We start from the raw sequence: 72,089 nt of genomic DNA, 5'->3' as shown, positions 1-72,089 counted from the left end.
CTGCAACCTCCGCCTGCCAGGCTCAAGCGATCCTCCCACCTCAGCCTCCTGAGTAGCTGGGACTACCTGTGCACCCCCTACATACCCAGCTAATTTTTGTATTTTTTAGAGATGAGGTTTCATCATGTTGCCCAGGCTGCTCTTGAACTCCCAGGCTCAAGGAATCTGCCTGCCTTGGCCTCCCAAAGTGCCTGGATTATAGGCATCAGCCACTGTGCCTGGCCTATTTATTTTAAAATTATTTCTTTCTTTAATCGACAAACAATGATTTATATGTGTATAGGGCACAATGTGACCCATATTTTAACGTGTGTATACTGACATGGTTTTAAATCTCACGTTGAAATGTAACCCACAGTGTTGGAAGTGGGGCCCAGTGGGAGGTGTTTGGGTCATGAGGGTGGATCCCTTGTGAATAGCTTGGTGTTGTTCTCACGATAATGAGTGAGTTCTTGCTCTGAGTTCATATAAGATCTGGTTGTTTAAAAGAGTGTGGCACCTCCCCCTCAATTCTTGCTCCCTCTCACCATCTGATATGTGGGCTCCCCCTTTGCCTTCTGCCATGATTGGAAGCTTTCTGAGCCCTCACCAAAAGCAGATGCTAGCACCACGCTACTTTTATAGTCTACAGAACCGTGAGCCAAAATAAGCCACTTTTCTTTACAAATTACCCAGCCTCAGGTACTTCTTTACAGCAACGCAAAAACGGACTAACACATATACATTGTAGAAAGGTTAAATCAAGCTAATTAACATCTCCATCACCTTGCCTCATTTTTTTTGTTGTTGTTGTTTTGTTTTGTTTTGTTTTTTTGTGGTGACAACATTTGAAATCTTTTTTTTTTTTTTTAAGCAATTTGGAGATGTACCATACGTTATTTTTAACTGTGGTCACCATGCTGTGCAACAGATCACTGAAGTTTATTTCTTCTAACTGAAACTTTGGATCCTTTGACAACATTTCCCCTTCCCTATCTCTCTCCTAGCCCCCAGACCTGGTAATCACCTTTCTACTGTTTCCATGAGGTTGACTTTTTTTAGATTCCACATATAGGTGAGATCATTACAAATTGCTTCTGCCATTTTACTTTGTCACCTCATAGGCTGGGACCACGTGCTCTGCTTCTCAGTAGCCTCTCTTTACCAGGTGCTTAAGGAGCACTTGTTCAATGATTCAGATAATGATCTCCCTAAATTCCTTCTCATCCTTTTGCACCTCCTTTCAAATCCTACCAAAATATTGGATGTCTATTTGACAGATCTGTATGGGTCTTTAAGTGATCCTAAAGAAGATAATTATAGTTGGATTTTCCTTTACCAAGAAACAAGAATGGGCTGGGCGTGGTGGCTCACACCTGTAATCCCAGCACTTTGGGAGGCTGAGGCGGGTGCATCACAAGGTCAGGAGATCGAGACCATCCTGGCCAACATGGTGAAACCCTATCTCTACCAAAATAGAAAAAATTAGCTGGGCGTGGTGATGCATGCCTGTAGTCCCAGCTACTCGGGAGGCTGGGGCAGGGGAATCACTTGAACCCAAGAGGCAGGGACTGCAGTGAGCCGAGATCGTGCCACTGTACTCCAGCCTGGTGACAGAGCAGAGCTCTGTCTCAACAAACAAACAAACAAAAAAGAATGAGAATAAATTACGTAAAGAAATATAAGGGTTAAGATGCTCTAAACCTTTGAGTACCTGACCAGTCATTTGCACTAAGCCCCTTCACTCTACTCTCTCCTTTTCTTTGAACTATGACAAATAAATTGGGCTCAATTTGTTTGGTTTAATGAATTTATTTATTTATTTATTGGAGACTGAGTCTCATTCTGTCGCCCAGGCTAGAGTGCAGTGGTACGATCTCGGCTCACTGCAACCTCTGCAAGTGACTCTCCTGCCTCAGCCTCCTGACTAGCTGGGATTACAGGCACCTACCACCAAGCCTGACTAATTTTTTTTATTTTTAGTAGAGGTGGGGTTTCACCATGTTGGCCAGGCTGGTCTCAAGCTCCTGACCTCAGGTGATCCACCTGCCTCAGGCTCCCAAAGTGCTGAGATTACCAGTGTGAGCCACCACATCTGGCCCAGTTCAATGAATTTAATTCTCCCATAAGGTACAGGGACTGGGACCCTGACAAATTCCTTGGCACTCCGCCAGGGTCTGTCTCTTATATTTTTGTTTTTCCTTGAAATTATGTTTATATGAATTAGGTATAGATTTACAATGTATTTCAATACCTTAGAGCAGGTGAGCACACCCCCTTCTTAGTAAACAGAAGCTATCTCAAGAATTTTCCCCAGTAGAACTCAATGCAACAGTTTTCAGGAAGGTGAAATAGCAGGTCCAAACAGGTAGTACTGGAGATAATTTCCAAATTCAATTACATTCTTAGCTGATGTAAAGACACACACCACAAAGAGGTAGTTTCAGCTTGTGGGCGTCAAATGAAACCTAAAGTATATTGGGGTTTACTGATTTCCTTTTTTAACCTGAACTCATGAAACATCTTGGATCATTTTAATGCCAAAGGACAATTTGAATGGTTTAACCCTTGGCTCTCAATTACCTTCTCCTTTGTCTTTATCCCGCTGTCATCATGTGGTCTGCACTTCTGTCTTCCTTGGATATATTCTGTTTCCATACTCATTTCGCAGCTGATTGTTGATGCTTGTTATACTGAGCTTTATTGCACTCTAATGTGCTATATGATTTTAGGATACAATGATCTCTATTAAACGTTGGGGAGTATTTCTTTTTGGCTTGTTTGCTTTTTATTAACAGTATCAAATAAATAAATAATATGTAAAACAAACCAGTCATGACTATTAGCATAGGCATGTCCTACACAGTCATTTTTATGGTATTACATTGGTGTCCCAAAACATTTGAATGTAGGGTGGACCTGAAAGCAATAATTGAACACAGTTAGCTCATTGCAAAAGTCTTTGGCCTGAAGAGACCGCTCCTGCTGAGAATCACCTAAAAGGGCCCCCAGGCTGCAAAAATGCCCCCCACACGGAAGAAACCCACTGGGCAAATGCCTCCCTGCTTAAGGGCCAATTCTAGCCTGGCAGCTCATAAACACCATTAGCAAAGCCTACTGCTGAGTTATTATGCAGCAGAAGGATACTTGAAACTGCTGGTTGGTATTGTTGTTTTATTTCTCATTTGCCTGGGTCAAAGTGGCAACACTCACTCAAAAAGATCAGGCAATTTCAACGTCTCAATTGTTCCAGAGGATGAGAAGTATACAGAGATTTATTATCTGTCATGATTTTTCAAATCTCCAATGCATTCTGTTACAGATGGACTGTGGCATAGGTGAAGATAGCCCAGAAAGCTAAGCAAAAAGGAACAGAGGGAAACTGACTTGTTTCTACAAACATCTTTTCCAAGATGCGAACCTATAACGAAAGTGACACATTTCATTCATTAAATTATATATGGAGTTAAACTATGTATAGTGAGAGGCTAAAGAACAGATGTTACTATTTTTATGAGAAGACACTCAATTAATAATTCTTATTAATAATTATCATTCAGTACTATTTTTGGATTTAGTTTTTATCTTTCTGTATCCTCTATTCCTCTCCCACCGCCCCATCCAACGCACTTCCAAAAGTCATTAAAAGTTAAAATTTTGATGGCAATTGAGAAAATAGGTGGTAAAACTATGCCAAAGGTATTTTTAAAAAAACACATTTAATGCTTTGATGTTCTTGAACAAGGGGCCATATCCCAATGTCTCACTTGTTAATATACCTTCCTATCATCTGATTCATGACATTAATATATGAAAATCTAAACAGCATATATAAGACATGAGTTTCAGGCCTGTTTTATTTTTGAGGAGAAAAACATTTTGGAGGAAAAGGCCCAATCATTCTAAATTGTCACATTCATTAGGGCTCATTGGTATTGATGACGCTGAACAGCTCCTGCAGAACCACTGCTTGAGGCTTATTCTTTACAGAGGCGAATACGATGAACTCTCAGTGGTGGCCGCTGACCTCTGGTTCATGCCATCTTGCAGCCGGCTTTCCAGAATGAGAGCATCCTTGATGGCTTTGTTCTTTCCTTGTGTAGACCTTGAAAAGCTGAGGAAACTTCGGAAAGGCACGGGTCCCAGTGAGACTATCAGACTTGTTGCTGGAATGAATATTTAACTCAATTGGCTTTCTGCTTCCATAATCATCAATTCTCCCCTGGAATTGTATTCACGTTTTATGAACTCTCTGTCTCATCGGCTTCTTTGATCTACAGACATTGTCTTCCATTTGGGCATTTGCTGCCTCCCAACTCGTCAGCCCTTGAGTCCATGTAAATAATGTGCTACATAAGAACTTAGTGTTTCCCAAATAACAAAAGATAGATCTGAATGCTTTAGTGCACCATGAAAGGCTGCTGAAACCATCAATCTTGCCGGCTCTTGTAGAGGTCAAGAGACGGCAGGGCCAGCTGGCCAATCAATTAACCACGAAATTCAGTTTGGAGCTTAAGAAAAGCTGTCTCTGTGTTATTCTTTCCAGCAAAGTAACTGTCAATATTTACTGCAGGTCATGTATAAAAATGGAGGAAATGAAGGGATTACTATCAAGAGTAGCAAATGCTGGGATCATTGGCAATTCTCATGAGTTGCCAAAAAGAGTCTGTTCTACCCAACATATAATTTCTGGAATCAAAATGAACATGGAAATGTCTTATAAGCCCTCTGGAGCTTGAAAGAAAAGAGATCACATGGTCTTCACCCATAAAAGATTATGTTCATTTTTCTCCGTTGTCATCATGAGTACTTCAATATAAGTCAGAAAGAAACTTCCTGTTTGACCTCCTGAAATGAAACTTTTCTGTAATTGTATGTGATCAATTGTATTCTTGATGCCTATGAGCACATAAAGGAGGTGAATCAATAAATTAACTGATAGCTTGTGCAAGGAGATAGGATCACGAGGGATAGCCCCTGAAGAATGAATCATCCCTTTCATATATGACCAGCTGCTCTATCTCTTAGAGCCAGCTCTGGAATTCTTTACATACCTTGCTCTAATTCTTGTCATTGGTCCCTTTTTCCCCTATTTGTCTTTAATCTCACAGAGAGATATCTTCTCCAATTTTCCTTTTTTCCCCAATTTTTGTCAAATACACCTTTATAATAAATTCTCATTTACCTTATGTATCTGTGTGTCCTTCACATCCACACATGCAAATATGTGATACTTTCTCTACCTTGCAGGATCCAGAGGCAGCTACCTGTCTAACTTTTACTACTCCTCAGCAAGATAGGCATATTTGATCTCATTTCTTAGAACAGAAAATTGAAAATCAGAGTGATGAATTAATTGAGACAACCCAGTTAAAGCACCTAATTCAAGCCTGATACATAGAATCAATACATATTCTACAATATTAATAATTTTTGTTGCAAATAACTTAACTTGCCTAACATCACAGAACCTGTGATTGATAGAACCAACATTTTCACCTAGATTTATTTAAGCTCTAAGTCCCATCTTCTTTTCCCTCTGCCATGCTTTTAGGTCATTTCTGCCTTAAGAAAACAGGCACAGGCTAGGCATGGTGGCATCTGCCTGTAGTCCCAGCTACTTGGCAGGTGAGGTAGGAGGATCATTTTGAGCCCAGGAGTAGTTTGAGGCTGCAGTGAGCTATGGTCATGCCACTGTGCCACTGCACTCCAGCCTAGGCGACAGAGCAAGACCTTGTCTCTGAAAAACAAACAAACAAAAAGAATACATGCACAGAAATCAGAAAAAATAGGAGGAGGGTACGAGTAGGCACTTTTTTTTTTTTTTTTTTTTTTGAGACAGAGTCTTTCTCTGTCTCCAGGCTGGAGTGCAGTGGCGTGATCTCAGGTCACTGCAACCTCCACCTCCTGGTTTCAAGTGATTCTCCTGCCTCAGCCTCCCAAGTAGCTGAGACTACAGGCATGCCCCACCACACCCAGCTAATTTTTGTATTTTTAGTAGAGATGGGGTTTCACCATGTTGACCAGGATGGTCTCGATCTCTTGACCTCGTGATCCTCCTGCCTCAGCCTCCCAAAGTCCTAGGATTACAGGAGTGAGCCAGCGTGCCTGGCCAAGTAGGCACTTTCTAAGGTAGGAGACAAGCAGTGGTGTCCAGGGACCTTTGAAGGGATGGCAGTAAGCTGGGGAAGCTGCTTCTAACTCTTGGGGCTTTTTCACAAGGTAGTAAAAGCCAGGAAGTAGGCAGGAAAGATCAGTGCCAAAATTTGAAAAATAATGAGTTTCTAGGGGAGGAAGCATTGTCTATGAGTCTTCATGGTACTAATTACTCCATTCTCCTAGAGAGCAATCCTATGATCCTATGTGCTTTGCATAAATAAACCAATAATCCTCAAACTGACAAATGAGGCCATACCAGTAGAATACCTAGCATCATTCTCCCCACATAGTACCAGTGCCATAGCATACAATTGCAATCATAAAAACAGGAATATCAGCCGGGCACAGTGGCTCACGCCTGTAATCCCAGCACTTGGGGAGGCTGAGGTGGGCAGATCACAAGGTTAATAGTTCGAGATCTTCCTGGCCAACATGGTGAAACCCCACCTCTACTAAAAAAAAAATACAAAAATCAGCTAGGCGTGGTGGCACATGCCTGTAGTCCCAGCTACTTGGGAGGCTGAGGCAGGAGAATCACTTGAACCCGGGAGGTGGAGGCTGCAGTGAGCCAAGATAGTGCCACTGCCCACCAACCTGGCGATGGAGCGAGACTCCATCCAAAAAAACAACAAAAAAAGGGAATGTCACTGAGAGCAGTCCAAGGCAGAACCAGAGGTAGGGTCTTCAGGACCCTGGAGGGAAGGGATGCTTTTGGAAATATCTACATGCCTATAGAATAGAGACCGCATGGGAGAGAGTGTGCTGTGAGACTATCACCATCTGCCTTCTAATGGAATCAGTTTCCCAACTCCCAGAAAAACTCTCCTTACCATAGTCATTTTTATTTCAAGGAGTTCCCAGAATGTTTTGAGGAATGGGCAATGTTGTTAGAATAAGTGTATGATAGTCAAGATCTATCTAAACAAAATATTTATTTTAATTTCACATGATTGTTTTACCTACAAGTATGAGACAGCATGTCCGTGTTCATTAAAATCTATATGAGTGCTGTACTCTGCCACAAATATATGGGAATATATTACTCTAAACACATTTGGTAAATGACTAAGAAAAGTATTAAATGAAAAGGTATCTCAATGGGGTTGTGTCCAGGGATCAGGATGCCAAGAGAAAACATGTAAGGGTGGGGCTGGGCTCAGTGGCTTATGCCTGTAATCCTGGTACTTTGGGAAGCTGAGGTGGGAGGATTGCTTGAGGCCAGGGTTCAAGACCAGCTTAGGAAACATGGCGAGACATTGTCTCTAGAAAAAAATTAAAAAATGTAGTTGGGCCTGATGGTGCGTGCCTGTAGTCCTAGCTACTCAGAAGGTTGAAGCAGGAAGATCAATGGAGCCCAGGAGTTTGAGGCTGCAGTGAACTGTGATTATGTCCCTGCACTCCAGCCTGGATGGCAGAACACGACCATTTCTCTAAAGACAAACAAAAAACCATAAAATAAAACTAGTATAAGGATAGAAGCCCAGGGTTGATTTAAGTCTGCTGAAATCATAAACCATAGGTCAGACTTCTCATTGATGAGGTACTTGGGGTTGGAATACAAATAGTTATATTTGGTTGGGTCTAGAAACCAGGATGGAATTAGAGAATAAAAGACCGAGCAGTAGCATGTTATAGTATTAGAAATACTATAGAAATAGGAAAAGCCCTGATTATGACTTTGGAGTTCTGATCCAAGATCTGGGATTATTTATATATTTTAAAGGAAAATGATGACTTTTAGCTCTCAGGACGTTAGTTTCCTCAACCATAAAATGAAGAGGCTCGAAAAGATTTCGTTTACCAGATTATTTCTGAAGTCAATTCCAGTTCTAAAATTCCATCACTGTGCACTAAGGCAAATTGAATTGAATGAGTTTTGTGTATGCATAAAATACTCTATTTTTAAAAAGAATAGTAATAATCACATTGGTAACAGCACCCATTCATCCAGTCCATTCTCCATACCAGTGTACATACATACATATGTAGATATGTTATCTCTAATCCCTTTAACAAAACGATTTTGCAAATGGGGTTTAGTCATTGAGTAACTTGTTCAAGGTCAAACTGGATTCTAACTCTAGCAAAGACTTCATTCTTCCTACTTAACTGTGTAGCCTAAATTCTCCTACCCATTTGTCATTCATAAACTTCTGTCTTCCCAATAGCAAAAGGTCAAAACACATAGCGAAAATACTATCAGAATTCCAGGAGAAATTTGACAGTAACAGAATTCTAAAGGGAGGTTTATTACATAAATAAAGATATTAACTTTCCATCCTCACCGGATGGCTCCCACTCCCTACCACTTAGTCTCAGCATTTCTTTACAGTGTTACCGGGGAGGTGGGGAACCCACAAGACAACGCAAACAACAACAAAAGCACTAGTAAGATGCATGTTACAAAACACAAAGCACTCCCACAGATACTGCAGTTGAGCCTGAAGAGTACGCTTGCCCTAAATGTGAGGAAATGTAGGGAAGGTTAAGACTTACTCAGAGTCACAAAAATAGGACTTGTAGAAGACCACAAAAATCATCTTCCAACCATTCTGGTGTCCTTTACACTATTTCTGTGACAAAAACTGCACATTTTAAAAAGATGAATGTGTACTAAATGCATTTCATTAGGGGTTAATATCAGGGAAAATAAGGAATAAAGGCCAAGGGCCGGGCACAGTGGCTGACACCTGTAATCCCAGCACTTTGAGAGACCAAGGCGGGTGGATCACCTGAGGTCAGGAGTTCGAGACCAGCCTGACCAATATGTTGAAACCCTGTCTCTACTAAAATTACAAAAATTAGCAGGGTGTCATGGCTGGTGTCTGTAATCCCAGCTAATCGGGAGGCTGAGGCTGGAGAATCACTTGAACCCAGGGGTAGAGGTTGCAGTGTGCTGATATCACACCACTGCACTCTAGCCTGGGCAACAGAGTGAGACTGTCTCAAAAAAAAGAATAAACGCCAAGAACTCAGGGTCAGAGTCTTTGGAAGCAATCTCCCATTCCCCTCTCCCTACACCAGTTTTGTATTTATCCCCTGATAAATTCCCAGTGGCTTTGTAAAGTGGTGGAGACACCTGATGAGATATTGGCTGGGCCAGTTCAGTCATGTGGTTGTGAGGGAGAGAGTGAGTCCCCATCTCCCTCTTCTCCCTGTTTCAATATAGGAATTACACATGGTCCACACTTCTCTATAGACACTTACTACCAATTTTCCCCATTCTCATTTCTAGCTTTCTTTTCATAGCTAGTTCCAATTATTTTGAGCATCAGCCCTAAAGTTATTTACAAACGAGTCAGATGTATAATTTTTAAGTTAGTTGTAACTTAAATCAGCTTGTTTACTTTATTTGGGGTCAATAGAGCTGAGAAGGTAGGTTGACTCAAGAATAGACTCTGAACAAGTAAATTTTTTCCTTTCTGGATTTGAACATTACAAATGTTATATATTAAGTATTTAACAGGGGTAGTTTCTGACTAAGCACAGACTCTATCTTGGAGGGATTTTTTTCACCTTAAAAAATACATAAGGCTTTGTTTAATATGTTTATTGTTTCTTACTAAACCCTACTAGATTCAACTTGTATCATCTGTTGTATCTGAAATAAGCAATTCTTCTAAATAAAATATTTTAAAAAGGGTACTTCACCATTGCTTGGTAGCACGATTGATGGTGATTGATCTAGAACCACAACCCTTTTATGAGAAAAGTCGATTAGAACAACCCACCTAAAATGTAAATGTGACAAATCACAAAATGTTGGGGAAAAAAACAGACTCAGTTGGGTCCAAGGAAAAGTGATTAGAAAATGGATTTTCTGACATAAAAGGAGCAGTAGGTAAGGTTAGTGTGTCCTTTCACCCACTAAGCCATATAGATAAAGAATCTTATTGTTGTTGAAACAGATAACTGAGCAGAAGCAAAGATAAGTCCATTGATCTGAGTCAAACTGAAACAGAATTAGTGTCTGAAATAGAAATGGGACAAGTGAAGGGAATTGGCTGTTCATATGTCAATAGACATAAATGACTCCATACGTTGGTAACTTCTATTAAACAGCCTGCAATCCCCAGCACTCTGGGAGGCTGAGGTGGGAGGATTGCTTGAGCCTAGGAGTTCAAGACCAGAAGTGCAACATAGAGACATGTCTCTACAAAATATATATATATTTTAGAAATTAGCCAGGCATGATGTCATGTGCCTGTAGTCCCAGCTGCTCAGGAAGGTAAGGCAGGAGAATGGCTTGAGTCCAGGAATTTGAGGCTGCAGTGAGCTATAATCATGCCATTTTCCCCCCTGGGTGACAGAGCAAAACCCTGACTCAAGAAAAAAAAAAAGAAAAAGACCCAACGAGGGTAGGGAGACAGTGGGTTGCAAAAAGTCTCCTAAAAGATTAGCAAAAACATAATGAAAAGTTAAATAATGTGTTAACCTACCCCAAATTCTAAAATAATTAAAACTGCTTATTAAAAATCAAGAGGTCCATTCTTAGTTATCGTGGTTGGTGGATATTTCCAAAGGTTAGTGAGACCTATTTTTAAGGCAAAAACAATTTTAAAGTGAATGACTATGGAATATTCTCAAACAGATATAAGGAAAAAAGCAGAATTTAAATGTACTATGCTCAAAAGGAGGCAACTTTCTGTTCTGTGGTGTACATGATCAAGCCAAGAGTAAGTTTCAGAAAGAGATTGTTTCATTAATTAGGAATCCCTGGCCTATGAGGTGAGTGAAACAATCTGAGAGGTAAGTGTTGCTGTTGTTGTTTCCCTTAATTAAACTTCAGAGTATTTTATTTGCAAGAGGAGAGTTGAGTTATCCAATGAGTTTCATTTCGGAAGTATTAAGGTAGGATTCAGTACCAGCAAACACACAACTAGTGATCTCCCAACCTTCTCTCTCCCCCACTCACACTCATCCCAAAGTAATTCTAGTTTTATACGCTCTTGAATGGGAGAAGTACTTATAACAGAATAAGAATAAAAAGGTTGAAACTCAGATTAGACATGGATAAGAGGTTAAAAAGAGTCCCTTTTATGGTCGGGCGCGGTGGCTCACGCCTATAATCCCAGCACTTTGGAAGGCTGAGGCAGGCGGATCATGAGGTCAGGAGATGGAGACCATCCTGGCTAACACAGTGAAACCCCGTCTCTACTAAAAATACAAAAAAGAAAAAAAAATAAATTAGCCGGGCGTGGTGGCTGTCGCCTGTAGTCCCAGCTACTCGGGAGGCTGAGGCAGGAGAATGGCGTGAAACCGGGAGGCGGAGCTTGCAGTGAGCCGAGATGGCGCAACTGCACTCCAGCCTGGGCGACAGAGCGAGACTCTGTCTAAAACAAAACAAAAAAAGTCCTTTTCGGCCGGGTCAGTGTCTCACGCCTGTAATCCCATCACTTTGGGAGGCCGAGGCGGGCGGATCACATGAGGTCAGGAGATCAAGACCAATCTGGCCAACATGGTGAAACCCTGTCTCCACTACAAAAAAAAAAAAAAAAAAAAAAAAAAAAAAAAGAAAAATTAGCTGGGCGTTGGCGTGGTGGCTGGCGCCTGTAATCCCAGCTACTCGGGAGGCTGAGGCAGGAGAATTGCTTGAACCAGGGAGACGGAGCTTGCAGTGAGCCGAGAACGCGCCACTGCACTCCAGCTTGGGCGACAGAGCAAGACTCCGTCTCAAAAAAAAAAAAAAAAAAAGAGTCCTTTTCCCACACCGAGTGGATTAAACATTTCCCGATATTCTTTGATCTTATTCCTTAATTCATTTGCTTGTATCATCCTCTCTTAGGATTCTCGTGCTTCCTCTGACTTTCCTTAGCATACTCTTTCTCTTGAAGATTAGAATCTTGAGGGTCTCATCCCATTCCCTAACAATTTACAAATTTACAAATTTCCTTTTACTGATATTTACTGTGGATCTGGCATTCTGCTAAACACTTTATAATGATTGTCTCTATTTTACATATGAGGAAACTGAGGCAGAGAGGTTAGACGCCTTGACTACATCTCACCACTGAGATGATGGGGTAGTGACTGGAGCCCCTTCAGTTGGACCTGGGGGATCAGAGTTTTAATAATAACCCTGCTACAGCCTGCCCTTGGCTACCAAGAAGAACAGCACAAGCTTTCACTTTTCTCTGGCCCCAAACTTGGTTTAACATCCACGGCACTCTCCCCTGAGGTCCGACAGTCCCAGTGTGCTTGTTTTCATGGTTTCTCCTTGCTTCATCCACTTCACTGTCTTCTTGACTTCTGTTTCCATTGCGTTGTGAATCAACTCCTTCTGCTGTACATGTACTAAACATCTCTCTTTCCATGTCTTTGTCATTATGGAAAACTGACTCTCTCAATGATGCCACATGACTGTTATATCACTTCTCAATCTACCTACCTCTATCTAAATTTCCCAAAGGAGGGGGATGTTGGCTGAGATTCCTGCACCATGTTCAGACTGCCACATGACCTCCATCGTTCCCCTTGTTAGTTATGTGAACAAATCTATGTACAGTTTTGTCACTTCTGGCAATCTTAATTCCTATTGGTTTTGACTGCTGTGCTAGTGGAAGGATAAACTCTGCCTTCACTACTCTGTCCTTAGGTCCTAGCGCAGTTCTCAGAAGATATCTATCGAATGAATAAATGACTTTCTCAACGGCTTCAATCCCTTGTTCATGTTCTTCCCCTCCACTTCGTCTCCCACTTCCAAAAGAAGAGACACTTCCAAAATCGAAGTGGATAAAAATAGATATTGATGGTGTAACATTAGTAGCCCCTCTCCCAGGCTTTTAATGGATAATGAACACACTTCTTGCTGGAAAAAAAAAAAAAAACCAAAAAAAAACTGTAATGTTAAATTGCTCAAATATTTATTTTAGTAGATACTAATTAGTGACAGCTCAGATAGAGAACAGAGTGAATAGAATAATAAGTGGAGACCAGAAAAGTTGAAAATCTCCTAGGAAGAACGTATGTAAGTTTATATTTTAAGGAAATAAGGAAGGTTCACGTTATTCAGAGAAATGTTAAAGAGAAACTGTGAAAAGTTGTGCTAACCTGGGTACTTAGGGCAAAAATGTAGAGGTGAGTGATTTTGGGAGGATGAAGACATTGAGAATGCAGCTATAAATTAAAGGGTTTGAAGTAACTATTTATAGGGCCTTTTTTTTTTTTTTTTTTAATTAGCGTTAAGATTTGTTCCTAGAAATACAGACTGAAAGGGTTTTCTCAAGAACCAACTAAAAGAACTAACTTCGGTCAACCTCAGGTTACAAACAGACAGAAGCTAAGAAGAAAAATAAGATTAATCCCTTATAAGGAGGCTAAGCTGGACTGTAATTATTCTGCATCAGGGTAACTTTCTATCTCAAAGAGTAGGTTCCCCAGCCCCCATCACCCCCACAGGAAAGTCATTTCTTGTGTGCTAATGGTTGTGCACAAGTGTCATGCTCCTGACAAGTCAATAAAAGAGGAAAGGACAGAGAGATTAGGAGGCAGAGGACTGCAATCCCTGGAGCATTACGTACTATTTAATGTGTTGTGTTTATCGCCTGCTCGTAGGTGACTGCCAACAAGACAGCTTCCTGGAGGCTTCTGTGTTGGGTCCAGATGTTTATCGTTGGGATTTTCAAAGTACCTAAGAGGCACTGCAGAAGCTCTGTGTGCTAGGAATTTCACACAAAGAAGAGGGACAATCAACAGTCCTGAAAAGCTGGCCTATACCAAGAACTGAAATTGAAGGAGCCAGGCCATAAAATCCCTGAGGCCCTTTCTGATGTCATTGACCTTTCACATCACACCAGTTCTGGCTGTCATCGCCCTCTGACGGTTTCTCTCCTGTGGGTCTCACCCACTTGTGACTTTCTATTGCCATGTAGAGTGTAGTTGTTCCCTGCATGTTATACTCTTTAAAGGACAGATCTACATTTTGTTTATCCTTGTATCTACTTTAGCATAATATGTGGCCCCTACTAGGAACTCAGCGAATGTTTTTTGAATGAATAAGTGATTTCTATGAATTAAGCTCTATGCAGAAATTGCTTAAGCATGGAAAGAAATTTTCTTATGCAGCAGCTATGTGTTAGACTGAGTATATACTGGATTTCGCATGGCATCTATTGCAGAACTCAGGAGAGGACAAGCCTGGGATAAAAAGGATGCATACTCAAGGATTCAGGGCAACGGTGGTCCTGGTCTACAGCACACTTTCATGTGGGCTCTGGGACCAAAAGGTGGGCTCTGACAAAAGGCTGATGGAGACGAGCTTTCTTCCTTCCCAGCTAGCTAATCACTTTGCCAAATAACTGCTGAAATTCCAAGCAGAAACAACAACAACAAAATAAACAGAACCATTTCAGGCACATTTTCTTGCCACGGGCATGTAGCTAGCACTTTTCTCCTACGTTGCTTTGTGTTTATATTGGGTTCATTCTAAAAAGATATGTCTCAGCCTTGCAAATTCCATATCTGAAAAAATGTGTGTCTTTATGGGAGGCAAGGTTAAAATATGAATTTTTCACAGGGGAAGACTGTAAAGCTAAGCTAAATATCATTAAAGGTGATGGGAGTCAATGGCCTGAGGATGAAATCCTGAGGGTTTGCTGTGTGTGCTTTTACTATTGATCACATGTGAATGATAATATTATTACTGCCACAATAATATTAGTAATAATATTATCATTCTACTTATTTTTATAATATTCACATATGTGTCAGAATATCACTATTATGTGAATAGAAGAGTTACTGCTTCAGGTCAAATACTTCTGATTTAAAGAGAAAATCATATAGAGAAGTGAGTCCATCCAAGTAGAAAGAGAAGCAAGGCCATGAAACACACTGACCAAGTAAATTCTTCATATTTCAACTATCCCATAGCAAACCAGGTTCTATAATAAAATGAATGGGGATAGCACATTCCTGATATGAGGACTAATAACTGTAGGCTTTTAGACATAATCACCCAATGATCCTTGCAAGCAATTATAACATCAGTGTAAAAGTTTGGGGAGACATCTGAGGAGTAATCCTGTTTAACCACTTCATTTTACTTTGAAGAAATGGAAGCCCAAAGCAGTTAGGTGATTTCTTTTGTCACATAACAAGCATCAATGCTGGCATCAGAACCTGGATATATATTCAAATGCACTTTTAGATGCTACTGGGTGATCATCCAGGCACTGGATTTTTTTTTTAATGTTAAGGTAATATTTATTATCATCAGAGAAATTTTGTTTTTTGAAATAGGGTCTCACTCTGTCACTCAAGCTGGATTGCAGGGGTATAAATATGGCTCACTGCAGCCTTGACCTCCTGGGCTCAAGCAATCCTCCTCCCTTAGCCCTCCAAGTAGCTGGAACTACAGGAACATGCCACTATGCCTGGCTAATTTGCTTAATTACTTACTTACTTATGTATGTACATATTATTTGTAAAGATGGAGTCTCGCCGTGTTGCCTAGCTTGGCCTTGAACTACTGAGCTCAAGCGATCAGCCCATCTTGGCCTCCCAAAGTGCTGGGATTACAGGCTCGTCAGTGAAAATTTTGAACATATAGAAGTATCAAATAAAATAATGAAAATTATCTGAAGGCTCATCACTATGGCATTGTTGTGATAGATCCTTCTTGTATTTGTTTATTTGTATTGCTAACACACTTTTAAACTTTTTTTTCTATTGTAAATATACTTTTTTGTATTGTGGTTTATTATGTTAATTTATCTAAAGTATTTCTCTCCATGATTACATGACTGTAAAATACCAAAGAACTATATATGCTGTATTTTATATCACTATTTCCATAATGTTGGACCTTTTCTGTTCATAAATGAAAATTTCCTGAATAATTCTCTTCAGAAAATGCTTTGTATAAAAAGATAATATTCTTAGAGCAATTTCCCAAAATAATAACTGCTGGATTTGAGGGTATAAGTGTTTTTGAAAATTTTAATACATGTTGCCAAAAAGCTCGCTGGTGTTTTTTATTAATGTCTTTGTTGTTGTCATATCCTCTCAGAAATAAAATTGTTAATAAATTTCCCTTTGACTTTAGGACTCTCACCATTTTGAGAACGTTAACTGTCAGCAATAAACCATGAATATCCAAAAACTATTTTCTTAAATAAGTGGGCTTGCTCAAGGGAGCATCAAACTCACTGAGCATTTAGGCTAAATCCTACAGCTATGACACAGCAGGAGACCCTCTTCCTATGAACAAAAAGAAGCAATATATGTTTATGATATGATGGCAAGGACTGTCCTGTAAGACTTTGTTATTAATTACAGAGAGACTATTCATGGGCTGGTGAATTTCCCAGGTTGCATAATCACATTCCGCTCAAGGCTCAGAATCATTTAAAGTTTCTATTTTTGGTTTGTCCTTGTTGTTGGTTTTGTTGTTGTTGTTGTTGTTGTTGTTGTTTTTGAGACAGAATCTCACTCTGTCGCCCATGCTAAAGACTGCAACCTCCACCTCCCAGATTCAAGCGATTCTCTTGCTTCAGCCTCCTGAGTAGCTGGGACTACAGGCACACACCGCCACACCCAGCTAATTTTTGTATTTTTAGTAGAGACGGGGTTTCACCATGTTGGCCAGGCTGGTCTGGAACTCCTGGCCTCAAGTGATCCACCCACCTCGGCCTCCCAAAGTGCTGGGATTACAGATGTGAGCCGCTGTGCCTGGCCGCAGGTGAATTTCCATGCTTCATAAATCATGACAGACCTTATTCTTGCTTAGATTACCATTTTACCTGTGATAAGGCTTTTGATAAAAAAGAAAATAAAATAAGAAATAAAAAGGTAAAATCCCCAAGATTCTAGAATTTTATAGCTGGAAATGACATAGATATCCATGAGTTCTGGTTTAATGACAGTATTTAATAAAAAAAAAAAAACCACGGTCTGGGAAGATTCAGATATAATGGTTGTACAAGTAATGCAACCTGTTAGTGACAGAACCCCTTCAGAAAGAACATCTCATACATTTTCTAAGTGAAAAATGAAATGAGCGCTCACATTTTTTTTGCAGTATGAGCTACAGGAGCATTAACATCTCTGTGTTCATAAACTCTGGGATTTGGATAAGGACTTTAATTTTGTTCTGTGTCATCACTAGATTAGAGCTGGGGTAGTGCTGTGACTATGTGAAAGAGTGCTGGATTGGGATTCTGCAACCTGGATGCAGTCCTGATCTAGGAGCGAGATACTTAAAATCCCTATCCTCAGTTTCCTAATCTAGAAAACAGTTCTGTGTTAATGACATCATGGTGGGGTGGGGGGGTGGGGATAAGTTAAATTAGGGAATATATGTGAAAATAATGTAAAAAAACACCAGACATTATTTGAATGTAAAGAATTCTAAGTTTGGCCAGGCGTGGTGGCTCAAGCCTGTAATCCCAGGACTTTGGGGGGCCAAGGCGGGCAGATCACGAGGTCAGGAGATTGAGGCCATCCTGGCCAATATGGTGCAACTCCGTCTCTACTAAAAATACAAAAAAAAAATTAGCCGGGCTTGGTGGCAGGCACCTGTAATCCCAGCTACTCGGGAGGCTGAGGCAGGAGAATCGCTTGAACCTGGGAGTCGGAGGTTGCAGTGAGCCAAGATCGCCGCCGCACTCCAGCTTGGTGACAGAATGAGATCCCGCCTCAAAAAAAAAAAAAGAAAAAAAAAAAGAAAAAAAAAAAGAATTCTAAGTGTTTTTTTTTTGTTTTTTTTTTTGGTGAAGATGGTCTTGCTTTGTTACCTAGGCTAGAGTACAGTGATGCAATCATAGCTTACTGTAGCCTTGACCTCCTGGGCTCAAGCGATCCTCGCACCTCAGCATCCTGAGTAGCTGGGACTACAGGCATGTGCCACCAGACTAGGCTAATATTTTATTTTTTAGAGAGATGAGGTCTCACTATGTTGCCCTGGCTGGTCTCGAACTCCTGGCTCAAGTGATCCTCCCATCTCAGCCTCCCAAAGTGCTGGGGTTACAGGCATAAGCCACCACACCCAGTCAGGATTCTAAGTATTAATATAATTTTCCCCATTCATAATTTAGCATCAGGCCAGGTGGATTTAAAGCTACACTGGCTAGTATAAAAAAGTCAAGAGATAACAAGTGTTGGTGAGAGTGTAGAATAAAGGGAACCCTTGTCCACTTTCAGAGGGAATGCAAATTATTATAGCCATTATGGAAAACAGTATAAAAGTTTCCCTCCCAAATTAAAAATTCTGCTACCATATGACCCAGCAATCCCTCTTCTGGGTATGCCCAAAGGAAATGAAATAAACACCTCATGGAGATATCTGCACTCTTACGTTCATTGCAGCATTATTCACAATAGCCAAGATATGAAAACAACCTAAGAATCCATTAACAAATGAACTGGTAAATAAATTGTGGTATAGATACACAATGGAATAATTATCCAACCTAAAAAGGAGATTCTAGCATTTGCAACAACATGAATGAACCTGCTAAGTGAACTATAAGCCAGACACAGAAACAAAACTACTGCATGATCTTACTTATATGTAGAATCTTTAAAAAAAAAAATCAAATACATAGAAATAGAGAGTAGAATGGTGGTTACCAGGGGCAGGGAGAGGAGAAAATGGAAAGTAGATGAGAGGGAACAAACTTGTAATCATGTAGAATCTGTATGTCTAGGCCGGGTATGGTGGCTCACTCCTGTAATCTCAGAACTTTGGGAGGCCAAGGTAGGCGGATCACCTGAGGCCAGGAGTTTGAGACCAGCCTGGCCAACATGGTGAAACCCTGTCTCTACCAAAAATATAAAAGTTAGCCGGGCATGGTGATGCATGCCTGTAATCCCAGCTACTCGGCAGGCTGAGGCAGGAGAATCACTTGAACCCAGGAGGCAGAAGTTGTAGTGAGCCGAGATTGCACCACTGAACTCCAGCCTGAGTGACAAGACTGAAACTCTGTCTCAAAAAAAAAAAAAAAAAAAAGACTCAGTGTGTCTAGAGATCTAATGTACAACAGAAAGATTATAGTAAATAATATTGTATTCTATATTCAAAATCTGCAGAATAAGTAGATTTTATGTGCTCTTACACACAAAAATATTAACTATGGAAAGTGATAAATATGTTAAATTGCTTGTCTATAGTATTTATTTCACAATGGATATGTATATTAAAATATCATGTTCTAGGAATGTAATTCTCTGCAAACCTAGCTGCTGAAACTTCCTGCTGTAACCTGAAATCACTTTTATCTAATAGCAGCTAAGACAGCCACTGTGAGTCTAAGATTAGTTTTACCCATTGCGCTGTTGTCACTCGCCAATCAGAGGTTGCCACTCCCCAAAACTTTACTAGCGCCAGTGAAATTTCTTTCAGGACAAGACATTTCTCCTTTTTGTAAAACCTCCAACCTTCTCTTTGTTCTTCTGACATACAGAAAACTATCAGGTCTGTGTATATGCCCTGTATTGCAACTCTTATCTCCCCAATAAAAAGGTAAATTTAGAGATTCATCTCTATATTTTGTTTGACTTTACACCAGAAGAAAGAAATACTAAAAATCCAGGGCAAGGAAACAGGGTGCCAAACAGAGTTTTGCTTCCTCTACTAGATTTTTGGGAACTTAGCGTCTAAAACTTTTCGAGTTCAAGCTTCTTATGTTATGAAGAAGAAACTGAAGCCTAGAGAGGTAAACTGTGGTTTCATTTAGTTATTAGATATCTAAGGCTATTCTATTTGAACTATTTGGTGGTTTAGAAGAATAGGTAATTTTATAATAGTTGGTTAGATTATTAAGTGGTGGAAGGGCACAGGAGGTTTTCAGTCTCAATTAAGGGAAAACTAAATAGTTCCAGGATATCTTCTCTGAGGATTTCTTTTTTTTTTTTTTTTTTTTTTGGAGACAGAGTCTCACTCTTGTCGCCCAGGCTGGAGTGCAATGGCGTGATCTCGAGTCATTTCAACTTCCGCCTCCTAGGTTCAAGCAATTCTCCCGCCTCCCAAATAGCTGGGATTACAGGCGCCCGCCACCACACCCAGCTAATTTTGTATTTTTAGTAGAGACGGGGTTTTTCCATGTTGGCAAAGCTGGTCTCGAACTCCTGGCTTCAAGTGATCCACCCACCTCGGCCTCCCAAAGTGCTGGGATTACAGGCATGAGCCACTGCGCCCAGCCATCTTTGAGGTTTTCTATTGAATACAACTCACTAACAAGCTTTTTCCTTACAGACAACAGCTATAGTAGTATAATAGGCAGTTTTAGAAGGCACTTATTTTATTTCCTTCATAGACTGTGATTGAGATGAGATCCAGAAGATATTACGGTTTCTTTGCAAACCAGTCTTTCATAATATAGAAATTTCTTTTTTATACCTAAACTTTTTTAAAAAGGATTTTTTTCTTTTTAAGAAAAGGTTTTTAGTACTATTAAATCATGAGACAAGCTGAGCCCATTGGAAGAGTAGGAGCCAGAATTGTTGAGAAAGTTCTATTTTACTGAGAATAGAGAAAAAATAGAAAAGACCACTGAACATTTTAGGGTAAATGACAGAGCCCCATATTCAAAATCTCAGTAACTTGCATCCCACATAATTTTATACATATATATGTTTCTCACTTTTTAGATCTATGAAAATTACAGTCCTATAGGATATACAGTCTTAACATCTAGACATAGTCTTTTGTGTTGTCTATGCTGGTGTGTGTTTTTCCTCTGTGGATAGAATGAGTGGTTGGCTTTTCTTTATTTCTCAAATAAGTCTTAAAGTAGAGGCAAAAGACAAAAAAAAAAAAAAAAAAAAAAGAGCAGTAAAATAGGATATATTTTGTATTCGCATGAAGAAGGGAGAAATAGATAACTCTCACTTTTTGCTGTATTGTGCTCTTGGAAATTGTTTGAAAGCAGAACCAGTGAAAAACAAGTTGTTGTTGTCTGGGTTTTTTCCAAGCCTTCAGTTGCCTGCTTTTGCTCATAGGCTGGCAAAGTAAAATGCTGACTGAGTTTATAAATGGATCTATAGAAACTGATGAATCAGGTCCTGAAACCGAAAGATGAGTGGATGTGACTAGCAAAAAGTGAAATAGAGGTGATTTCCAAGCATCAAATGTTCGAAGTTGAAAGGCATTTGGGTTTATTTATGTTTGCTCTCAAATTGTAAACTCTGACAGGTACTTAAGAGCCTTTCTCAGAAAATGGTTTTAACAGGTCGTGTACAGTCAGTCTTAATGCTTACAGCCTAGAACTGAAGATGACCTAGCACCTTTTAAGTTAAATGTCTAGTTACTTTCATCTATGAAGGCTCTGTAAGAAATGAAGTAGTTATATACAGATATACAGTCCACAAAGTGTCATTAATTAGCACACACAAGAAGCTGGACATATTGTCTGACTCACTTTAGATGGTGTCTTCTAACAATTTTCATTCATTCACTCTTATATTTATTAAGTAACATCTGTGTGCCAAACCCTCTTCTAAGGCCTGGAATTACTGCCGTGAACAAACAGATAAAGTTCTTCTCTGATGGAGCTTGCTTTCTATTTCAGGGGCAGGAGTGGCAGGAAACAGACAAAACACATATCAGTAAAATATCAGGCAGTGGTAAGTGTTCTGCACAACATTAACATAAGGTGTTGTGAAGTTCAATGACTGCTACCAACACCAGCCTGAGGTGAGAGAAGGCCTCTATGAGAGTGTGGTATTTAATTTGAGATCTGACTGGACAAGATATCAGTCTTTTGCAGATCTGAGGAAAAAGTGTTCCAGCTATATGAAATAGCAATTGCAAAGGCCCTAAGGCCTGTAGGTTGGAGGAACAGCAATAACTGCAGTCCAGTGATTGTGAGGTATAATAGACAATGGGAAAGTGACAGGAAATAAGATCAAATAGGGGCCAGGACAGGGAGTTTCATTTTATTCTAAATGAAGTAAAGAGCCAATAGAGAGTTTAAACAGGGAGCAACAAGATCTAATTCATGTTTTCTTCTTTTTTTTTTTTTTTAAATTAGAAATGGGGTCTCACTATGTTGTCCAGGCTGGTCTTGAACTCCCGGCAATCCTCCCACCTCAGCCTCCTGGAGTAGCTGGGATTACTAGTGTGAGCCACCACACTTGGCTAAATCATACATCAAAGAGATCATTCTGGCTGTTTTAAGGAGAATTCGTTGGAAAAGGCAAATGTAAAATAAAAAAAAAAGGGGCTTAAAAACTACCGCTAAACTATGCAAGAGAGTATAATAGCTTAGACTAAGGAGAAGAAGTAAAGATAGGAAAAACTGAAAGGATTCCAGGGATACTTGGTATTAGAGTTTATAGGATGTCGGGATCAGAAGACAGTGAGGCAAAGAAGGGAATAACTACCAGATAACCAGCTCAAATAATTGGGTAGATAGCAGTGGTGTTTATTGAGATGGGCAAGACCAGAAGAGCTGGTTGGGGAAAAGCCTGAAGTTTTGTTCTGATGATGTTCAATTGGAGATGGCTACTGGACAGCCATATGCAGAAGTCAGTTGGACCTATGAGTCTGGAGTTTGGGGAGACACAGACAAGAACTAGAGTGTTAGGTGTCATCAGTATATGTATGGTATTTAAAACCATTTGAGTGAATGTAATAAATGAAGAGAATACTCCCAGGGATACTTGGCATTTGAAAGTTAAACAGAGGAGAAAGAGTGAAGGACAATAAGAATGAGCAGCCAGTGAGGTACAAAGCCAGGAGGAAGATTTACTAAAAATTCATAGTTTTGCCTACTGTAAGATCTGGTGATCCTCTCCTCCCCTTTAGCTGTATTTGGGGAAACAAATAAGCAAACACAAATTCCAGAATAATTGTAAGCCTCTTGGTAATGCTAATTATCTGAATTAGCTGAACCTCACAAATAACATTTATTTGTTTCACATAGATAACTGCTGGGAGAAGGGAGAGGGAGCAGTGATGTTAGGAAATGACTTCATCTGCAATAAAAGCATAAAGAGGTATGATATCTACACATGATGAAAATATCATGTCAAAATTCATAAAGCAAAACCTATAGGAAATAAAAGAAAAAATGGCAGAAATATGTTTGTTGTGGTAGACTTCAGTTCTCCTCTCTCAGCCCATGACTGATTTATTGCCTTTGGAAATGTGAAACAATCAGGATAAAGTCTCTGGTTAATTTCTTCTTATAGCTCTTTGATCCATGCTTTGAGAAATGAAAAGCTAAAGCTACATAAGGCTAGAGAAAAATGGCCAGAACATGGATCAGCATATTAAAATACTTTCATTTATTTATTTTATTCTTATTGTCTATATTTAAGCTGTACAACATGAAGTTTTGATATGGATATACAAGTTCATAGTTAAGTGATTACTATGGATCCAATGTGCTTTTAAAGTGCTCTACATGAGGCCAGGCACGGTGGCTCATGCCTGTAATCCCAACACTTTGGGAGGCCGAGGTGGGTGGATCACGAGGTCAAGAGATCGAGACCATCCTGGCCAAAATAGTGAAACCCCATCTCTACTAAAAATACAAAAATTCGCTGGACATAGTAGCACGTGCCTGTAGTCCCAGCTATTTGGGAGGCTGAGACAGGAGAATTGCTTGAATTTGGGAGGCAGGGTTTGCAGGGAGCGAAGATCGCACCACTGCACTCCAGCCTGGTGACAGAGTGAGACTCCATCTCAAAAAAAAAAAAAAAAAAAAAAAAAAAGTTGCCTTATGTGCTGAAGACCAAAACCTTCTATGGAGAACAGGCATCTGAATAATTTGCTTCTATCACATTAGGTAACTATAAGCATGTATATGTAAGCACTAACTAGAAACTCCATCTTCCTGGTAACTATGCCTTGTTTTGTTATGATAAAACACAACAAAACAAACAAAAACTTCCCCCAAAAAAGTCCTCTTGAAATTTAATGAAGCCTCTTACTTTGAATACCAAGTCTTGGTAACAGAGAGATTTGGGCCAATTGTCATGTAAATGACATAGAGGAACACTTCAGTTCAAAAGAAAAGATTAAAGTAGAAACATTTTCTTTTTGCTGGTCATTGCTAAGAGGAATCATATTAAACTTTAAAAACACTGAATACATAGGGATTTCTATTTCCTTTTATATTACAAGGGAGTTCTCCATTCTAGTTCCTATTGTTTGAATTGGAGAAAAAAATCAGTGACGGGGTGGAAATATTTGCTTTCTACAAGAATGCAAAAACAGGAGTGCTCTAGGAAAGGAACCAACTACAAATGTGAAAGCACTTTACAGAAAAGAATCAGGCCATACTTGACTGGACAACATCCTTCATGTGGACTGGGATCATGTGTTTTGCTTATTGTATGTGGAACAGTATCTGACAAAGTAGATGTTCTGTAAGTGGCACCAGAATGAACAAATGAATGCAACTACCATGCAGGCTGAACTGTGATAGATTTCAGTTGAAGAGAGGGACAAACTTGTAAGAGGAGATATAATTTATTTTTCTTTCTTTTTTTTTGAGACAGTCTCACTCCGTCACTTAGGCTGGAGTACAATGGCACAATCTCATCTCACTGCGACCTCTGCCTCCAGGGTTCAAGTGATTCTCCTGCCTCAACCTCTTGAGTAGCTGGGATTACAAGCGTCCACCACCACGCCCAGCTAATTTTTGTATTTTTAGTAGAGATGGGGTTTCACCATGTTGGCCAGGCTTTTCTCGAACTCCTGATCTCAGGTGATCCACCCTCCTCGGCCTCCCAAAGTGCTGGAATTATAGACGTGAGTCCGCGCCCGGCCAGGAGATCTAATTTCTTTCAGTGTCAAGTAACAATTAGGATGTACAGTTGACCCTTGAACAACATGGACGTTGCGGGGGTCCAACCACCCATGAAAATTTGCATATACCTTTTGACTCCCCCAGAATTTAGCTGTTAATAACCTACTGTTGACTAGAAGCCTTACCAGCAGCATAAATAGTTGATAATGCATAGTTTGGTGTTATATGTAGTCTATACTGTATTCTTACAGTAAAGTAAGCTAGATAAAGGAAACTTATTGAGAAAATCATAAGGAAGAGAAAAGATATTTACTAATAATTAAGTGGAAGTGAATCCCCATAAAGGTCTTTACCCTGGTCATCTTCAGATTGAGTAGGGTATGGAGGAGGGCTTGGTCTTCCTCTCTCATGGGTGGCAGAGGTGGGAGAAAATCCATGTATAGGTGGACCAAAACTTTTCAAATCTGTGTTGTTCAAGGGTCAACTGTCTACTTGTCTCAGGTCCTTTTTAAAAACAAGATCACATTGCTTGTGAAAGAAAGAGAACAGGAGCAAACAGGAGTGCTAATTATCAAGACCATAGGTCAGAAAATACTGTGAGATTTTTGTGAAAAGGAAGGGTGTAAAATGTACTGTTTTTCACTTAAAGAATTTGTTTTCTTGTTATGAAGATGAAAATTCATGCGTACATGGGAAATAATTCTAAAATTAAATAACATGGGTCTATGAATAAAAGGTTGTTTGAACAGTTTTTCCTCTAAGGGCTGACAGCCAATGAAACAATTAGTAAAAAGAACAGCATTAGTCATAAATAGATTTCCCTCAGGAGACCAAGTGGGTAGATCACTTGAAATCAGGAGTTCCAGACCATCGTGGCCACCATGGTGAAAACCTGTCTCTGCTAAAAATACAAAAAAATTAGCTGGGTGTGGTGGTGTGTACCTGTAGTCCCAGCTACTCCGAGGCTGAGGCGTGAGAATTGCTTGAACTGGGATGGAGGTTGCAGTGAGCTGAGATCATTCCACTGCACTCCAGCTTGGGTGACAGAGAGAGACTGTCTCAAATTAAATAAATAAATAGATTTCCCTATTCTGTAGTGATGTGATCTCTCAAGAGGTTTAAAAAAAACATGTTGCAATCCTGTTGATTGAGTTCCTCAGCTCTGATTATCATTCTCATTGGATCATTAACCTAATTGGTATCTAAATCAAGGAAAACTATTCAGTGATTGCTTCTTGATTTTTTAAAAATATTTTGACTGGTGAATGCAACAACTTATTTATCTTGTGTCTTAAGCTGTGCCTGCTATACTGTTGTTTTGATTCAACTTGGAAATATAATTTACTAATAAAAACACTGAATTAGCAGTAATGGGTCAAATTGGGCTGTGATGAAATTCACAGAACTCAGAAAATCAAGGGATCATCAGGGATTTGATTCCATGAAAGATAATTTGGAATTACTCTATCGTAACTTCAGACATAGAGAAGCTCTTGATATAGTACAAATCCTTTATTTATAGGTATAAATAGTGTGGTTTAGTATTGAATGTGCACTGTTTGGCAGGTGTTATGCTGGTAGGATCACGTATGGTACCTCATTTCATTCCCACAGAAAACTGGGATTCATAAAGCAAAGTGATGTTCCTCTGGCTAATGATGCTATATAGGTAGGCTAAGTCAGGAGCTGAATTTGTTTTTCTGCTTTCTAATACAGTAATGGTTGCTTAACGATGGGGATACCATCTGAGAAATGTGTCAGTAGGCAATTTCATCACTGAATGTACTTACATGAACCAAGATGGTACAGCCTACTACACACCTTGGCTATGTGGTATAACCTATCGTTCCTAGGCTACAAACCTGTACAGCAAGTCACTGTACTGAGCACTAGAGAACTGTAATACAAGGATAAGTATTTATACATCTAAACTTATCTAAACATAGAAAATGTACATTAAAAAATACAGAATAAAAGATAAAAAAATGGTATACATGCGTGAGGCCCTTCCCACGAGCTTGCAGGACTAGATTGCTCTGGGTGAGTCAGTGAGTGAGTGGTGAGTGAATGCGAAGGCCTAGACCATTAATGTGCATTACTGTCGATGGTCTAAACACTGCACACTTGGCTACACTAAATTGATAACAAAAATATTTCCTCAATACTAAATTAACCTTAGCTGGCCAGGCACGGTGGCTCATGCCTGTAATCTCAGCACTTTGGGAGGCCAAGGTAGGAGGATCATTTGAATCCAGAAGTTTGAGAGCAGCCTCCAAAAAAAAAAGAGGGATGGGAAGAAAGAAGAGGACTGGGCACAGAGTAAGATCTAGGCTAATGTCAATTCTTTTTCTTACTAAAATTGAGACATTTGACAAGTTTTTAATTTGGTTTTCTTCTTTCTGAAGTAAAGACCTATCTCATAGGGTTTCATCAAATAATACATGTCAAAAAAGAAAAACCTCAAAACAGTAAAGGCCATACATGAGTGGTTCTCAATCCTATTATACCGTTTTTAGAAAAGTTTCTAAGGCATCTTAAATATCTTGAAATGAAATCATAGCTGCTAATAATTTTTCTACAAAGATGATTTTAAATAATCAAAATACTACCTGTCACATAAAAGAGAAAGAAAGGAAAATAATTGGTAATACACAATAAAATACAGATCCAGAATTCCTCCACAATTCTGAAATCCAAATGCCTCAGAAATCCAAAAACATTTCACAACTTACTCAGCAGCAATCCTGATATAGGCACACACGAAACTGTTGGGGCCTTTATTTTTCCTGAGATATTTTTCAAGGCAGGATATGCTTTATGCATCAGAAATTAAACTTTTACCCAGGCAATTCAATATACAGGCTATCTTCTTAGAGAAAACTAAAATTTGTAAAGCCTCACCATGGAAAAGGTTGAGGTGGATTACATTCAATGTTTGTTTTGAAGAGCACAGGGAGTTTCTCTGCACCACAGGCTGATGTACAGGGATGGAAAGGCTGGGCTTGCCTGAGCTGCAGCTGACTGGGGATGGGTTGCAAGGGGGCAGCTGGATCCTAGCAGGGTTAAAAGGAACCTGGTTTCTTCAGTTATTATAAATGTTTTAGGTCGGTGTTATTTGTTTCAGGAGTTGAGTATCAACAACGATGCTCGAAATCACAAATAATTGCTGTGGAAGGACCGTCTGTTGCCTAAAATTTAACCAAACATTTTATTGCAGAAAAGCCTCTGAGCCATATGGTCCTACCCACCTCCTGAAAGACATTTATAGTTCACTCTTTCCTATAAACAGTTTAAAGTAACCACGATAAACATTCTGGAGAAAAGCTAAACTTGCATTTGCTCTTCTCCTGTTGATTATTTGCGATAATAAGAAAATGTTTACACATGCGGAGGTGAAGTTTATGTGGGAGGCCCTAATGCATACACCCCTTATACGGTGATTTACTTCTTGTTTATGTTGAGAATCAGAAGTAAAGAACATGATTTTCTTAACTGACACATCATTTCAATAGCTCCTGTGTATGAGGCTCTGATACGTAGATTGTCAATAAGACATTAATTTCATACAGAACATGTTAAGGAGCAAGATATATGTTGTCTCAGTTTTTTTTTCTTCCAATGTTGACCAAAATTTTTTTCCTAAGACAAAAGTGTCATGGAAAATATCTTTCCAGAAGCATTTTAAATTTTCAGAGAAAGACCTAGAACTTGGGAAACCAAAGTCATGGCAAGGTTTAAATGAGTTACAGGTTCAGAATCTGGTTCCAAATGTCTGGAAGTCAGTACATACACAAATTAACATAATTTTGTTAGTACTTCTTGGGATTTTCTACTTAATGAGAGTAGACATCAATGGAGAGTGGCATTCTAAAATGAAAAAATAGCTTATATTTTATGCAGAACCTGACCTACTGGCCTCTTTGTCTCAAAAAAAGATTGCTATGGGAATGATGTCTATTTGTAGTAAATGTCTTATTAAAGGGAAATTAGATGGAATTGATAGCTAAAAGGTATTTAAATATTGTATCAGAGAAAACACTTTCATATTTCTTATTCTTACATAGTTCGAACAGTCTAAGCAAAATATTGAACATGGTTCAGAGATAGATACCGTATAATTTTGGACTCACAGTAGAAATTTACACATTAGAATATTACCCTCTATACTTCTGTTTTTGCATCAGATCTATCTTTTGAAACATGTAATGGCTCATAGTTGCCAAGAGAATGATCTCAAAGCTTCTTAGTATAGCATGCAAAGGTTTTTACAATTAAGCCCCAATTTATCTTTCTAGGATTAGCTATTTCTCACTTATTCTAGCCTCTAGCCTATGGGCTCTAGACTTCGGTGGTTTCTGTACTTTTTGCTATCCTTTGGCCAAGAAATTCCCTTCCATGCCTCTGTCCCTTTATTTATACTGTCTTCTCATCTTGGAATGTCCTTCCTCTTTTTTTATTTCATAAAATACAACTTAAGGCCCAACTCAAATGTCACCTCCTCCATAAAGCCTCTCCAACTCAAAGTCAGTCCAAAACACTCCCTCTTTAGTTCACGTCACAACTGTAGCACCAAGCAAAGCCCACTTTTTATTACCAGTCCATTCCATATGTGTTATCCCTTCAGCTAGATGGGAAGGAGGGCTCTGAATTTGGGCTTCCATTTCCTTTCTCATTGCCCTGTTTTGCCAGGAGGCAATAGTGCAAAGCAGTGCATCCAGGTTCCTAGGTAGAAATGAGTGGAGCCTATGTCATGGTTACTAGGGCAGGAGGGAGGATAACAAGGGCTGGGCAAAAAGAATCATGTTATCAAGCAATCAGATGGCTCTGATGGTGAGATTGAAAGAGAGAGTTAGAAGAGAGATTTCTGCTGCAAAGTCAAACAGAAATTCAAATGTCCACTCCCATATTATTTCCCACAATGTTCCACTTTTGGGAAGTTTGAGAAAAATTATAATTATTATCAATATATAAAATAGTACTAAGAGATACCATAGTTTGAAAGGCCAAAGATCTGTATATCTGTATATTCTTTCCTGGTTTTTTTGTTTTTTTTTTTCAGTCCTCCATTTTTGTTAAAAGGTAGTTGAGGGCAACTCCCTGAGAGAAGACTTTCCAAATTTTTCTTCAAATGGTTCTGGGAAGCTTCCTCTCTCCTTCTCTTGCCAACTGACTTCTCTTTAACTCAGAACACACAGGCCTGAGATAAGTGAACAAAAAAGCACTGCAATCATCCCATCCTTGCCACCATCTCTTTCCTGGCTCATAGCTTAAAACAAAGGTTTAAAAGACTCTTCTATGCTCTTCATTGAATTCTGTCTTCATTCTTTTATTATTGAATAACTTCTAGGCCAGATGCAGTGGTTCACGTCTATAATCTCAGCATTTTGGAAGGTGGAAGCAGGAGGATCATTTGAGCCTAGGAGTTCGAGACCAGCCTGGGCAACATGGTGAAACTCCATGTCTACAAAAAATACAAAAAAAAAAAAAAAGCCAGGTGTGGTGGCATGCACCTGTAGTCCAAGCTATTTGGGAGGCTGACATGGGAGGATTGTTTGAGCCTGGGGGTTAAGGCTGCAGTAAGCTGTAATTGCATCACTGCACTCCAGCCTGGGTGACAGAGTGAGACCCTGTCTCAATTTTTTTTTTCTTTTTTAGAAATGAGATCTCACTGTGTCACCCAGGCTAGAGTGCACTGGCTATTCACAGACACAACCATTGTGAACTGCAGCCTGGAACTCTTGGCCTCGAGCAATGGTCTCACCTCAGCCTCCCTAGTAGCTGGAACTACAGATGCTGCTACCCCACCTGGATTTTATTTAATTCTTTATCAACCTGCACTCACAGGGTTGTGGTGTAAATTAAAGGAGATGAAATATGTAAAATAATCTAGCATAATGTCCACTTAAAGTGCTCAATAAAATTATTCTATTCCTGCTTAGTCCCCTCAAGGCCTGAAGATTCTATCTTTGCTCTATCATAGTCACCTGCCCACCAGGTTGCCAGGTTTCCTATAGATATTATCATATCTAAAATTCAATCACAGTTCAGTTACTTTGGCTCCAATGATCTCTTCTCTTGCCAGCCCGTTCCCATCCCGGAACTTTATGTGCCAGCCATTTTGAAATGCCTGCCAATCCCCAAATATCCTGTGCTCTGCCATAAATCTTCACGATTGCATAGGTTGTATCTGATGCACTGGCTCCCTCTTCCCTTTCATGAATGGCATGTTTCTTCTCATACTTTAAGATTTAGCTGAATATATGCATGGTGTGTAGGAAGTTAATAGATTAATTTTTAAAAAATAAACAACAAAAAAGATTTAGCTGAAACATCCTTACTTTCTAATACTAGTATATCCAAATATGTGTTGCCACAGTATATTTCCACTCTTTGCTTTCATGTTTCTTCTGTTAGACTGTGAATTTTAGCACATAGCTTATTCATCTTTGATGGTGCCTAGTGCATTGCCTGGCATATAACGGGTACTCAATGAATAAATGAATGAATGAATTTTCCTATGCTCAGGTCCAACAAAGTACATTGTAAATGATTATATTGTTTTTAAATCTCAAGCCTTACACCTGAAATAAATGGAGCAACAGCAATTTTGGAGTTAAGTTTTTTTGTTGTTGTTTTTGTTCTTTTCTTTTTTTAGGCTGGAGAGACAACCACAGTCCCCACTAAGCTTGATGTACTTCAGTTCTATCAACAACTGATTTCACTTAGGATAATTTTATTTATTAGTTTATTTATATATTATCATTATTTTTTGAGACAAGGTCTTGCTCTGTTGCCCAGGCTAGAGTATGGTGGCACACTCACATCTCATTGCAGCCCTAACCTCCTAGGCTCAAGTGATCCTCCCATCTCAGCCTCCTGAGCATCTGGGACTGCAGGCATGCACCACCATGCCCAGCTAATTCTTGTATTTTTTTGTAGAGATGGAGTTTCACCATGTTGCCTAGGCTGGTCTCAAACTCCTGGGCTCAAGCAATTTTCCCACCTCAGCCTCTCAAAGTGTTGGGATTAGAGGCGTGAGCCATCATGCCTGGCTGATGGCTTTGGACAATTTTAAACACCGCTTTCCTCCATACTCTTTTTTCAACTTGTTATTCAGAGACTCACCTCCCAATCCTCCTCACATCCTTCCTAAACACACACACACACACACATGCACACACACACACTTCAGAGGATTTTCTCAAGATAATTCAACATGATGATGACCTTTAAGAAGAAGCCAGAGTAGAGTAAACAATGAGCACTTTGAAGAAACATTTTGTTGTCAGCTTATATTTGGGCCGAGGGCAGTGGCAGGGGGGACCCCTGCGGGAGTCAGGAGGTGCCGAGGAACCTCTACCATAAAAGCTACAACCCACCTCCCTCCCATTGTTTACACAGAAAAAAAATAGCTAATTGACGTAGGATGTGGGTGAGCTTGGTTTTCATCTCAATCCTGTTTTGCCTCATCTTGCGGTTACCTTAGGAGCACATCAGGGCCAACCATTTCCAGTGCTTTAGGGGGTAAAAAGAAATAAAATAAAACAACTCAAAGACTTTGGATCCTTCTCCCAGACTCGGGCCAGCTAAAAGAGCAATTCCAATCCCCAGGAGCTATGATTAAGTAAAAATTATGAAAATGTCAAATTCAAGATCTTGAGAGATTGCACTAATTTAAGCCCTCGATATTTTACTCCTATTGATAAAATAACCTGGTTAGAAATCCTCCTGGCACCACAATCTCTAGCAAATAGCATTAAACATTAGTCATTGGCAAAAGAAGTCTTGAGTAGGGAATTTTCCCGTCCTTTTGGTGGTTTACGCTGTTTTCCGTCCATGTGGGTACATCTACATCAGTTGGTGATAAAAATAAACGCATTTACTTAGCTTAGATTTAGGTGATATTAAAAGTAACAATGATTTAACAATTGCTTCTATGGTGTTGCATATAATATTTTGTTCATGTTAAAATTTAGTGGAGACTCAAACTGAAGTGAACATATATAACTAAGCTAGCTTAGGAAAGCCAGAGTAATATACTCTGATGAAATACCTAAACTTTAAAATAATGTTCTACTAAAGTTAATGATTACCTATAAAAATTTCAGCCCTGAAGATTAACACTTTGGAAAAAGTTATCATAAGGAGTTATAGTAAGAAAGTCATCCTTCCTTTTACCATGCAATCCATTATAGGACAACTGTTGCTTTACATATTTTTTTTTTTTTTTTTGACACAGGGTCTGGCTTTGTCGCCCAAGCCAGGGTGCAGCCTTGACCTCCCTGGTTCAAGCGATCGTCCCACCTCAGCCCTCCATGTAGCTGGAACTACAGGGAGGCACCACCATGCTCGGCTAATTTTAAAAAATATTTTTTGTAGAGATGGGGGTCTCACTACATTGCCTATGCTGGTCTCAAACTCTTGGGCTGAAGCGATCCTCTCTCCTCAACTTCCTAAAGTGCTGGGATTAGAGGTGGGAGCCACTGTGCCCACGTTTTTTTCAGTTTCCTTTAAGCAACAATTAAAAATTGCTGACTAAGAGAATATAATAGAATCAAACATGTCTCTTGCTATTCTAGTACGCTGATGTCCCAAGATTATCAATTTCCTCTTTGTGTAACTACATATGATGTAAATGTTTCCCACGGTGATTAGCTTCATTGTAATTTTGCAGAAGCGTTTCAGATGGACTTGCTATACCATTTCCATTGAAAAACCAAGAGAAGGATGAGACAACCTTATAAAAAGTATTTTAGGGTCGGGCAAGGTGGCTTATGCCTGTAATCCCAGCACTTTGGGAGGCCGATGCGGGTGGATCACGAGGTCAGGAATTCAAGACCAGCCTGGCCAACATAGTGAAACCCCATCTCTACTAAAAATACAAAAAAAAAATTAGCCGAGTGTGGTGGTGGGCGCCTGTAATCCCAGCTATGTGGGAGGCTGAGGCAAGGAGAATCATTTGAAGCTGGGAGGTGGAGGTTGCAGTGAGCTGAGATTGCGCCACTGCACTCCAGCCTGCGCAACAGTGCAAGACTCTGTCTCAAAATAAATAAATAAATAAAAAGTATTTTAGTTTTCTGAACGCTAAATGTCCTTGGGTATGAATTAAGAAAAACTTACCATATTTTTCCCCATGGCTATTTTACTGAATAGTGCTGAGGTTTATATTGTCTGACCTTCCTTCCTGACCCTAACCTTCTCCCAGGAGTGTGGAGAAGCTTTGCATGGAAATGAGAATCCTCTTAAGCCTTTTATTCAATTTTCTCCTCAAGACTTTAGTAACCCAGGAAGAAATACAAACAAGATATTCAAGAGGGTGACCCCAAAGTTTTGATCTGCATTGCTGCTGCCAATATAAACACTCCTTCTGTCTACAGGAAATCAATCTTCCTTTTTTTTGTTTTGTTTTTGAGACATTCTCACTCTGTCGCCCAGGTTGGGGTGCAGCGGCACAATCTTGGCTCACTGCAATCTCCACCACTCTGGTTCAAGCAATTATTGTGCCTTAGCCTCCTGAGTAGCTGGGATTACAGGCACGCACCACCACGCCCAGCTAATTTTTGTATTTTTTGTAGAGACAGGGTTTCACCATATTGGCCAGGCTGGTCTCAAACTCCTGGTCTCAAGTGATCTTCCCGCCTTGGCCTCCCAAAGTGCTGAGATTACAAGCATGAGCCATCACGCCCAGTCAGGAAATTAGTCTTTCTATAAACTCTTATACCTCCCAGAAGATGCCCCTTCTGAATCTATGCAAATCCACAAGCATAATGAAAAAAGAAGTAAATCACTCGGCTGCTTCTGAATATGCATCATACCCATGTTAGGAAAACAGAGACAGGTTCTTGTGACACAAAGCTGCAGTTGAATGAAATGCCATTTCAGATCGGATTCGATCTGTGGCAATTCTGATTTCAAGGTTTTGTGTGACACCAATAGTGCTCTATATGTGTTATGAGCTCCAGAGATAGTTGTTAAAGCTGCTTAAAATAAACTGAGGTTTAGTCCAGAATTTAACAAATTAGTCCATTTATTTGAGATTTTGTTTCCTTTCAAGCCCTTATTCTGGGGATATAAAAATGAAAATATTTGCCTTGTTAACCATATAGAAGGAAAACTGCTAGTACCAAAGACCAAAGCAGTCTTCTCAGCAAACGTCCCCACCCCACAGCCTCTTCTCATGTACAACAAAGCCTATTCTTCTCTCCTGTCTAGTGATCTTCAGGTGCTTAGAGCCAAATTTTAGACAATTAGTAATCCATACGAAACACCCTCACTTCTGATAAATCCTGGGGTGGTTTGTGAATATCAATTATGCCTTCCTTACTTAATCTTAATGTATGACAATTCTGGCTGTCATAAGAAGATAAAAATGAACCTCAGCTATTCTAAATAGGTAAGGAATGAATTAAAGAAAAGAGAAGAGAGAAGTGAGAGAAGTCAGTTGGCCAGTATCATTGTTGTTTGTTTTTTTGGTTAATGTCCATTTTGAATCAGGGCTAATATTTAGGCCTTGAACAGCACATTCACAGCCTATGTCACCCAGAAGGTGAAATAAGCAGTGAGGCAAATCACATGGTTCAATAATCTCAAGAAATGAAGAAATGTACCAGCAGGATTCTTACGGGAAATTCACTTGTGGACAGATGGTGTGCTTACCACCAGCCACACTTGTCTTTGACTATTATAGTCAGCTCTCCATATCCATGGGTTCTGCATCCGTGGATTCAACCAACCATGGATAAAAAGATATTTGGAAAAAAAATAAAACTAATGTACATTTAAAAATACAGTATAACAATACTTTCTATAGCATTTATATAACTCTAGGTATTATAAGTAATCTAGAGATGATTTAAAGTATTCAGGAGGATATACAAGGCTGTGTAAAAATACTATGCCATTTTATAAGAAAGACATGAGCATCTGTGGATTTTGGTATCTGCAAGGGGTCCTGGGACCAATCTGTCATGGATACAGAGGAACAACTATAGTATGTCGCCCTCAGGTGATGATCAATCTTGGTATCGCCTTTTGCAAAATATCCCATAATGGCTACTTTCTTCCCCAAATTCTCTGTGAATCATCACTACGTGTAAGAGCAGCAGCTAGAAAATACTGTTTTGTTTGATCTCGCTCTGGAGAAAAATCAATCACAGACATTTAAAGCTATCGAGGCTCTTTGAAGTGATTCAGTCCCATCTCTTCCTCTAAAGGTAAGATGGGCAAGACTCAAAGGGGCAAAATGACATTTTCCAAGGTGGCCTCATTTGTTAGACCTGCTCTTCTTTATTGCTGGATTTGTATTCGTCAAAGGCAACTCTTCTACTTTTGACAAAATTGTGAGACTTCCCAGGAAAGAATGCTGTTCCTCATTGTGGCATTGAGGAATGGACAGAAAAACATAATTAAAATGTCTGGGATTACCAAAATATGGGTTCTCCCTTTGGGAAATGCCTGAGTCCTATCATAATCCACTAACAAGTCAACTGCTTTAATGATTTAGTTCATGTTACCTTGGCTCTTCTACAAAATAGAAAAATAGGTGATTAAAACATGTTTCATCCATTCAGAATTGCATGCAAGTAAAATGATGCATATATGGGAAACATAAGAAAATGATATTGGGCTGGACACGGTGGCTCACGCCTATAATCCCAGCACTTTGGGTGGTTGCAGCGGGAGGACTGTTTGAGCCCAGGAGTTTGAGACTAGCCTAGGCAACAAAGTCTCTACAAAAAACAAAACAAACAAAAAAAACACCCAAAACAAAAAACTACAATTAACTGCACATGGAGGGGCACACCTGTAGTCCCAGCTGCTTGAGAGGCTGAGGTGGGAGGATCCCTTGAGCCCAGGAATTTGAGATGGCAGTGAAATATGATAGGGCCACTGCCCTTCTGCCTGGGTGACAAAGTGAGACCCTATCTCAAAAAAAGAAAGAAAAAAGAAAGAAAGAAAGAGAAAGAAGAAAGAAAGAAAGAGGGAAAGAGGGAGGAAGGGAGGGAAGAGAGAGAGAGAAAGAAAGAAAGAAAAAGAAAGGAAGGAAGGAAGGAAAAGAAAGAAAGGAAAAAGGAAGGAAGGAAAAAGGAAGGAAGGGAAGGGAGGAAATTGTATTGTATACCTTAATCTTCAGACACTATCAAAGCATTGTGCCATGATATTGATCCAAGACAAGAACACACAGTTCATAGTGTCAAAAAATCACTAGGATTTTTCTAAAGCCATACTTTTTTTTTCTCACTTTAAGAAACTCCATAATAGAAATGCATTCTAGAAAAGCATGATTTTCTAGTAAATGCAAGACATTTATATAAACAAAAAATAATCATAAATGCTTCTATCTAGGAAGGCTTGGTAAATAATATGTAGATTGCTAGTTCCTGTTGTAGGAGAAAAATGTACATCAGCTCACAGAACAATTAAGAACACTTACTAGGAGTTTGTGTTCGTAAGGACACTTCTGGTACAAAATGGAAAACTTTGTAATATCTGCCCTTCCATTGTTTCCCCAGACATCTGGAACCATGGCTGTCCTTCTGCCTTAGCTGCCACTTGTCCTAGCATCCTTCCATGTTCAAGCTCTCTGAGTCTATTTCTTAATCAGATTCACCTTGCTGCATCTTTTTGCATGTCAAAATCCACTTATTTCTCTCTACTGTTTCTTTACTTACGCTTCTAGTCCTTTGCCCGTTGTCATCAGAGGAAGTATATTACTAAGTTTACCACTTGCCTGGAATGAAAGATGTGAATGACCTGATAAATGCTCAGCCAAGGTTTATGAAGAGGCAAAAGACAAATGGAAAGGCTCAGACATTTAACATAAAGACAGACACCAAGGCTGGGTGTGGTGGCTCATGCCTATAATGCCAGCACTTTAGGAAGCCAAGGTGAGAGAACTGCTTGAGACCAGGAAGTTCGAGAGTTTGATACCAGCCTGGGAAATCCTATCTCTACAAAAATGAAATTAAGAAAAAATTAGCTGGGCACCGTGGCATCCACTTGTAGTCCTAGCTACTTGGGAGGCTAGGATGGAAGGATGGCTTGAGCCCAGAGGGTCAAGGTTGCAATGCAATGAGTTATAATCACATCATTTCACTCCAGCCCGGGTGATAGAGCAAGACCCTGACTCAAAAAAAAAAAAAAAAAAAAAAAAGACATACTTTCTAAGATACTCATAGTTGTTGTATCCAACACTTCTTCCTTGGGTAGTTATTAAACTTCACAGAATACAAAGACTCACTTTTTCCCAAGTTTGGAATCCATCACCTACCTTGATTAGACTAGTTTAAGCTCAGCTTGACAGTACTCTGAAAAACAGTTGATTCAATGGAGGCTGCTTTTAATGGCATGTTCTCAATACATCTATTTCTAAATCTTTATTTTTTCTTAGTCAAGCGTATGCTATATAGAGTACACTATTTGTGGTACACGGTGAACTAAGACTTTTGGCCCAATCATAGGCTTTATGAAATGGCATCAAAGAGCATCTGAAAATTTTTAAAAAGGGAAAACAACTGGAGTTTCGAATATCTCAGAAGCCACTTGGTTTTCTCTTTCAAGCCTTTCTTTCCAGGGACTTCCATTGTTCCGCGCCCTGAGTGAAGTGTTTCACCTTTTCCCTGTAGTGGAAATAAGCAACAACAGAGCTGCTTTGTGAACCAGAAAGTCATGAAGCCTTTCCAAATGAGGAGGATGTGAGAAGTGCCAAAGAGCCAGAGGGGCCAGGCAGAAGAAGAATGGGCCTGACTTCCTTTAGCTCATAATGAAGGTAATTCTTTGAGTCCAGGCTCAGGTAAACCTGCAGAAGGAAGACAGTCTTTGAATCTAAGCAGAAGAGGGTCAGTGTTTAGGTGGAGAAAAGCAAACACTCTTCTCCCTCTGGACAGCTACATCTGCCTATGTTGCACCAGATGTGTAGCAGCTGTGTGTTCTCCCAGGTGATAGTCAGATGGAAATGATGAAGAAAGAAATCACCTTCTGTATGCTTCAGGAATAGAAAACAGGATTAATCCTTATCTGCATGACACTTTAGTGAGATAAAATCTTTTTGATCACTATTTTGAATGGAAAAAAATAACTATCATTTATGAAGCACTGACCTTATACCAATCACTAACCTAGGAGCTTTAAATATGCTTTATTTTGAATTCTCACATCAATTCTGTGATACGGTTAAGATATTTTCTCACATTTATGAGAAAATCGAGTACCGGAGTTGAAGGTCAGAAACTGGTAAAATCTAGTCTAGAACTCAAGGTCACTAATGTCTTTTCCCTGATGTTCAGCCTTGGCACCCACCGTTAGCATTACATTTCTAATTTATTGTTGAAAAACCAGGTTGAGTTTTTGAATGGCCTCTGTTGAGACTCCAAAGTAAAGCTTCTCTTTGAGATCTTTGAAGAGTCTTGAAAGCAGAGAAATTGTCTAGATATTTTTTAATTTTTAAAATTATTATTATTATTATTTTAAAGACAGCATCTCACTATGTCTCCCGGACTGGAGTGCAGTGGTGCGATCATAGCTCACTGCAGCCTCAAACTCCTGGGGTTGAGGGTTCCTTTTGCCTCAACCTTCAGAGTAGTTAGGACTACAGGCATGCACCACCACACCTGGTGGCTAATTTTTGGAAGTTTTGGAGACAGGGTCTCACCATGTTGCCTAGGCTGCAAACTCTCTGCATATTGACATCAAAGAGTGACAGGAAGGCTTGCACGTTCCCAGGTATATAAAATAATTGACTCATAGAGCTCAGTCTGTGCTTCCAGCAGCTTGGATGGTTGCTACCACGGAGATGGTACAAACAGCAAGCAGGCAGGATGAATGCCAGGACGTTTGCATCTGGTTGTTCATAGAAACATAACCTAAAGCATGTACCAACAAAAACTATCAGGGAAAGTGCCTAATTTCAAACCTATAACTATTTTCTTAATCTCTGAGCATGAGAACACTAAGACCTTTTCTCTTTATATATTTAATGCCAATATCTAAAACTGAAAAGCAAAGCTATTAACTAATAAAAGAATAAGTATACTGACAAAAATTTGCCAAATTTGCCTGAATTTAACTGTAATTAATGAGTGTGCTTTTCAGAATATGAGAAGAAAAGATCTTTTCTAATAAATACACAATTTTATGTCAAATTTTGTTCCTCAATTTTTTGCTTTGTGAAAACCTTCAATTTAAAACCAGCATAGCCGTGTTCAGGCAAGTCTGAACATACGTAATATCTTCATGTAATCTCAATGAAAGAAATACTCAGCCCTTCGTTTTAATTAATAATACCATATAATACAAAGATGGCATACATGTTGGTGAACTACTGCATTTCATCCTCTGTCTAGATGGTTCACTGAGTCACAGTCTTGATGAGTTTGTGACATCATAATTCATCACCATGGAAACAACTATAATGATGTGTTACCCTGTGGACACTTAGTCATCAATCAGTTTGATTGACGACTCTCTGCTATGTTCAGCTAAATCAAGTTCACTTACACCTTCACAAATTAAAAACTGCTCTCTGTAGTATATAGCATGATGACCAAAAATAATGACTGTTTAAAAAATATGATCAAATTAAGGACACAGAAATAATCATTCATAATCCTGCCATTATACAAATCACTTCTTGGCTGAGTGTACTGGCTCACACCTGTAATCCCAGCATTTTGGGAGGCCAAGGTGGGCAGATCGCTTGAGCCCAGGAGTTCAAGACCAGCTAGGGAAACAAAACATAGTGAGATTCCATATCTACCAAAAAGAAAAGAAAAGAAAATTAGCCGGGTGATATGGTTTGACTCTGTGTCCACATCCAAACCTCATCTAGAATTTTAGTCCCCACATGTCAGGGGAGGTGCCTAGTGGGAGATGACTGAATGATGGGGGTGGACTTCCCCCTTGCTATTCTCATGACAGTGAGTTCTCTGGAGATCTGATGGTTTAAAAGTGTGTGACAGTTCCCCTCTCACTCTCTCTCCTGCCACCTTGTAAGAGGTGTTTTGCTTCCCCTTTGTCTTCTGCAATGATTGTAAGTTTCCTGTGGCCTCCCCAGACAGGAGGAACTGTGAATCAATTTAACCTGCTTTCTTAATAAATTACCCCGGCTCGGGTAGTTATTTACAGCAATGTGAAAATAAACTAATATACCAGGTGTGGTGGGGTGCACCTGTGGTCCCAGCTACTGGAGGGGTTGAGGTGGGAGGATGAGGATTGCTTGAGCCCAGGAGATCAAGGCTGCAGTAAGCCATGATCACACCACTGTGCTCCAGCCTGGGCCATAGAGTGAGACCCTGCCTCAAAAAAAAAAAAAAAATCACTTATCTGATTTTTTAGTAGTTAATTATAATTTTTGCTCTAGGATAGATTTAATTTTTATATAATTATAAACTCGACATAATTTTAATATTATAAGCAGTTTCATATAGTGCTATTTAGCTAATATGACATTTTGTTAAATTCTGATGTATTTTGAAAATAGCCTGTAATGTCCAAAGAAATAGCATCTGGTTTGCAAAACAGGGTTTGGGGAGCAAAGGTCGAGATTGTGACAGTGTTCTGACTGTGGCTTGTGAAGGGACATACAAGTTATTTTATTTTACTTCTTCAAGTTTCACGAGAGAAATTAAAGCCTTATCTTTCTTTTTCATCAAAAGGCAGTTAAGATTTAGAAAACAAGACTGTCATGATCTTCCTGGAATAAAACTGCCAAATAAAAATTTAGATGTAATCCAGTAAAATGTAAGTCCCTGAAGCAAAGAAATGACAAATTATGAGTTTTGTATCCTCATTCCTCAGTACAGAGTAAGTTTTTAACAAATGTTTATTTGAAGTAAATGTACAACTAAAGATTTGAGCAAAAAATAACTGTTAACTAATTTATAATTTAGGAATCTGTTCAAATTACTTTGTGATGTTTAAACTTATATGACATTAGTGGAGATGGATCTATGAATATGTAAAAATGATTTTACATTATCTAGGGCAAGTTTTTCTATCAAAAGACATTTAGGTATTTGGTTGCCAATTAATTATAAAAAGTTATTTTTATCAAAATTAAAAGCTTTTGCCTTGTGGAAAAAAACAGTAAAGAGAATTAAAAAGACAAGCTATGGACTGGGAGAAAATATTTGTAAATCACATATCCGACAAAGGACAGCTATCAAGAATATATAAAGAACTCTTAAAACTCAACAGTCAAAAAACAATCTAATTAGAAAATAGGCAACAGGAACAGAGAAACATTTCACTAAAGAAGATATACAGACGCAAATAAGCCTATGAAAAGATGTTCAACATCATTAGCCACTAAAGAAATGCAAAGTAAAACCAAAATGAGCTATCACTATGCACTGATCATAATGGCTAAAATAAAAAAAGTAACACCACTAAATGCTGGTGAAGATACAGAAAAACAATTCCTGTCACATTGCTGGTAGGAATATAAAATGGCACATCTAATTTTGGAAAATATTTTGTCAGTTTCTTAAAAACACTAAACATGCAATTACTATAAGATCTAGAAATCACACTCATTCCTAGGCATTTATCCCAGAGAAATGAAAATGTATGTTTACACAAAAATCTGTATATGAGTATTTATAACAGCTTTATTTATAATCTCCCCAAACTAGAAACAACCCAAGTATCTTTCAATGGGTAAATGGCTCAACATCCATAGCATGAAATACTATGCAGCAATAACAAAGAATGAACTACTAGTACACAACCAGCTAGATAAATCTCCAGAGAAGTATGCTAAGTAAAGAATCTCCAAAGAATTATGCTGATTGGAAAGAACCAATACCTGAAAGTTATATACTGTATGGTTCCATTTATATAACGTGCTTGAAATGACAAAATGTTAATTATTGCCAGGGTTTTAAGGTGAGGGTGGGCAAAGGAAGTAGATGTAGCTATAAAAGGGCTAAGCATGGGGGATGCCTGGATGAAAATGTTCTTTACCTTGATTGTATCAGTGTCAATATCAAAGTTATGCTATTGTGCAATAGTTTTCAAGATGTCACCATTGGAGGAAACTGGGTAAAAGGTATTGTTTGTATTATTTCTTATAACTGCATATGAATCTACAATTACCTCAAAATACAAAGTTTAATAAAAAATTATTTTTAAAGAAGAAACTTTTAAAATTTATTAAGTGATGGTTTCCACAAACAACATAATATCTGAATATATTGACTATCAAAAGTATCTATCTTTTTTGGTGAGAGGCGTTTACTATTGGGTGGAATGTAGCTCACCAGTTATAATAAATAATATCAAAAGAAATGTATTTCCATCAGATATGTCCTATTGAAAACATAGTATAAAATAACATAATGATAGTAGTAAGAAAGGATGGTGTTATGTTGGTAATTAAAATTCTGAATTTTAAGGGCCATCTTCATGGATAAGAACCCCAAAATTACAACTCCACATTCACAATGCAGTAGTAAGGTATTTTGCAAGCTCTTCCTCCCACTCTCCCTAATGCTTGTTTTTGTGAAAACCAGTCATGAAATGAAGGAAACTTCTGGTCTGGGTCTGGTGTGAGATTCTCAAGTTTATTTGCCCATCAACAAGCATTTCTTTAGAGCCGATCATAGAGCCAGGCTCTATGCTGCACATTGGAGGCAAGACAGAGGTAAACATGACCTATCCTTTCTGTCAAGGAATTCTGCACATAAAGGAGGGAGGAATACTTCCTTAGTAATAGACTTTTACAATATAAGGTGGTGAGTGCAATGACAAAAAGACAAGCAAACAAACAAACAAAAAAGCAAAAAAAAAAAAAAAAACCACTAAAGGAGGCACACAGGAGTGACACTGAGTTCAGAGGAGGCATTGGGGGAAGCTGGGGGAATGGAGGGTTTTTCAAGACTACCTAGGCTATGGGCAATGAATAGGTAGGTAGGTAGGTGTTAGCAAGGTTAAAAACAAAATAGTCTAGACTTAAATTCCAAGTCTAAGTGAGTTTAGGAAGTGGAAGGTCCCCTGATATGGCTTAAAAAATGGGCCAAATATCTCTCCCATTGATCCTCACACAATATTATGATGAGTAGGTGCAAAGGCATAAACAGTCCCAAACATCTTGGTGACCTACCTGGCCAGGAAACATTGGGAGAGTTGTAATGCGGATTGGTGCTGAGTATGGCATAGTGCATCAGAGATTTTTTAAATTGTGTGTGTGTGTGTGTGTGTGTGTGTGTGTGTATGTTTGTATACTTGACTATGTAAAGCCCAGTTATGCACTGTGACACTGACATCTTTATCTTTAAAACTTTTAAGTATTTTAACCATTTTTTATACTATGAAGCACTGTAAGATCTAAGTAACCAGAAGCTTCAAGCAAAGAATAGAAACATACTATATTTGTATAATATTCTGTGATCATTCACATGGATCCAATGCACACAGTTTCATCTTGACGGACCAATGACAGCCTAATAGATGACTGCTTTACATAGAAAAAGACCTGGCATAACTCTGACCAAGAAAGACTGTTATCTCAGTGATGGGACTCATGCTTAATTTAGCAATTGAAGATGAAGTAGGAAAGGATAAATCTGAATCTGAAGATTCCTTTACGAATCAGTGGTTGGAAAAATGAAAAGGTTACTGGATAACTATAAAACCAACTTAAGCTCCTAATCCTTTCAAAAGCAAATTATTTGTTGAAAAGGAATGAAGATTGAGGAATAAAACAAAAGTATACACTCTGATATGGTTTGGCTGTGTTCCCACCTGAATCTCATCTTGAATTATAGCTCCCATAATTCCCACGTGTTGTGAGAGGGAGCTGGTGGAAGACAGTTGAATCATGGGGGTGGTTTCCCTCACACAATTCTTGTGGTAGTGAATAAGTCTCAGTAGAGCAGATGGCTTTATAAGGGGTTTCCCCTTTTGCTTTGCTCCCACTCTTTCTTGCCTGCTGCCATGTAAGATGTGCCTGTCACTTGCCACCGTGATTGTGATGTCTTCCCAGTCACGTGGAACTGTGAGTTCATTAAACCTCTTTTTCTTTATAAATTACCCAGTCTCAGGTATGTCTTTATTAGCAGTGTGAGAACTGATTAATACATACTCCTGGTGAATGTATAAGGTTAGGACTTATTTCAGATTTCAAAGAATGGAAAATGGTAGATGAATATACCCTATGAAAGGAATCTGCATTTTGAAGAATAAAAAACATTTTACCAATGAAATCTTACTATAGAAGTAAGTACTGGCATATATCCATGAAAATAAATGACAGGTAAAATAACTATATTAGGATGTACATCCTATATTAGGATCCTAAGTTACATCCAGAATCATTGAAAAATAAATATTTATGAATTTTATTGACTTCTAGTTCTTTAGAACTTTGAAGTAACTTGATTTTATTTTATATTTTTATGCTAAAAAATATTGCCTGATAACTTCTTTTGCTGTGGACAGAGACTTCTTTACTTACAAATGTAAAACACTGAGGTTTGTGGATTATTAACCAGACACATTTATAGAACTACCTATGCAGCTAATATTATGACCACAAATACAATAGCTTACTAGTGCTCCAGTAACAGCAGAAGGGACCTATATGAAATACTTGGATTATGCAAAATTCTATTCTCTAACTCTGCTAGCCAACAAAGAATTATTTTGGTCAGTCAACTGGGGAGGTCTCAACAATTACCCTACACAAAGCCACTAATTCATTGACTCGAGCTATTACCATATTTGTGAACTTTCTCTTCCTTCAGTTTGGCTAAAGGTGCTCTTAAATATAAATCTCCCTGGTTATTGGGAAGAAATTTTTTGAGAACTCTTTTGTGATGTGTGGATACCTTGGCCCACCTAACCAATAGGCAAACCAATGGGACTCTGGGGTTGCCATGATGATAGCTTCCAGGTCCAGAGCCAAAAGTGAATCTAGAAAGGATCTGATTTAAAAGGCATTTATGGAAATATCTGTCTCCCATTGTGCCTATCTGCCATCTTTCTTCACCCATCCCAATTTTTAACAATTAGACAAAACCATAGGCATAGTGTCTCCAGAAGGCCGCTGTTAAAAATCCACCTGGGAAAAGATGGTGATTACGTTTGTCCCTCGGGTATCCACGGGATGTTGGTTCCAGGACCCCTGCCTCCATACTAAAATCTGCAGATGCTTAACTCCATGACATAAAATAGCATATTTGCATATAACCTATGCACATCCTTCCATATACTTTACATGGTCTCTACATTACTTACAATACCCAATATGATATAAATGCTATGTTGTATTGTTTTTATTTGTATTATTTTAAATGTTTTTTTTTTTTTTCAAATATTTTCTCTCTTCAACTGGTTGAATCTGGAAATGTAGAATCTCCAGATATGGGAGGGCTGATTGTACTGGCAATCTCCTGTAAGTTATTTTGGCAATCCCTTTAAATTATCTTGTCAAATTAAGTAATTGTTACTTTGGAAAGCACAGAGTGCCTGGAATGGAGGCTCTTGGCTTCTTTCACTGGTGAATAGGGAAGAGAATAAACCAGTGCACCTCTGAAGCTGGCTCCAGAGGGCTGTGACTCCCAGTGGTGGGTCCCGATCTGGGCTTCTGGAGCATTAAGAGTTCAGTTATTCAGGGCATCCTAAACCATTTGATTCCAGTCTGTCACATGTAAAGTATAGGAGCATGTGCATGTTACTTTTCTGAATCCTAATGTTTTAAATTTATAAAGTCTGGATAATCCTAAATATTTTTCACAGGCATTGTTAGCATTAAAAGGCAGAACAATGCTTTTAGCACTCAGCATAGTACCTGAAAATATTTCCTGAATAAATAACATGTATACAACGTTTAGCTCAGTACTGTACTCAATTCATGGAAGTTTTTCAGTATTTAAAACTTGAAGTCTAAGTTTTTTATTTTATTTTATTTCATTTTTTTTTATTTTATTTTGAGATGGAGTCTCACTCTGTCACCAGGCTGGAGTACAGTGGTGTGATCTCGGCTCACTGCAACCTCTGACTTCCTGGTTCAAATGATTCTCCTGCCTTAGCCTCCCAAGTAGCTGAGATTACAGGCAAGTGCCACCATGCCCAGCTAATTTTTGTATTTTTTAGTAGAGATGAGGTTTCACCATGTTGGCCAGGATGGTCTTGATCTCCTGACCTCAGGATCTGCCCACCTCGGCCTCCCAAAGTGCTGGGATTACAGGTGTGAAGTCTAAGTTTTACTGTGAGGTACGTTCGGAAAACTGCCCAGTTATCATGCATGGGGAAGGCCACAAACCTTTCAGTCCAAGGAACAAAAAATATTTATGCTATGAGAAATATTTCCTACTCCTGGTGAGGTTTAGGATGTGTCAAAGTTCAGTCCTACTGAGACTGAAAATTTTATACCAGTAGGAAAGAGGGGTGAATTCTAACATCCATTTAAAGCTGCATAGATGAGAATTGTTCCTGTGTTGCCGGGCACCGAAACAATACGCTTTGCAAGACAGAACATTTCCTACTTATCTGCTACACACATTTAGTTTTTTCTATTTTGGTCCATTATTAATCTATAATTATTCTCTTTTGTGGAATTGAGAAATCATAGCAGGAGGTTACATTGCTTAAAGAATTAATTATATCCTGAACAAGGAAAACTGGAAAAAATACAAGCCCAAAAGGGAAAAGTGCCTTCCCATTTCCTGAGGCACGCTAAGAAGTCCACAATTAGCTCGGTTTCTAATAGTTTCCACAGATCTGCTACTGGACATACCTAGTTTTTCCTCCAGGAGCCTGCTATCTATAATCTCTCCCCTGCCCTTTTGGGATTCTATCATCTCTTTGCTAACTGGAGGGTGTCGAAGTGAGTTGGAACTTCCTTTAGAGACTTGCATTTCTCTTTCATTCTGATATTTTCCTAATGTCTCATCACTTGTTCCTTCCATTTGATGCAATGCTGCCTAGTTTTCAAATACAGATGAGAGGAAACAGGGCCCCAATATGTCCTACCCAGCCCACTGGAATTTTTACCACCCAGCACAATGACTGTCCAAGTCAAAATAGCTATGGGGGCAGATAGTATGTGCCATGTGCTAGGGTCCCTGCCCTGACCTCACCTCTTGGCAGTCACTCAGATATACAGGCAGAGTTGTACACTATAACTAGAAACATGACAAATATACAGTTATCAAACTCTTCCCACTTCCCTTTGACCTATGATGGTAAATTAAATTTAATCATTGTGTAATTGACCACCATTTAAAAGCTTTTGCTCCACCTGAATGCGACTTGCTGAAAAATATCTAAGATCATCCTGAGAAGGGCAGGCTGCACTTTGTTGTGATATTAAATACAGTGTGATTGGCTGGGTGCAGTGGCTCACACCTGTAATCCCAGCACTTTGGCAGGCGGGAGGATTGCTTGAGTAAAGGAGTTCGAGATCAGCCTGGGCAACATGGTGAAACCCTGTCTCTACTAAAAAATACAAGTGCGCACCTGTAGTCCCAGCTACTCTGGAGGCTGAGAAACAAGAATCGCTTGAACCTGGGAGGCGGAGGTTGCAGTGAGCTGAGAGCCACTGAATTCCAGCCTGGGCGACAAATGAGACTCTGTCTCAAAAATAATAATTTTATATATATATATATATATATATATATACATAAAACTGTGTGATAGAGTGGAAAATGCATGGACATTGCTGTGAGGAAAAATCAGATTCAAAATCTTCCTTCTGATTATGTGGTCTTGGGCAAATTTTTAAAACTCTCTTAGGTTCAGATTTCTTTTTTGTAAAACGGAGATAATTAGTAATATCTAATTTATAGGGAGTTGAGAGGTTTAAATGAATTAATAATTGTAAAATATGCCTAGAACACTGTTTAGTACATAGTTAGCTTTCAATATATTCTATGTACTTTTGTGACTATCCTTTTATCCTCTAATTTTCTGTCTAGTAGGGATGAGCCCAGGTTTACCTAATGATGGGAGTTATACCAGGTGTATTAATTATTTCAAGGATCTCACTCCTTCCATATACATCTTGACAGGCCTTTCCCACCTGATAACTGAAGAGGAAAATTCTACAATTAGGAATTCACTGCTTTAACCTGGGATTTGGTTGCTTATATTCTATTAAATCACCATTGCCCTTTGGGAGACCAACACTTCAACCCAATAAATAATGACTACCATGTGTGGAGTAACACCTTTTCCCTGTGGCATTTCTTATCTCATCTTAAATTGCTTAACAGTCCCATAGGGTAAATATTATCCCTACTGACAGTGTTCACACATTTAGGTTTACAGTGATAATCAGAACAAAAATGGTTCAGAAATCACTGACTCAAGTTGTTATTGCTGTTGTTTCTAAATTAAAAAATTACAAAATATAATTTTCTCTCTCAGAAAAAAAAACCCTGAGAGATTGACAGAGACTATCAATACACTACTAAATTAAATCATCGTTGAAATATTTTGTGTTGTGAAAACACAAAATAAGCACAGACAGGGTATATGAAGACCTCCTTTCTAAGGTGGGTCTTGACCTTGGAAACAGGTATTTCTGACGAACTCTGAGAATATTAACTCTCCCTTGAAGTCTTGTCTTTTGGGGACTACTAAGAGGGGTGACAGTTTTGATACACTCAGATGAAGTTACCCGCAAGGCAGAGGGAAACACAGACTACATGGGGAAGAGACTACGCGACAGGGAGTGAGTGTCCCTGGGAGGCCTGAGAATAAGTGCTGGACCAGGACGTGTGGATTCCCGTTCATCAGCAAGGGTGGAGTAGGACAGAATCCTAGCAAAAGTGAGGACCTATGCCAGGGCTCTGATACCTATTTGCTAGAGTAAGTACTGCCTAGTATCATAATCCCCATCCAGTCCTGTTTCCTGAGTGACTTTATGTATTACACAGTTCACTTGACATAAAATAAAATCAGTAAGAGCTTCATAGATAGAACATACGCTCTAGAATCAGAAAGATCTGGGCTTAAATCCCAACTCTGCCACTAACTGGTTCCGTGATCATGGGCAATGTGTTTAACTTCTCTCAGCCTCACATTCATTCTCTAAATGTGTGTGTTTGTGTGATAACATTCACTTCATAAAGTTTTGTCAAAATTAAATGAGGTAACAGGCTTCAGGAGACACAGGTGGTGTCCAATAAATGCTAGTTATTATTATGGTGACATCTCTAGACTATGAGCTACTGGATGTCAGGGAACATATCTTACTCATTTTCATATTCCTAGTACCTATTTTATAAAGTCAATGCTTAATAAATAAATGTTGACCAATGCTTAAACAAACATATGGAAAAGTGTTTCTGATGTACCAAAAATACCAAAAAAAAAAAAACAAACCCAAACCATTGCAGTGTAACATGAGGTATAATCAGACCATAAATGTTTGCAGTAGCAAATGACATATTTTCTAGTAAATGGATGCTGTCGTTAGTCAATACTTCTGTAGCTGCTTTACCATTTAATAATCATTTAGACAAAAGGAAATGCACAGTCCTCATTTTCAGTGTTGAACATAACACAATATTTGCAAGTTATCAGATATTAGTAAAAATGACTTGGATGACTGGGAGCAGCTCAGTCCTAAGTCTGAATGGAATTGCTTTGATATCAGGATATCAGACTCTCCACATGCCCATCTCTAGCCTCACTCCGTGCCACCAAACTCTCACCCTGCGCCCAAGCTCTGCACATGTGTTCTTAAACAGTTTGCCAGGCTTGTTTTAGAAAAAAGCAAAACACATGGTTTATTGCTGCTCATAAATATGGTACCAGATTTCTCTACTTCCTTGGACACAGTGAAGCAAGAGAAATATTATAATATTCCCTGTTTTATGAGTAAGCACAAATAGTTCTATATTTAAGGAATCCAGAATTCTTAAGGGCATCTTGAAGGGTAGGACATCCCTTGAAAGAGAATTCGTGTGGAATGGGAATTTGGCCTTAGGTGATCTTGACACTGAATGAGTCAAGCTTACATTACAAAATCCACCAGCAATAATAGTAGCACTGTCCTAAGGCTGGAAACACACTTTATTGGAAAATGCAAATTATGATAGCACAGTCAAGAACAGGATGTTACTAAGCAACTTCCTTGCCTATTTGAACCTACAGTGCATTCAGTTTCCATACACACACATATCACACTCAGGTTTAACCTTTTTGAACTACAAAGATAAGATTAGAAAAAGCAAAATGTATGCACATACACCATATGGATATGTGTTTTCAAATTATTTTAATTAATTTACATTTTTTTCTTAAAAATGTACATGGTATCAGTCATGGTATAGGTCAAGAGCAATGACATGACAAAGAATTGTGGACCTGGAGCTATAGCAAGGAAGTGGATGGATGGTAAACCACATAACAGATGTAGGATGTCCAGTGTCTGAGGAGAAATGGCCACACTGTTTGTGACAACTTCTTGTATTGCCAGTTTACGGTATTGCCCATGCGTAAGTATCAAAACAAAAAGGGAGAGAAAGGAGGAAAAATTATTCAAATGAAGCTTTTATTTTCCTCTATTGAAAACAAAGCATTATTTCTTCTTGAATTATTAGCTGTGTATCCCTAATCCAAGTCATGTTCTAACAATTTCCCTGTAATTAGAAATATACATATTTGCATAAGTTACTGCCAAGGTGTCTAGGTATTTTACTGGCATTAGTAATCAGTATATGGCAAGAGAAGCTGAGCCAGTGGGCAAAAGGCTTCATAGTGTTTGGGCCAGAGTGGTAAAAGGAGACTGTGACTATGTTTGATGAGGCCAAGACTTGGTCCTAGGAAACCAGGGTCTGAAAACACTTACCTTCAAACTTTGGTCAATTTCACTAAGCCTGAGGGCATTGTTGCTTCTGGCCTAATTCTCCCATTTGGGTCTTGTCATTCTAAAAAACAAAGAGGAGGGTAACTTTGGATAAACACTTTGTATATCACAACCCAATTCATATTGTAAAACATACAGCCTGTTCGTTTAGTTGACTTGGAAAAAAAAACAAACTTCACTTCATTTCACTTCCACCCTCAGATCACTAATGTCCAACATGACTATGTTGGCTTGCATAAGGCTATACCTTGGTATTTTTGCAGTCAGTGTTCACTAACGAAAACCTAACACATGGAGTGGAATGAACAAGCTTATGTATGTTACACTAATTTATGCTTTCCAATGTGGACTGAATATGACTAGGTCCTATCCCAAAAGCAAAACAAACAAACAAACAAACAAACAAGCAAACAAACAAAAACCTACCTGGTATGAGATAGTCTGTAGAAATTTCTCTAGGTCTTGAACCAACTGGAAAATACAGGGCCAGATCCAACAAAAAGACATCTTAAAGGGAGGTCAGTGGTCTGGAACAATCCATTACTTTTGCTGAAATAAAAGCTGGGTTTCCATCAGGGAGTGATGCAATAACCGGGAACTATCAGAGTGCTGTCAGAAGCACAGGTTCTAGAACTTGCTGAGTCGTGACACCTCAGCACCAGGTATTTAGTTCTAGGAATTTGCTGGAGGACAACCAGCAGCTAACTGAGCAGCCTTGGTTCTTTTGGCCAAGGGTGTCCTCCCTTCACACGTAAGTGTGAAACCCTTAAGCAGAAAGACCTGGAGTTCAATAGCAGCAACAGCCCTAAAATGTGTCTTCCATTTAGGGCTATGATTGAAATCTGCTAACGAAGGCAGACAACACATCCCAACAATGAAGCCCTGCTTTAGAACTAACAAAACTGATTTCTATAGATACTGTTTCCAGGCTGATGTTTTAAAGAGGATCTGTAAGGAAGAAAAAAAAAAAAATTCACTCAAATAAAACAATGCTGCTAGGACTCGATGGAGAGGTGAATTTTATTACATTTCACCCATATCTGCTTCCCCTCCTGGGGGTGGAATTATATTTCCCAAAGACACTGAAGTCAGACTTGAATTGACTTGCTTTATGACCGAAATGGGAGTGGAAGTGACTTGTGTGGTGTCCAGGTAGAAGCTTAAAATATAGCATGTGGTTCACTGTCATCGTTACCTTTGCCATGGTGAACATCAATATGAGAAGAGAGACTCTTCCAACACTGTTGGTCCCTTAGGGACATGATGTGGAGAACAACCCCCAGCCAATGCTGGCCAGCACTCACTGGATGTTGTATATTTAGAAAATAAACTTCAGTTGTTGTAAACTGTTAAGATTTTCGGGTGGTTTGTGACCACTGAACAATCTAGTCTAGTCTAGCTAAAACAGAGAGCAACTTGGAAGAAAACGTTTGCAGGGTTGAAACCGCCCCTGTTCATATTGTACTTATACATTAGTCAACATAAATAATGAGGCATTTCTCCATTTCCTTGACACTGAGCATATTTCTCCAATTGGTGACTAAAAGAGAGCTTATCCTGTTGCACACGTTAGAACAATCTTAGAATCATTTGATAAATGTAATTCAAACACCATAGCCCATTTTTTTTCTTCATTACTGAAGGAGCTATCAAATTGAAGGTAATCAAAAGGATTGCAAACAGGTTTACCAATATGTTGTTACCTCTAAAACACACATGCAAGAAAATCAAGTCATGCATGTAATAAACTATAACAAGATGATTGGCATATTGACAAGACTGTTGGCACAAGCTGTCTTTGGCTCTCTGCCTCAGTCGCAGCTCCTCTGCTATGGAAATCTGCTTGTTGGCCACTGGAAAGGCAGCCGTCACATCTTTAGAGGTTTTTTAAATTGGTAAGAAGAGGCTCTGAGCAGCTGTGATCCCAGGAAGGATAATTAGGGTAACAGAAAATCAGAAAGAGCCAAGTGGAGGTGGAGGATCCACCATGTTTAATGCCATGTCCAAAGAAAAATAAGACATTTGTAAATATTTCCTTGTGATTTTTCAGGGAAAACCATATGCTGGAAAGCAGTATGGTAGGAAAAAGGTATCAAACTCATATCACAATGGCTTTTCTACTTTTTCTATGGGCTTAAAGAGTTAAAGTTAGCCCAGATGTGGAAGGACAACAGATGGGTGCATTCTGATGACTTATAATTCTGGATAATAAAATGACCTAAGACTCTATTTAGAGAAATAGAACAGCTACTCGGGCTGTTTACAGACTGAGAAATATCACGATAAGCAAATGCAGGCAGTTCAAAGGAATGATTAAAAAAAAAGGACAAGTGGATAAATAATGACCTGATGTTGTTGCGAAAACGTAGTACAACTCTTACATTGTTAATATAAACACAGATGACCTTTGCTTTTGCTCAACTTTCGTCTTCAAGACAGGAAACAGCAACTGATCTTTATCGGAAAAGTAGAATCTTCCACTTGCTTCTGCTGTACTGACATTACGGTGTATGTCAGAGCACAGCAATATCACTATCTTTTCAAACCACATGTTGAAAGCCTGATAGGTGGTTGAAAGAGAAGCTTATCCTGGGCATATGCTTTGTGTGTTGCAGAGAGAGTATAGACAAGGTTAGAAGGAAGGCATTGTGTGTGTGTAGGGTGTGGTGTTGAGGCTGGGAGAGAAGCGCCTTTGTCTACATTTTCTGTGGATGTATTCATCCATTTATCATCTTCACAAACATAAACATCCTAGGAGAATGTCTACTACTTAACAAACAAATCAACCGGAAGTTCTTTTGTTTTATACATTACAGTAGACAAGTCCTATATTCTGGACATACTGTAAACTAAAACACAAGGAACTGTTTATGAATTACACAATATTTTACGTCAGAAGAGTTTCTAACATCCGAACTAGCTTTTCTCTATTTCAAATAGAAATTGATTCAGATTTTTTATGGCATATACATAAAAATGCACACATCTGTCCATCAATACAGCACTTTATTCATGCATTGATGTTTCATTTCGGTAGTTCACAGCAACCTACAGCCATTGATGAATCTTCTCTCCCCACTCTTCACTGGATATTTATCTAGCCATGATTTCCTAAGTTATGATTTTGCCCTAAATGAAGTTACCTAAATTGACCTTTCATTTCTCACTGCACAGTCTATTTAGTTTGGGCTCCAAAACAGACTTTCTCAATATGGGACCAATTCTGATTGCTCTTATTTATTAATATTTCTCACCTAGCGTAACACTTGGAGAAATCACCTTTATGTTTCTTTATAGCCATTATGTAGAGCACCAAATTCTGTTTACTTGGACCTGTGGCAGGGTGATCCATAGTTTCTACCCACTCTAACCCAGCCTGAGAAACTGTTTCCAGCAAAAGACATATTCTGTATTCTAGCTCTCAGTCCTGCCTCTATATGCCATCATGATGATACCAGGGATGTTTCCCTTCCTATCCCAAATAAATAAATTCATGTATACTTTTCTTAAGCCTCTAGCTCCTCTATCATGTGACTTTAATATTAGAAACTTTACATGCTGGGACCAATTACTACCTAGTCAATCAGAAATAATACTACTATAATCTCAATCATGATTTAACAAGTTTTTTTCTGCAAAGGGTTAGATAGTACATAAGTTTTCAGCTCTGTGGGCAATGTGGGTTCTAGATCTCTTAGAGCTCTGTTACAATTAAATAAATCGACCATGGTAGCATGAAAGCAGTCATATATATAAAGAAATGGGTGTGTTCCAATAAAACTTTATTTATAAAAATAGATGGGGGAGGTAGTTTTGGCTCGTGGGCTGCAGTTTGCTAACCCTGATCTAAATCAAACAGACACATAGCCATTGCAAATTAGAGTCTGATCCTGGTAAAAATCACACTTACAGATGGTCTTCATGCTTCTTCTAGATTTATTGAGGGGATGTAAAAAATCAATATGGAGAGATAATTACTACTTTCTAAATAGGACTCTACTACAGCTATTAAAAACATTGACATTATCCCAACTTCTCCTGCCTGAAGGCATTTGTTCTATGGATATTGGCAACGGATGCAAATGCCACTCCAAAGAGGCATGCATTTAGATGTTTTCTTTTGTTTGTTTCTTTGCAGCTTGGATAGTATTATTCTATTTGGCCTCCTTCACATTCAGTGGTGCTTGCCTAGCCAAGATGGGTTGGAGAAATGCTACTGATATATAGTAAATCATAGAAATTCATATGCAAAGGACTTAAAATAATAGCTGCTTTTCAATAAGTACCAAAATATTATGCCAGGGACAATCATATATGACCTCATTTATCTTTACTACATCTTCTAGATGAGGAAACAAAGACTCAAATATATGAACTAAATTCCCTCCAATTTTTTTTTGTTTGGTTTTTTTTGTTTGTTTGTTGTTTCATTTTGTTGTGTTTTGTTTTAACAGAGGATCTCACTGTCACCCAGGCTGGAGTGCAGTGGCAGATTATAGCTCACCGCAGCCTTGACCTCTTGGACTCAAGTGATCTTCCCACCTTCCACATTGCTGGGATTACAGGCATGCACCACCATGCCTGGCTAATTTTTATTTTTGTAGAAATGGGGCCTTCCTATGTTGCCAAGGCATGTCTTGAACTCCTGGGCTCAAGCATTCACCTGCCTTGGCCTCCCAAAGGGCTGGGATTATGGGTGTGAGCCACCACGTCCAGCCTAGAATTGCCCAAGATTCTAAAACTAGTAAGAGGCAGATCTGGAACTTAAACCAGATCTCCTGACTCACTTGAATATGAACTTTGCATCAAAATGGTAAGGCCTCATTTCATTCTTCATTTCCCAGATTTTCCTGATTCCTGATCACAAAATTGGTATCCGTGCTTTTGATCTCATTGAACCCCAAAAAGATTACCTTTTCTAAACATTCAAGGTGAGTGTGCTCTGAGAAGCCATAGTGAAGTGTGTTGAGGCAACTTAGCTCTAGAGGCCCAGGGTGAGTGCTTTCAGGCTGAGTGACCTGCTCACACTAGTCCTACAATGTAAAGTTCATGTAATGCTACTGTGGATGCCACAAGTCAAGAAATGGAGGGAAAGCAAAGGTCATACAAGCTTTAGCAATGGACTGGAGAAGGCAGTTTGAGTTTGAGAGAAGAGTCTGAGAAACCCAAAGGAAAAAGAGTTTGAGAAACCCAAGTTAGAACTCATGGATATACTGCTTAGACCCAACTAACCACGTCGGCCGAATGTACCCCAATAGCTGCTGGATGATTATCTTCTGGATGCTTATCTAGAAAGAGGGCTTAGGAACTGGGCAGGAGACATAAACTTGTAGAATTCCAAATAAGGACTTTCCAAATATTGGCTCAAAATAACATTCCCATAACATTCCCATTCCTTATTATTCCAGTATCTGCAAGGAATTTGAGGAAAATATGTTATGGCAGGGTTCCAAACTGATTGACTGACAACCAGTCAGAAAACTTAAGAGTAGATAATCTTGAAACTGGTCATATCTTCATAGAAAAGTACATGCAAAGCAAATATTTGAAAGCAATATTTTAAGAAAGGAATAAGTGTATGGTGTGTGTGTGTGTCCATGTGTATGTGGGTTAGGTGGTGGGTCTCTGGCACAGGTAGAAGAGGAAAAAGTTGTGACTTTTATTATTTATTATTATAATTTTTTGAGACAAGGTCTTGCTTTGTGGCCCAGACTGGAGTGCACTGGCATGAACATGGCTCACTGCAGCCTCCACCTCCTGGGGCTCAAGCAATCCTCCCACCTTAGCTTCCCGGGTAGCTGGGACCACTGGCGAGAGCCACCATGCCCGGCTGATTTTTTGTATTTTTTGTAGAGACAAGATTTCACTTTGTTGCCCAGGCTGGAAGTCCTGACTTTTATATTAGGATCCTGCTGACCCTATATCTTTGAATTATTTGACTGTTTGCCCAAACATGTGTTTGCTTTCATGTAGACCAGACCTTGTAAATCTTGAAATAATCCATCAGTGAGAGGAGAAAATGCTGCCTTGTGTGTGGCTGTGTAATAAAGATGAAATGGCCTCTGATGAAGTGTGAGGCCTCCTCAATTACTTGTCCTGAAGACAATAACCTTTAAAACACATCAAAACTGTGAAAATATTATTGCTGAAGGCAAAGGGATTGATACTTTCCAGTGAATTGAATACCACAGGCCACCCAATGGAGCAATATCAGTTATAGGGCAGTGCTCTTTCCAAGATGCTCCTCTAGAGCATAGGGTTTGGACCAGAACAATCTCTCTTTCATGGAGAGTGCAGTTGACAACTTGTACTGGGTCATTGGGGGCATCGCCAAAGGGCTTCCCAGGTGATCTCACACATGGAGAGTGTAAATGAGAAAGTAATTTAAACCATGTGAAAGTTTGGCTTCTTTTTCAAAACTGCAAGAAAGCCTGATTATATCATAGTTAGTTATTACACAGATTCAAACAGTGTGCTATGAGTTAAACCAGGTCCCCTGACACATCACAACTGCATTCAGTTACAGTCTGATGCAGCACAGTCAGAATGTAATTCAAAAACCATTAGACATTCCATTCACCTATCAGCTTGGCAAAGAGCCAAAAAGTTGACAATACCCAACGTTGGCAAGGTTGTTGGGAGAAGCTGGCATTCTACTACACTGTAGGCAGAAAGTAATCTCATATGACCCTTTGGGTTGGTAAACTGGTAATATGTTTAAAGATACAAAATCTCTAAATCTTTTGTCCCAACAATTCTACTTTCAGGAATTTACCACAGAAGGAAAATTGGTCAAAAGCTCAAAGATGAATGCATGAGGTTCATCAGAGCATTGTTATGAGAGCAAATGTTGTGAATACTGTGTTCATCAACAGGATTTTGGTTAAATGGATTAACCAAAACTGTACACACATCCATAAAATATTCTGCTGATAAATTATATTGATATCTGTTTTAATTGAAATGGGAAACTATCAATTATATTATTTTGTGAGGAGTATGTTAGGAAAGGAACAGAGAACAAGTTATAAAATAATATGTTTAATATGATCATATACATGTGTGTGCATATGTATATGATCATATTAGCAAAACTAGCTGCTTCAGGGTGAAAGAAATTGGGATGATGCTTTACTTTTTTTCCTCTTTCTACTTTAAAAAAATTTCTCTTTTTTCTATTTCTTTTCTTAAATATAAGTTTATGGGTATAAGTGCAGTTCTGTTATGTGGATATATTGTATAGTGATGAGGTCTGGGGTTTTAGTGAAATCATCATCCACATAATGTACACTGTACCTCTAAGGTAATTTTTCATCCCTCAACGCTGCTCACTCACCCACCCTTCCAAGTCTCCAGTGTCTATTGTTCCGTTCTCTTATGCCTATCTGTACACATTATTTAGCTCCTATTTATAAGTGAGAAGATGCAGTATTTGACTTTTTGTTTCTACTTTTTATGTTTTGATTTTTTTTCAGGTATCTGCATTAATCTTTATTATCAGAAAAAATAATAAAAACACACAAAATCAGCTTAGGTGTTTTTCTTCTCTGCTGGCACCTGCCTTAAAGATGTTGCACTGTGTATGCGAAGTGATTTTCATTTTCCTAAGGAAAGCATCATTACAAAGAACAGGAGCACAGGAAGAAGGAAAGCTTGGGGTCTGTGGCCTATTGGTGCACACTGCATTAACTACTCTAAAGATAGAGGAATCAATAACTTGGCTCTAATAGCTTGTTAATCATCACGCTGAACTTAAGCTTCACTTGTATAAAATCATCTTGGAACAGTAATAGCCCTGCTGTTTCACATTGCTTTTCTTTCCCAGGGCTTTATTAACATGACCTCACTCATCATGCGGTGTGCCTGTGAGCTCTAGCTGCCCAGCAATTATCTCCCATTTTAAAGAGAGAAGCTCCAGGCTCAGAGAAGGGCAGATGTTGGCCAGAACCTACAAATGGTATGCCAGGAGTAGGCAAGTCAAATCTTTATTTTTCTGTACTTCGGGAGCCAATTTTCGTAAATCTCACATAGGTCCCTTCCCTACCCTACTTCTTGATAACAGCAAATTTGATTCAGCTCAATTCTTTTTTCCCTCTCTCTCAATCTGGGGGTCTATAGTAAAGGATTTAGCCAGGTCTGGTTTGGTTTAGAAAAAATTGTTGTACTTCACATAATGTATTCAAAAGATGAGTGTATTAGTCTGTTCTCACACTGCTATGAAGAAATACCTGAGACTGGGTAATTTATAAAGGAAAGAGGTTTAATCGACTCACAGTTTCACACTGCTGGGGAGGCCTTAGGAAACTTGCAATCATGGCAGAAGGCAAAGGAGAAGCAGGCACCTTCTTCACAAGGGGGCAGGACAGAGTGAGTGCCAAGCGAAGGGGGAAGCCCCTTACAAAACCATCAGATCTCCTGAGAACTCACTCACTATCATAGGAACAGCATGAGGGAAAACTTCTCCCATGATTCAATTACCTCAACCTGGTCCCGCCCTTGACACGTGGGGATTATGAGGATTACAACTCAAGGTGAGATTTGGGTGGAGACATACAGCCAAACCATATCAGCGGGAAAAAGTATCTGATAGTATAATGGCAAGTATCATAAAGCCCTATTTGGATTAAAACCTGAGAAATCCCTACATTGTCAAGCACTGTTATGAGAGCAAAAATGTTGTAAACACTCCACATCCATTGATGGGAGTTTGGTTAAATGGATTAACCAATAGCATATATCCAATCATGAAATATTCCCAGTAATCCCATGTTTAGTAGGAAAAAAAAAAAGAGAGAGAGAGAGATGAGGGTGGTCACCCATCATGAAGTGACAGAAACGAAAGGATAAAAGGCACATTTAAAGAACCTTCGATGTTGAGCCCAGAGCTTGAGGTGCCTTGAACTCTCAGCAATTCTGGGCAAGCCATCTGGAAAAGGCCAGTTGTGGAAATTTTGCTGGATCTCAAAGAGGAAATACAAAAAAGGAAGTTTTTGGAACTTTTCTTTCTCTTTTAAAACATCAAAATAAAATGTGGCCCTGAGAGAAGAACAACAAAACAACCCCCAAGGGAAGTGGAGCCACAAACCACCATTAAGTCACAAGAGGAGCATGTGCCACCCCACCGGGATCTGTACGCACTTGGCCTCTTCCAGCTGATGGTCACACTGAAAGTCCTTGTCATATGCTTGCACTTTGTCATGTTAGCTGGAATTAAACACAGAGAGTACGAGCAGCAACATGGACTCTCTAGACCCTGACCCTCATAAGAGGATTGCCTTCTGGAAGAGTCATCAGCATCAGGCACTTTAAGTTCTCTGATGCCATTGACCAACTGAGCCATCCCGGCTGTGTTTTTGTGGTTCCATCTGTTTATCAGGACTATTAAAATAGAACACATGCAATATAAACACGGTATGAGGGGACAATGAACAATTACCCCACAGATTTTTCTGGACTATGGAGAGAGACAAACAATGTTTCACTTTGCATAAATGTAAAAGAAGATGTACTTGTGTTATGACGAGGTATTCTAGTCAAGCTGCATTATGTTGTACTAGTTATTCTAACCTCTTGTTTACCTTGCATGCAATATTATTGAAATGGATGTTTTTAAAAATGTTTTAAATTCTGCAAAAGAAACATGTGACATGTATGAGAACTAAAATCTGTTAACAAAAAAAGAATGGTTTTAAATAATTCAGATAGACTTTGAAAGAACTATAAACTTGGTCCACTCTCCCAGTCCTCTTTTTCTTGCATCTTTTACTTTTATTATCTAAGGGTATTTAAAGACTTGGGTATTTATAGGGCACATTGATTGGGGTCTAGTTCTACCTTTACATGAATATAGGCCAGCAACCTGTGATGCCCCTTGACAGAGGACAGTGGCACAGAAAACACATTATATTGGTCATTGTACTTGTGGAGTCTGTTTTAGAGAATGTTTTCGCCATCCAGAGATCACTAGCTCCTCCACCAGAAAAATGTGAAGCTCTGTTCCAACACCTACTGCAAAACAGTATGGAGATATTAACAAGGTTAAATACTACAAGGTCCCATATATTTATGTCCCCTGTGGTTAAAGTAGAGCTGGAACAGAAAGTTGTCTCTTATCTCCTTCACCTTCTGTTATCCAAGGCCAATGCTTAATTCCATTATTTATTGTTTGTATATTTCCACCTTTTAATTTTGATCCTTAAGAAAAACTCTAGGAAATCCATCTCTCAAGTGCTGAAGCATGTTCTCAAAAACACAACTATACAATGTCTGAGAACTCTTTCTGTGTTGAGAAGAACCTATTTTCTATGATGATTTCCAACTCAGTTTCAGGAAAACAAGAAGTATGATTATATTAAATGAACACATTAATTGTAAGATGTATTCTGTGTTCATAAATGTTGAAATGTGAATAGCATATCTCAGAATCCAGAAAATCCAGTGCTGGATGAAGCTCATCAAATTTAAACATAGGTAGTATAAAAACATCTTATTTCAAATATCTGCACTTGTCCACTGAACTGCAATGCCGGTTTTAAGAACAATTTTAGAGGAATGCAAAAAACTGTTTCTTAAACATATTTACTGACAGTCAATAGCTTTACAAATTTTACCTTAGCAATAATTATTTGTAGGTGTATATTACCTCTGATATCTGCTATACTTGGGAGAAATTTACTTAAGAAGATACCTTATAGACTTATCATTTTAATAAGTTTAAAACTGCCATGATAAATATGATATGAGAGCCAATAGACACGTATGGCTATTGGGAACCTGAAATGCATCTAGTCCAAATTGAGATGTACTGTAAGTGTAAAATACGTACTAAATTTCAAAGACTTAATATGAAAAAAGAATGTAAAATATCTAATTGATTTTTTTTATATTGATTACATGTTGAAATGACAACGTTATATGTATACAAGATTAAAGAGAATATATTATTAAATATATTAGAGAGTTAAAGAGAGTATATTATTAAAAGAGGTTAAAATAATATATTATTAAAATTAACTTCACCTATTTCTCTTTACCTTTTTAATTTGGTTACTAAACATTTTTAACTTCATATGTAACACACGTTATCTTTTAATTGAACGCACTAGACTACAAGAATACCATTAGCATTCAAATACTTTACAGATGAACAAACTTCTCATTTAGATCCAGTAACTGTAATATAGCTGAGAATTATAAATAAATATCGCTGTATTTTCAAAATGCTTCAAAAACATTTAGTATAATAATCTTGACTTTCAAAGACAATGCATAGATCTCCGTTTCCTCTGTTTCCCTCTGTCACTATCTAGTGATAGCAAAACTATCATAAGGATTTATCTTAAAGCCAGTATTTTCATTTTTCAGGATAAGGACAATATAGTTGCTTTGGAAAAGGTGCATAAAAAATAAGTGATTAACAACAAATATTGTGGTGAATATACTTTCCTAATCCTAAAAGAGAAAGACAAAACACTATTACAATAATAAAAGTCCTATGCGGAATGGCATCAGAAATCTACCACAAAGTATTTTTGCAAAAAATTTAACTCTTAAGCTAAATGATCTAGAGCTACTTCTATAACACCCCTCCCCACCCCCCCGCCCCCGTGTGACTAGAACAAATCTTGAGACTATCCTAACAGGTTCTTCTGTAAAAGACCAAAAAGAAAGTTTGAAAAGATAATGTCTCTATATCAAATGGAGAGATGTGTGTGGGAAGTGTATTCAACTAAATGTTTTGAGATCTTTGAACATAAAGACAATTTCCTGAAGTGTTCTATGGATCTGAATATCTGTGAATATTGTCATGGTTGGGAGGTCACACAGGTCTCCCAAGTCTCACTTCTGATATACATTCTATCCTATAATATTCTCCAGAAAACCAAAGAATTAGAACCCTCAAGGAAGACAATGAAAGACAGTCCATTTAGCTGCTCCCTGTACCTTACCAATACCTGCAGCAGTATCTTATTAAATTGGGGAGAGTTCAAACTTCCACTGACAATTACTCAAGGGCATTTTGATCAACATACCTAGGCTGTTTAGTTACCCAAGGGTGACTAAATAATTGTATGGCAGTTGATACTAGTGCTATTTTTCCTGTCCTTATTTACATCTTGAGTAGAAGGCACACCCCCAAAAGACTGAGTTATTCAAAACGGTGCTGGTTGCTTCTCTAGTAATATTAATAGTGTTTGTATGTCCTGTCATACGGCCCAACCACAGTGTAAGCTGAGGCCTTTCCCTTTTTACCTTAACTGGAGGCAGAGAGCCACTTGCATGATTTAAAACCTCTCACCAGAATATTCAAATTCACAATCATCTGGCAGGCTGGTTAAAACACAGACTGTTAGCCAAGCACAGTGACTTCATGCCTGTATCCCAGCACTTTGGGAGGCCAAGGTGGGAGGATTGCTTGAGCTCAGGAGTTCAAGACCAGCCTGGGCAACACGGAAAAACCCTGTCTCTACCAAAAATACAAAAATTAGCCAAGCGTGGTGGTGCACCTGTGGTCCCAACGACTTCAGAGGCTGTGGTAGGAGGATCGCTTGAGCCCAGGAGGTTGAGGTTGCAGTGAGCTGAGATTGTGCCACTGAACTCTAGCCTGGGCAACACAGCCAGACCCCGTCTCAAAAACAAAACAAAACAACAATGAAAAACAAACAACAACGCCAAAAACAAAACAAAACAAAACAAAAAACAAAACAAAACAAAAAAAAACAAGGAAAACACAGACAGTTAAACCCTAACCCTAGATTTTCTGAATCAGGAGCTTAGGGGTGAGACTTAAGTGTTTGCATTTCTAACAAGTTTTCAGGTCAAGTAATGCTGATTCTGCTGGTTAAAAGCCGATATTCGAGAATCACTGCTTTAGATATCCATTCTATTAACCCTCTCAGTTATGCCCTCATAGAACGGTGAGGGGAAGGAAGGAAGGGAAGAGAGAAAGAAGGCACGTGAAAGAGATGGAAGGAAAGAGGGAAAGAAGGGAAGGAGGTGAAAGGGAGGAAGGGAGGGAAGGACAGAAGGAATTAAGGAAGGAAGGGAGGGAGGGAGGGAGGAAGGAAGGTGAAAGCGGGGACGGAAGGAAGGGGACAATTACCAACTTTGCCAGGGTCTGGCACCACACTTAACAATTTATATCACAAAAACCATTTAATTCTCATGATGACACTAAAGGTAGGTAATATTATATACTATTCCAGATAACTAACATGAGGCTTAAAGTGCATACATAACTATCCAAATGGTTATATATTTGTAAGTGACAGAATTGTGATTTAAACCTAAGCAGGCTGATTGCAGAGGCCTCACCATGATGTTATACTGACGCTTTAGCAACTTACTCACGAAAGTGTCTGCAGTGTATTGTCATTCCAATCCTTTTCCTACTAAAGGCTGCAGTGTGGTCTCTCTGCTGCAGGGCTGAGTATACAGCAATCTGCGCAGATGAAACTAAGCTGTAAGGTTTGTGTACAAAGGGACTGTCTAGAATTTTCCTGTTAACATGTACTTGGCCAGCCATAATTTTCAATAGGGTGAAAACTATGATCAGATACAAAAACCACAGGTTGTGATGTAGGGAATGAATTGAGTAAAAAGGGCATAGGGAAGGAGGGATACAAATACAAAGAGAGTTAAAGGGGGAAAAACGGGGAATGCAGTGTACATGGAAACAAGTATGTATGAAAGGGGAAAGGTTAGAGAAGCTACAGCCATTTCCATAAACTTTGTATGGTCTTATGCATTCATACTCAAAAATTACTGTTTTCCTCTTCTCTACCAGAGAATAAACATGAGGCTGACTGCTTCCTTCATATAATAAACATAATGATGTAGAAATAAGAACAACCGAAGGAAAAAAAATCACTGAAGAAAATGACAAATTCAAATAATATGAATAGACATAAATGGATTGCGATTGCCGCATTTATTTTTTTTTTCAAACTCTTTCCTTTCGCATCCTTTTTCTTTCCTTTTTTTTTTTTTGAGACAGAGTCTTGCTCTGAAACCTCCACCTCCAGGTTCAAGCAATTCTCCTGCCTTAGCCTCCCAAGTAGCTGGGATTACAGGCACGTGCCACCCCACCTGGCTAATTTTTGTGTTTTTAGTAGAGACGGGGTTTCATCATGTTGGCCAGGCTGTTCTTGAACTCCTGACCTCAGGTGATCCACCTGCCTCGGCCTCCCAAAGTGCTGGGATTACACACATCCCTGTTTTTAAAAGTGAAACCTGCCTTCTATAGAACACAGTCCCCCACAGAAATACACTACAGAAAATATATCTAATAAAGTGGAGTTGTGTTCAAATGCTTCCCTCACAGTGCCACTAATTAACATGTGACTTTGAAATAAAACCCACAAAGTTTAGGTATCACCTCCCTAAAATGAAGGACATGGATGAGATCGCTGTTTTTCGCACTGTACAACACTAAGCCCAGGGAGTTTCTTGGGTATCCTCCAGCTGCCAGGTTTGCGTTAGATTCTCTGGACTCCTAAACCTAGATTCAGCCAAAGCACCTTAACATTTACCTGGTTTACTTATTGAGTTTTTGTATACAATTTTGTTTGAGAGCAGAGATTTTGTCGAACTCTAATATTAATTGACCCTAAGATTCTAAAACATGGCTTAAAATGCAATAGAGGTTTGAAACTTGATTTTCCAGGCACGTTGGTAGTACTCTCCTGCTACAGGGAGAAATAAAGTACCACAAACAGGAGTAAAACCAGATTTAGTTGGTTTCAAAAGTAAAATACTCCTGCCAGGATAGTCTCTGAAACATGCCTTTATCTACCAGAGGTGATGCATATCTATAGAAATCTTCAACTGACACGGCTGTCTTGTGAACAGGAAGGGCAACCTAAGATAGTGACTATGCAAAGCATTTACAACATTGTTTTGCAAAATTAGTGTTTAGGATGCTAAGAAATGGCAAGAAAAAGGGAGATATGTGGGAACATTAATTGCCCTAAAAAGCAAAGGAAGAAAAATATCTCATTCCTAGTTTGAATTGAGGTGGTAGAAACCAGTTGAGTCGGCTTTGAGCCGAACAGACTCATCTTGTGTTTTTCCTGGCATCTCAGCTATAACCATAATGCAGACAGGTGAAGGGCAAAGAGCCAGTGGACTGAGCCAGCAATGCCAACACTTCAAAGGGTCCTGAAACTAACTTAGAGGAAGACTCTGAGTCCCTAAAGACAGTGATGACCAGAAACCTTCTAAGACACATTAGGACTTCCATCAACAAGATTAGACCATGCCTTACCTCACAGCCTTCTCTGAGTCCAAAGTGGTCTAAGCCCAAACCTCCTAGAACCTTCAGGATTTATAAATAACTCCCTCTTTCAACCTCTTCTGAACCATGTGATATCCTAGGCATCATTTAATCTTGGAAAGGACGGTTATAACAACAACAAAAAAAAACCTAGAAGAAAAACTCTTCCAACAGAGTCCTGGAGGGTTCCATACCTGTGTCCCAGTTCACCCTGGGGCAGAGAATGGCTTTATGTTCCCTTTCACAAAGTTGTGTATGTTCTGATTAATAAGAAATTATGTTGAGCCTCTGGGTATTCATTTTAATCAGTGTGCTAGAGATGCACACTGCCTATGTATGTTCAGCAGGTGAACTAGGATCAATCATATGTTCCTCAGCAAATTAAAGCATCATTGTCAGGGAAGCATTTGAACAAAACTCAACTTTATTAGGTCTGTTTTCTGTAGTATATTTCTGTGGGGGAATGTGTTCTATAGAAGGCAGATTTCACTTTTAAAAACAGGGATGTGCGTAATCCCAGTGCTGAGATTACAGGCATGAGCCACCGCGCCCGGCCTTTATTAAGGTTTTCTTAGTTTTTATCTAATCTCCTTTTTCTGCTTCAGAATAGAAGTAAAAATGGAATGCTACAAGCCTAAGGAAACATGGTAAAATGTAATTTCAGGGTCTCATCGAGCATACAGTATATTTAGTAACCATCTCTCCTCAGGCTTGTAACAGGCCTTTTACTCTCATCAATATAGCCTCAACAATGATTACCCAAGTAAATAAATAGTCCTTGAGGGCATGGTTTGTAATGAAGGTAGTATTTCACTGAGTAACTACATCGTAGAACATTTAACCAATCGCCTATTATTGTTTAGCATTTAAGTTGTTTAGATATTTTTACTGTTATAAATGTTTTGCGATATATTCGAATACATCCATGATTATTACTTAGGGTAAATTCTTAGGATAAGATGGATAGATCAAAGAATATGCACATGTTTCAGGCTTTTGGGACACAGTTAGGAGAATGTGAATCAAACAGATAGAGCACGCGGTCTCTAGGTGAATTCAGACTCCTTCCAGATGCAGTGTGTAGCTTTGGGCGAGTAACTTAACCAGTCTATGTATAATTTCCCAGTTTTAAAGTTAGGTTGATAATAAAAACAATAGTACCTATTTCAGATGGTCTTTGTGAGGATTAAGTGTAAATGTATATATACAGTCATGTGCTGCATAATGACATTTTGGTTAATGACACACCACATATACAACTGGTCCCATAAGATTATAATACCATATTTTTACTGTGTTTTTCTATGTTTAGAGACACAAATACTTGTCATTGTGTTAGAAACTGCCTCCAGTATTCAGTACAGTAATATGCTGTACAGGTTTCTAGTCTGGGAGCAACAAGCTATCCCATGAAGCCTCAGTGTGCATCAGGTTAGGTGTGCATCAAACCATCTAGGTTTGTGTAAGAATATTCTATGATATTCACAAATCACGAAATTGCCTAATGACACATTTTTGGAACACATCCTATTGTTAAGTGACACGTGACCGTATATTAGTCAGGGTTCTCCAGAGAAACAGAACCAATAGGATGTATCTGTTTATGTATATATATGTATACATGTATGTGTGTATACATATATATATATAGAGAGAGAGAGAGAGAGAGAGAGTGAAAGAGAAAGAGAGTTATGACAAGCAATGACTGGAAAGTACTAAGATCTGCAGTCAGCAATTTGGAGACTCAGGAATGCTGATAGTGTAGTTTCAGTCTAAATCTGAAGGCCTGAGAACCAGGAGAGCCAATGGTATAAATTCTAGTCTGAAAACCAGTAGCCTCAAGACTCAAGAAGAGCTGATATTTGCATTTGAGCTTAAAGGCCAGAAGATTGATGTCCCAGCTCAAAGCAGTCAGACAGGAGTAGCTCCCTCTTACTCAGCCTTTTTCTTCTATTCAGGTCTTGATTGGATGAGGTCCACTGACATAGGGGAGACAAATCTGCTTTACTCAGTCTACCAGTTCAAATGTTCATCTCATCCAGAAACATTCCCACAGACACACCCGATTAACAACTGGACAAATGTCTGGGACCCTGCAGCTTGGTCAAGTTGATACATAACACTGACTATCAGAGTACACATGGTCCCCAACTTATGGCAGTTCAACTTAGCTATATTTTGATTTTACTTTGATTTTTAGAATAAGACAGCTAGATCAAAGAATATGCACATGTTTCAGGCTTTTCGGATGCAACTGATTTTACACATGGGGCACATTGATTTTAGAATGGTGCAAATGCAATACACATTCAGTATGCTCTTTTACTTTTAATAGGTTATGTGTGGATCAACTTACAATGGAGTTTTCCAGACATAACCCCATTATAAGCTGAGGAGCACCTGTATTTAAATAGCTTAGCATATATTAAGCCCCTGTCCACAATGCCCTAATGAAGGTCAAGTATGGAGCACACAATATTTTGAGATTAAGCTGAGTGACTGATAAAGAATATTCCTTTCCTTTATTTTAGAACTTGCACCTCTGGATAGAAAACTGGACTGAATTGAGGTACGTGGCCTCAGCCTCTAAATTATGAAGAGGAAATTGTAGACACTCCTAATGGTGGATTTTGAAGTACCATTATACATAGTACAAACATTATTTCTTTTCCTACTTTATAAAGCTTTACTCTACTTCTTCCTATTTTGTGTCCCACACTGTTAAGTCTCCATAACTCGAGAAGAGCCCATATGGGAGTTACAGGCCCCAGATTCTGGTTTATTCTGTAGCCTTGAATAAGTATGAACTCTTGGATAAGCCACCTGTCTTCTCAGAGTCTCTAGTTCCTCATCTGATAAAAAGTGTGGGCTGGCTGGGCGTGGTGGCTCATGCCAGTAATCTCAGCACTTTGGGAGGCTGAGGTGGGCAGATCAAGAGGTTACCAGATCGAGACCATCCTGGTCAACATGGTGAAACCCTGTCTCTACTACAAACACAAAAATTAGCTGGGCATGGTGGCGTGTGCTTGTAGTCCCAGCTGCTTGGGAGGCTGAGGCAGGAGAATCGCATGAACCCAGGAGGTGGAGGTTGCAGTGAACCGAGATTGCATCACCACACTCCAGCCTGGTGACAGAGCAAGACTCTGTCTCAAAAAAAAAAAGAAAAAAAAAAAAAGGAAAAGGTGTGGGTTGTAATCACTTAAGCCTGTTCACATCTATATTCCCATGGTTCTGTGCAAATATATAGATTTCCTTAAACAGGTTCATAACCAGAGAATAAGTGCCTTGCAGAAGGCTAGTGTCCCACTAACAAGCAGACTCTGGGGACTTTCAGTAGTCAGGTGGGCAGATGAGGGGAAGGGACAGGTTAATTACAAGTCTAAAAGTGGTTAGTTTCTTTGTTGAAGGCAATACACTCCGGTGTGAAGAAGAGAAGAAGAAATGAAAGACAAATGGTCATGTGCTGAAAGTGGAATTCATTGCGCAAGAATCATGCACCTTTCTAAGAATTTTGAATACTTATTTTCCTAAATTGTTCTCCAGAAAGTTTGTATAATACACACTTTGGAAGAAAGATTTTTGAGAAGATGCTTTTGGCCCACCATGGTGACTCACGCCTGTAATCCCATCACTTTGGGAGGCTGAGCAGGGTAGATCACTTGAGCCCAGCCTGGGGAACATGCTGAGACCCTGTCTCTACAAAAAGTACAAAAATTAGCTGGGCATAGTGGCATGTACCTGTAGTCCCAGCTACTCAGGAGGCCAAGGTGGGAGGATTGCCTGAGCCTGGGAGGTAGAGGCTGCAGTGAGTTATGATGATGCCACTGCACTCCAGTCTAGGTGACAGAAAAAGTTCCTTTCCTTAGGGCAGGAATGGGGGTGAATCACTGACAACATAGCCCAAATTCCTGTCTCAGTTTTTCTCCATACGGGGGGATATTGAGTCTTGCTGCCTCTGATTGTTGGTGGGAGAACTGAAGAATCCTTTCAAGAAATAGGCCAAAGCTCCTTAGAGACAGGGTTCGGAGGGGATGGCTTAAGGAGAATGCGGAGATAACGATGGTACACCCTGCCTGTAAGACCCAGATGAAAGAGGCATTGAAGAGATTCTCTCGCTGGGAGAAATCCATCAGCAAGGTTGTGGAGCATTTCCATCACCCTTCCAATTTGCTCTCATTACCTAGTTAATCCTCACTTAGTGCTTTCCTGTGAAGAGAGTCAATGTCATCACCCAGTTTGCACAAGAAGAAAACAGAGAGAAAGAGAGAGAGAAGTTAACTATTAAAGCTCATCTCTTAGTGAAGTGCAAATGGAAAAATGTAAAGTATGAAGTTAACTGTACCTACTCTGTTCACTTTCCATTAACTGTACCTGCTCTGTTCACTTTCCATTAACTGTACCTGCTCTGTTCATTTTCCATTAACTGTGCCTGCTCTGTTCACTTTCCACTGGAATCCTGGGTGTCGGCTCATGTCCTCATCCTGTTCTTAAAAACAGCCTCATAGGTTCTAGATATCAGCCCTTCATTGGATATGTACTTTGCAAGTATTTTCTCTCATCCTGTAGGTTGACTGTTAACTTTGTTGATTATATCTTTTGCTGTGCCAAAGCCTTTTAGTTTAATAAAGTTGCATTTGCCTATTTTTGTTTTTGTTGCATTTGCTTGCTTTTGGGGTCTGAGTAATGAATTCCTTCCCTAGGCAATGCCCAGAAGAGTTTTTTCTAAATTCTCTTGTAGGATTTTTATAGTGTCAGGTATTACATTTAAATCTTTAGTTCATCTTGAATGAATTTTTTGCATATGGTGAGAGATAGGGAATCCAGTTTCATTGTTCTGCATATGGCTAGACAATTTTCCTAGCACCATTTATTTGATAGGATGTCCTTTCCTCAGTGTCCTTCAATGGACGATTGAATCAAGAAAATGTAACGTATATACACCATGGAATACTACTCAGCCATACAAAAGAATCAATTCATGTCTTTTGCAGCAACATGGATGGACCTGAAGGCCATTATCTTAAGTGAAATAACTCAGAGTCAAATACTGCATGTTCTTACTTATAAGTAGGAACTAAATAATGAGTACACATGGACAATAGAGTGTGGAATAATAGACATTGGAGACTCAGAAAGATGGGAGGGTGGGAGGAGGGTGAGGAAT

At 39.0% G+C, this 72,089-nt stretch overlaps 1 long non-coding RNA gene across 1 annotated transcript; it reads right to left on the bottom strand.

Annotated features, from left to right (window-relative positions):
• Window positions 1-51,043: 51,043 nt before the first annotated feature.
• On the bottom strand, window positions 51,044-52,646 carry LOC129060945 (uncharacterized). The gene is made up of 3 exons (XR_008527854.2): window positions 52,078-52,646; window positions 51,634-51,712; window positions 51,044-51,248 (listed from the first exon to the last, which is right to left on the bottom strand). It is a non-coding gene; the product is annotated as an uncharacterized LOC129060945 (long non-coding RNA).
• Window positions 52,647-72,089: the final 19,443 nt, after the last annotated feature.

This window comes from Pongo abelii, chromosome 7 (genome assembly GCF_028885655.2).
Source record: "Pongo abelii isolate AG06213 chromosome 7, NHGRI_mPonAbe1-v2.0_pri, whole genome shotgun sequence".
Taxonomy (NCBI): domain Eukaryota; kingdom Metazoa; phylum Chordata; class Mammalia; order Primates; family Hominidae; genus Pongo; species Pongo abelii.
Note: the sequence above shows the minus strand (reverse complement) of the source record. Positions and strands in the feature narration are given on the sequence as shown.